The 72,089-nt window shown below is 43.0% G+C and overlaps 1 protein-coding gene across 1 annotated transcript; it reads left to right on the top strand.

Moving 5' to 3' along the window:
* Positions 1–14,867: 14,867 nt before the first annotated feature.
* LOC147444186 (transcription initiation factor TFIID subunit 8-like) lies at positions 14,868–43,930 on the top strand. Its single transcript, XM_086527801.1, has 2 exons — positions 14,868–16,171; positions 43,794–43,930. The coding sequence occupies exon 1, from the start codon at positions 14,996–14,998 to the stop codon at positions 16,154–16,156; it is 1,161 nt and encodes a 386-aa protein (XP_086383927.1). The 5' UTR covers positions 14,868–14,995; the 3' UTR covers positions 16,157–16,171; positions 43,794–43,930.
* Positions 43,931–72,089: the final 28,159 nt, after the last annotated feature.

Here is a 72,089-nt window from a genome sequence, read left to right as displayed (position 1 = left end):
CCAGTAAACTTGCAGTGGGGTCTAAAAATTTTCTCCATTAACTGATTGAACGTGCCTTGAGCATTTGTCAAACCAAAAGGCATGACAAGATATTCATAAAGACCAAATGTTGTACAGAACGCTTTCTTTAGGATACCTTCATTCACTATCCTTATTTGATGATAGCCACTTTTAAGGTCAATCCTCTTTAAGTAGGTCAAACCTTGTAGCAAATAGATCTTCTACCTGCGGTACGGAAAATCTGTTTTTGACAGTGATACGATTTAGTGCTCGATAATCCACACACATGCGGCATGTGCCATCTTTCTTTTGCACTAAAAGGACTGGAGAACAAAAGGGATAGGAGCTAGGCCTCACCATCCCCTTGTCTACCAGCTCATGCATTTGCCTCATAATCTCCTCTTGTTGAGCTTGAGAAACCCTATAAGGAGGTTTATTAGGCAATGAGCTCCTGAGTAGGAGCTCTATCATAGGGTCATCATCCCCTCGTTTTGGAGGTAACTCCATAGGGATGTCATCGATAAATACATCTTGGAATCTATTTAGAAGATTAGACAAATCTAATTCTTCTTGATTCCTACCACTTTGTTTTGTTAAAACAGTAGCATCGTTTAGAGACTCTTTGACAAAAATCATGTATGAGGAAACCGAGCTTTTCATTGAATTATCAAAAGAAGGTGAATTTACAAGTGGTATAGTACGACCGGACTCATTAGCATCTATATACATGCTCTTTTCCCTGTAGGTGAAATAAATTCTCCTTTCAGGGAACTTCAAGTTGGCAGCCATGCGGTTGAACATGGTGTCCCTATGATAACTTCCTCCTATTGGAGAGGAGAGATAAAAAAGTCTTCTTTGTCGACGTAGCTTTGGACATGAAGCCTTGACTTCCCAATAAAGGGAGTAACGGAGGCTTGCTATCCCTTGAAAGCCCCATCAGCAATTACAGTATCTCCCATCTCAAAAGCTTGAATGCCCAACTTAGTGGCCAACTCCGTTGATATGAAATTGTGAGTAGAGCTAGGGTCAAAAAGGATGAAGACATCACGCTCCCTCACCTTTTCCCCAAGCATAGGAAAGGGATGATCCTTTGCAATGAGCATCCTCTTTTGGAGCTTCGGTCGTGAAAGCTCTAGGAGTCTCATTGCGGGCATTTTTTTGGGGGCAAGAACGATAGCCATGTACTTGCTCCTCACACTTAAATCCTTTGATCTTTGCAAAAAGCCTCTAGCTCTTCAGGAAAGAGTTTGTTTTTACCTTTTAAACTCCTTTCTCCTTGGTCTTGTTGCTGTTGTTGAAATTGCCTTGGGAATAACTTTAAGCATTGTTCTTTCCCTTTGCATCATTTCGATCTTTGTTTTCCATGGGCTTGGCATTCCTTTTAGCCCCTTGTTGGAAATTGATAGAAGATGCAACCATAGTGTGGTGGATGACTTCGGTGATAGAACCGGGCTGTTGGGAGTTGACATACTCGGCCATTTCTTCAGGTAATCCCGCACAGAATTATTGGTTTTTCTTGGCAAAGTCTATCTTTTGAAAGATTGTAGCTTTGAGATGTAAATCCTAAAACTTGTCTACATATTTGTGGATAGACTCGTGAAAAAGTAACTTCAAAATCCGCCATTTGGTGAGCACTTTATCTTTGGCGTTGCTTGCAAGGAATTGCTTCATTATGGAAACTCGTAGAGTTTTCCATGTCCTTGGGGCTTCGCCATTCCCGCGGAGACTAGCCAACCATTGAGAAGCATATTTTTGAAAGTGCATAGCTATATGGTGTAGCGTGGAGGACTTTGTGAAGCCCTCGTCTCCAAAGGCCGCATCAAATCGCTAGATAAAGGCCAATACTTTTTCAGTAGCACCAAAGGTGCCATCATAGGTGAGAAAAGAGATACTCTTTATTCCCTTTTTGAACTTCAGCTTTTGGGACCTTTTCCAAGCAGGGTAGGATTTGAGATGTCCTCTCCTCTTGTATTCTCTAAGAGAATAACAATTGCTTTCATTGGAAGAGGAAGAAGGTGAAGAAGAAGGAGAAGAGGGTGACCTCTTTCTTCCTTTGTTTCCTCTCTTCCCTTTTGGAGTGACGAGGAGAATTATTAAACTCATCATTTAATACGGGGAAATAAAAGGGAAACAAGAGCTAGAATATAGACATGTGTTTTTTAGGCCAAGCTCAGCACGATGGAGCTTAATGTGTGCATAATGGAGCTTAAAATACTTTAGGGTTAGCTTCGTTAAAGACCTCCAATGGTTAATGTTGAAAGTTCTTAGACCTTAGGTTAAGCTAGGCCTATGCTTGAGGTGATTGATGATTAAAGTGCTTGAGATGCTTGATAACTAAGGTGCATGATTAAGCTATGCTTATGCTTGAAGTCAAACCCAAATCCCTACAAGGAGGGGCGAACCCTTGAGGCTAGGGGCATGTGTGTGTGTGTGTGTGTGTGTGTGTGTGTGAGAGAGAGAGAGAGAGAGAGAGAGAGAGAGAGAGAGAGAGAGAGAGAGATAGGCCATGCACTTGCTAATCCCATGCTTGTGACTAAGGTGCTTAAGCATGTTGGGGCCAAGGTTCTTGAGGGCTTGAAATTCAAACCCATGCCTACAAAGGAGGGGGCGAGCCGTGAGAGTAGGGGTGGGGTTGAGTGACTACTCCCTCACCCAAAGGGCACCCCTTGTTCAAAGAGGCAAAAGGGACACACGTCAAGCCCCTATCTAGGTTGCCCTCATGGTGTGCCTAAAGCCTATTGGTTGACCCTTAGAGAGGTCCAATGAGAATTTAGCTAATTAAATTAAATGTGTTTAAGCATTTATTAAGTCCTCTCTCTCAAAGGGGAAAGGAGGACACTTGTCCAAGGACTACCTCTATTGCTAGTTGTGGCCACGGCTTGTAATTGGCTAGGCTTGAGAGAGCCAATGAGCTTCAATCGAGGGCTGAAAGAGGTAGTCAACCCAAGCAACTTGGGGGCTAGCTTGAGGGGTATACTCTCTCCCCCACGCTCACACACACTCTCATTGAATGAAGTGTTAAGTGCAAGAACTTGATCTCCTTCTCCAAGCTTCCTGAGAAATTGAGAGCCTACACCAACACTCTTGGCTATGGAATGCAAATCCAACCAAGAGCCATGCTTTTATGCTTAAGCTTGCCATCTTCATCATCATCATTATTATGCTATTATGCTATGCTTCTCCTCTCATGTCGTCGGGAGGAAAGTTGAAAGGACAGACGAGTGCAGAAAAGCAAAACCTGTACTCGCAAGAAGAACATGACAGAACTCTTGAACAAAAGATGAACCAGAGGACCACCAGAAGATAAGCCAAAAAGTTACAGAGCAGCAATTGAGCGTAGAAAAGGAAAGATTAAAGGAGGACTGGTACCACATTGCGTGGGGATCGACTCGAATGAGATGAACAAAAGCATAGAACTTTGCTGCACATGGGGCAAAGTGAAAGATCAGGAAGCCCTCTTTTTCTTGATGGAAGATGTCACAAATTGCTAATATGTCAAGCCACTAAAGACCGAGGAAGAATGCTTCTTCTTCCTCTTCCCTACCCTCATTCCCTGCTAGCTCTCTCCACCTTTGAAGGTGTTTGAGGTCTTTGGAATGAGACCTTGGACAAGTTAAAGCTTTCAATTAACGGAATTACGGGCATAATTGTGGTGCATGAAGCTCTAAGATTCCAAGGAACACAAAGCTTATATTGTACCAAGTCTCTCTTTATGGGAAAAACTATAATATAAAAGCCTTTTGAAGGGGTACCGCCGGCTCCACATAAATACGGTCCTCAACTATTGTCAAGTTCTCTAATTCTCTCTCTTGCATTGTTCATGCCAAGTTAATTAGGTATAATGGTTATGTTGCTACCGCTAATCAAGTTTACCCTCTATTTTCTCAAAGTAGTCTCAAAAAAATGCTCACTACAGTTCTCTTAATTCCGCTATTCTCAATGTTCATAGGCCATTTTCATCACATTGGTATCAGAGCTATCGGTTTCTCTTTTCTTGCTTAAGAAGAGAGGTCCTTAAGTTGTCCATGAAAGGTTGGACATGTTCATTGCAAGAGGGTAAGTGGGATAGGGATCGATTATCCTTTTCAACCAGGATAATAGATCCTGGTTGAAAAGGACTTAGTTTGAGGTACACTGCTGGGAATATAGTATAGACTTAATAATGGAGTCTCTTGAGGCTTGCCTTTGGCTTAACTACTATTGAGCTACTAGCAAGCTCAACAGGGTCCATAATCAACAGGGCAAGGTTAGACCTTCTCCACTACTCTTTGCAATCAATAGTCTCTAAACCACGGGTGTGGCTGCTTGAGAGCTAATTTTCAAAGGTAAAGAAGAGTAGAAACTAAGGTTTTTGAGGGTATCAAAGCACAAAGTAGCATACACATAAGTTTAATTAGCATGGTTGACAATAACCAAGAGAGTAGAATGAATATTAACAACTTTGATTTTGCACACGAAGGTGCTCCTGATAATGTCCCAATGTTTGTGAACTATCTTGTTACTAGGTTGCAACAAGCTATGGGCAACCCTACCTTGCAAGCCAAGGTTACCCAACAACTTTGTGCTTATGGGATTTCCCTTCCTCTCCAAGAAGAGAGAGAGCTTAGGAAGCCTCTTGTTGAGACTTCCAAAAGAAGACTCTCTCCGATAAGAGAAGAGGAGTAATCCAATGAACAAGAAAGAAGTCAATCTACAAATTCCTTTGAAGATGTGGCTCCACGAAGATGACAGTCTCAACGATCCCCAACTCCTCCCAAGAGTAAAAGATCATCCTATAGTATGAGAAAATCATTTGGGTGAAGCTAGATTTTAGATTTTATCACACACACACACACACACACACACACACACACACACATATATATATATATATATACAGAGAGAGAGAGAGAGAGAGAGAGAGAGAGAGAGAGAAGTGAACAAAACTTTTTCGTAGATTGCTCCAATTTACGATGTAGTAAGAGCACAAATGTAGACACCAACTCATAGATATTTAACTCTTTGAAATTAGAATCCCCTAAAGCCCAAGTGGCCTCTTATACGGATATGGCCGCCCGCCCGCCTAACTCACTTATCACTAACTCTTTGTATATACTCACTTATACTTTTGTGAATAATAAAGTTTTTGGGTGATAACCCTTCAACGAATTCTCTGCGTATGGTGTAAGCTCTCTGTGTATCTATGTGTGTGTGTGTGTGTGTGTGTGTGTGAGTCAATCTAAGCTCCGCTCCGCAACATCAATTGGTATCAGCAGAGCAAGGTTCAGTGCGGTTTTGCGTAATCGTGCGCGCACTTTTCAGGCAGATTCTCGATCTGGAGCTTGGAAATTCATACTCGGCGTTCCGAGAGTACTTCCATCAGGTGACCTAGGGTTTTACCCCCTTTTCGAAGCTGTTTATGCCCTCAGAATTTCATTATGAGCACTACATCAGAAGATAGGTTTCAGCCGCAAAGAAACCCGTCTTGTGTAGATTGGCAAGCAGGAGGTGGTCGGCATCAATATCGGCATCGACATACATCACTCATTAGTCTTCAAAGCATCATCTATAGACCAGGTACACACACACACACACACACACACACACACATATATATATATATATATATATATATATATTGCAGTCTGCATTGCTACTTCTTGTGCTTGCCAGGTTCCAGGGGAGGTGTGGCCATACGACGGCTTGACACCACTGGCATGTATTGCAGATTGATGTACTGTGATTGTGGGTCTGCTAGTTGTGAGTCACGCTAGCAGACAGACCGTTGCAGCGGTCATAGGACAGTGATTGGTCTATTGTAGGATGTATGCTAGTTCTGGGCAGTTTGCTGAGCCATCTGAGAGGGTCGTGTGTGAGGTTTTTTGAAGCCAAGCACTGGGGGCTGCCCAGTGTGAGGTGGATTGAGTTGCTGGAGTTCCCCTCTACATGCATCCTCTTCGACGACTTTTATCCCATAGGATGTATGACTTTGTGTAGACACTGGATTGCATCTTATGCGTCAGGCCGTTGAGGCGTTGTTCAGGGTTCAGTCTTGAGACAGATACAGGTTCTGTGATTGCCCAGACAGGAGACAGTGTATGCTTACATGATAGCATATTACAGAGATTTTTTAGATTTGTCACTGGTCAACTATTTATGGTTGTTTTTGAGCTATCTTTTGGTTTCCAGAGCTCAATTTACAGGGGAGACTCTGTCAATTTTTTTCTCAATACAGACAGTTCTTGAAGATAAGTGTTCAGCTTGTTGTTTACAACTTGTTTATTGTGTACAGAGGCCAGTTTACAGGGGAAACTCTGTCGAATTTTTCCCAGAAGTAAACAATTTGGTAGATATGGCGTCTTCTCAAAGTGAGACTCTTTACAACATAAAGAAGCTGATGGCACAAAATTTCCATTATGGAAGAAGCAGATTTGGCAGGTTTTGGTGTAGAAAAAACACAACAAGTGAAGCCACTGAAGCTCAAAGGGGAGAGACCAGAAGGTATGGCTGAAGATGAGTGGGAAGAGCTTGACGAGTTAGCTTGTTCCACAATCATGTTGACACTGGCAAAAAATGTTTTCTTCAACGTAGCAGAAGAGACTACAGCGTATGGCATATAGCAAAAGCTATGTGGTATGTACAAGAAACAAAGTGCTGCTTCTCAGATTTACTGGCTCAAGAAATTGGTGGATTTGAAGATGAAGGAAGGGATAGCCATGTCAAATCATCTCAATGAATTTCGCACAATTTTCATCCAGTTAACAGCACAAGAGATAGTCTTTCCAGATTCAGTGAAGGCTATGTTTCTCTTAATCACTTTGCCAGACAGTTGGGATACTTTTCACACAGCGTTTTCTGTCGCGCCATAAGGTCTTACAAGTGCCAATGTAGAAGGCAGCTTGCTCAGAGAGGAAGTGAGCAGGAAGAACATTAACAAAGGCAAAGGGAATAGTGCTTTGGTCGTTCGAGGGAGACAACAGTCTAAAGAGAAGAAGACACAAAACCGAAGTAAGTCTCGTGACTCGAAGTCAAAGGATGACATAGAATGCTACCATTGTGGCAAGAAGGGTCACATACTATACGAAGTGGAATCAAGAAAAAGGCAAAACAAAGAGTTCTGAGCAAGATGAAAAGAAGAGTTCAGTGAAGATTGAAGAGGTGAATGTCACAGAATCTGGTTGAGATAGTGATTCTGGTATAGCAGCTGGTGGCATCTTCCTCACAAGCAAATCTTGATCTGTTTTCTTGATTGCAGAGGATGGACATGCTATGAGTGATTGGATTATCGACGCAGGGGCATCTTTACATGTTTCTCCGCACAAAGAGTGGTTTACATTATATGTGGCTACTAAAGATTATGACAGACTTGGCAATGAGCAGGTTTGTGACATACTTGGAGTGGGAGATGTGCACTTGAAATTTTAGAATGGCTCTTCTTTATGGCTCAAGAATGTCAGACATGTTCAAGCAATCCGAAAGAGCTTGATCAGTACAGGGAAGTTGGATGATGCGGGTTATGTGACAGTTTTTGGGAACAGCGCTTGGAAGATCTCCAAAGGCTTGATGACTGTAGCACATGGCAGCAAGTCAGGAATTCTGTACACTTTACATGTTTTAGAGGTTAAAAACCATGTAATTAATGTGATTGAGCAACCAAGTGTGTCACTGTGGCATCATAGGCTGGGACATATGTCAAAAAGAGTAATTGAAATACTTTATCATTATGGTTATTTGCCTGGATTTTCATTTCAAAATTTCGAGTTTTGTGAGCATTGTGTTTATGGTAAGCAAACACAGGAACCACACAGATCAAAAAGGAATCGTAGGGACGAACGGTTAGCTCTTGTGCACAGTGATCTATGCGGACCAATGCCTAGTTTGTCGCTAGGGGGAGCAGCGTACTTTTGTACCTTTATAGACGACTATTCTCACAAAGTATGGGTTTACTTTTTGAAGCACAAGGATGAGGTGCTCAATGTCTTTAAGACATTCTTGCAGCTTGTGGAGAATCAGAGTGGTCAGTAGCTGAAGTACTTGAGAACTGACAATGGTGGAGAGTACGTTTCCAAAGCTTTTCAAGACTTTTGTGAAGCACAAGGAACAAAGCGGGAACTTACTGCACCATACAATCCTTCACAAAATGGAGTTGTAGAACGTATGAATAGAACCATATAAGAGAAGGTCAGAAGCATGTTGTCAAATGCTGAGTTGCCTGATGGATTTTGGGCGGAAGTAGTGGCTACAACAGTCCATTTGATCAACATGTCACTTAGTAGGGTTCTGGATAAGAGTGAAGTGGCCGAGATGCTATGGACATGCAAGGCACCTTCGTATAAGCATCTCACAGTCTTTGGTTGTGAAGCTTATAGCCATATTCCTAAGGAGTTCAAGAATAAGTTAGAACCAAAGAGCAAGAAGTGTATATTTCTTTGCTACGGAGAATCAGGCGAGATGGGTTACCGGCTTTGGGATCCTGAGTCCAGAAAAGTTATTTGTAGCAACGATGTGCATTTCAATGAAGCCAAGTTTCACGCTAAGTTAGAGAAGACAAAGGAGATCAGAAGAGTTGTCTTGAGGGAAGATGGACCTAGTGCTAGTACATCAAGACAACATGGTCAGGCTCAGGAACAACCTATAATGGCTAGAGAGGAAAAATCAGTTGTGGTGAGACGTTCTGAGCGTGTCTCCAAACCACTTGATCGTTATGTGCCACCTCTAAATTATGTCATGCTCACGGATTGCGGAGAACCATCTTGTTACAAGGAGGCATTACAAGTGGTTGACTCGAAAAAATGGCAATTGGCCATGCAATCAGAGATGACGGCTCTGCATAAGAATCAAACGTGGGATTTGGTTCAATTGCCAGAGGACAAGAAAGCTCTACCTTGTAAGTGGGTTTACAGGTATAAGCTTACTCCTCATGATGAACAACCAAAATACAAAGCACGGTTGGTTGCTAAGGGTTTTAAGCAAGAACACGGAATAGATTTTGATGAAGTCTTTTCACCAGTTGTCAAGATGACAACATTGAGAAGTGTACTTGCTTTAATTGCCAAACATGATCTGCATTCACATCGAATGGATGTGAAAACGGCATTTCTTCATAAAGATTTGCATGAGGAGGTTTATATGCAGCAGCCAGAAGGGTATGTTGAGAAAGGCAAAAAGAAATTGGTATGTCGTTTGAGAAAGAGTCTCTATGGCTTGAAACGGGCACCAAGAGAATGATACAAAAAGTTTCACCAATTTATGCTTTCTCAAGGATACAAGAGAAGTGAGACAGATCATTGCCTGTATACTCGACAAGCTAAGGATGGTAGCTTGATAATCCTCATCTTGTATGTGGATGACATGTTACTTGCTGGTAGACAAATGGCAGAAAGTTCAGCTCTTAAGTCAAAAATGGCAAAGGTTTTTGACATGAAAGACATGGGTGAGGCAAGTTGTATACTAGGTATGCGTATCCAACGAGATAGGTCAAAGAAGATGCTTTACTTATCTCAGGAAGAGTATATTGACAAGGTATTGCAACGTTTCCATATGGACAGGGGAAAGGCATTGATGACACCATTGTCGTCATATGAAACTAAACAACCAAGATTGCCCACAGTATGAGGTGGAAAAGGTTGAAATGGATACGGTGCCATATGCGTCTGCATGTGGGAGTTTGCTGTATGCAATGATTGCTACACGTCTGGATATTGCATTTGCAGTGGGAGTGGTTAGCAGATATATGTCAAATCCCGGCAAGAAACATTGGGAGGCAGTGAAAGGTATCATGAGATACTTAAAACATACAAAGAGTATGCGCATATGCTATGGTAGTCAGGATTTGAGTGTCAGAGGATACACTGACTCAGATTATGCGAGAGACTTGGATAAGAGGAGATCTACATCAGGCTATGTCTTTACATTGGGCTGGAGGTGCCATATCATGGCGATCTCGATTACAAGATTGTATTATGCAGTCTACTACAGAAGCTGAGTATGTTGCAGTAAATGAGGCATGCAAAGAAGCTATTTGGCTTGGTATATTGGTAGCAGACTTGGGAATCAAAGTAGATATGCCAGAGTTATATTGTGATAGTCAAAGTGCTATACAATTGGCAAAGGCCAGTGTTCCATTGGAAGACTAACCATATTGATGTGAAATATCACTTCATTAGGGAAGTACTTGAAGACAAGCAAATAAAACTGCTGAAGATCCACACCAAGGACAATCCTGCTGATCTACTCACAAAGGGCCTTTCAGGAGAGGGCTTTGTGCATTGTCGTGAGTTATTGGGCATTTGATAGATGGCAGCCATGTAAATCTTTGTACATTTATGTTCATAGATTTACAGTTACTTAAAGTGCCACATTGGACTTTAAGTGGGAGGTTGTGGGGATTAAAGCCCAAGTGGCCTCTTATACGGATATGGCCGCCCGCCCGCCTAACTCACGTATCACTAACTCTTATTATATACTCACTTATACTTTTGTGAATAATAAGTTTTGGGTGATAACCCTTCAACGAATTCTCTGCGTACTGTGTAAGCTCTCTGTGTATCTGTGTGTGTGTGTGTGTGTGTGTGTGTGTGTGTGTGTGTGTGTGTGTGTGTGTGTGCGTGTGAGTTGATCTAAGCTCCGCTCCGCGACTTCATATTTTAAGGTTGTCCACCTCTTTGGCCGACCCCTTGTATGCTCCGTTACCACCATCATCTTGTATGGCTCTCTCATAGTTGCCGGCCATGTTGCACCTCTTAATGCATACTACAGGTTGGGGACACCACGGCTTATTTGAGCCAACCTGGGGTCTAAATCTCTCTCTCTCTCCCCCCCCCCCTTCTCTCTCTCTCCCCCCTCTTTTGAAGCAGCTTTCACATCGGGTGCCATGGCTCACAATAACACATATGTTTTCAAGATGTTTGTTTTGCTGAGGACAAATTGGATGGGGATAACTACCCAATGTGTGCTTACATGATGACGCATGTTCTTGTCTCAAAGGACATTTGAAATGTTGTGCAAGACATTGATGTATGTTCGCCTTCTATGGATACATGCTCTCTTGAGGAATTTATGCAAAAATCATTCATAACCCACATCAACACAGCCGCCTTGACCTGGGAAGCGAATCACGGCACTGCAAGATCACCGTGATAAGTGGACTATGACAACAACAAGTATCTGCCCATTCCAATGGTCGAAGGTTGACAACCATAATTACGAGCCAATTTTTGGGCAAAGATTCATTTTTCAACATAAAAGGGATCTACGAGATCCACCAATACTCGATAAGATCTAATGTAGTCGATTGGCATGCATAATTCTGCACAAAATTCAATCAAAACAAAACTCTATGCAAGTATGATGGTTCTAACTCCAGACAAGAATTCTCTTTTATGCTTTTGCTACGATGCAAAATACTCAGTCAAAGGACATCAATAGTCAAATTATACTACATATAAAAGAAAACATATGCACGAGAGTAGTGGGATAGATCATGATCGACAAGGTCGACTTTTTATTTGATGATTGACAAGGTTGATTCTAATTAAGATATGCAAGGCTTGCACAACAGTGCATAGGTATGTAGGTTCTTAGTTATGACTTTTTTCACAAAGGTGCTTATGGTCAGGGAGGAAGTTGAGCAGAGTGAAGTGTGGGATTAAACCTCCAATTTAGGTGGCATTTATTTTTCCTATTTCTTATCATTTTACAATTAAGGATTTTGTTGGTGTATTCTATGAGATACATGCAACCACATCCCAAATATTTAGACATACATGGCGATTTACTCCAAGGGCAAGGGTCCAAGCTTCTGATAAAACATTCCAAGCTGTTATGAAGTAGCACCCGCCCTACCATGAAGGGAGGTTGTTTATGACAAAGACAAGTATAGCTACAAAGGTAGCAACCAAGCGAACATGTGTCACTTTTACGCTTTCCAAATTTTGAAAGCAATATTGGATTGCGAAGAGCCCATGACTACAAGGGTGGATATGTAACATTTATTGGCCTAATAACTTGTGTGTAGCGGAAATGAGCATGAACATAGTGGGCATTTCATGAGAATAGATTCCTAATGAGAATTACAAAAGTGCTTGGGTGGAGAGAGCAACAAAAAGCATAACACCTAGTTAGATAGCATCGACAATACTTTCAAAAGAGAGAGAAATTAAGCTAATGACAACAATTGAGGACCGGATTTGCATGGAGCCGGTCCCCCCTCCAAAAGGCTTTGTATTATGGTTTCTCCCATCAAGAGAGACATTGTACAATACAATTCTTTGTGTTCCTTCAAGACTAGCTAGTGCAATGAAGATGAAAGCTTCATGCACTAAGCAAAACACTTAGCAAACACAACTTGAATTATCCCTGTTCTCAGACCCAAGACCTCACACACCTTCGAAGATGGTGAGAGCTAGCAGGGTATGAGAGTAGATTGAGAGGAAGAAGGAGTATCTTACGAGAAAGATGTACATCTCCTCACATAATCACTCATATTAGCATAGCTTAGCTTAGTAATTATCTTGGTAGAGGAGATGAGCATGCATTGAAGCTTGGCTCTTGGTTGGATTTGCATCCACATGCCAAGAGTGTGTTGATGTAGGCTTCTATCTCACAAGCTTGGAGTTGCTGATGAGCTCTCCATTAAAGCTTGGGAAGAGATAGTCTTCTCTTTCTTCACACATGAGATTGTGTGAGTGTGTGTGAGATAATGCCTTGCAAAAATCAGCCCCCTCTCTCTCTTGGGCGAGCCCTCTTGCTATTTGCTCTTGCTGAGCCCTCATTGCCTCTCCCCAAGTCAAGCCAATGACTATTAAGCAGCATAAGTGATAGCCTTCTGACATGTGTCCCCCTTTCCCCTTTTGTGAGAGCTTTCGGTAATTAAATAATTAAACTAAACTCTCATTGGACCCCTTTGCCTCATGGCCAATAGGAATCAGGCAAGCCATTGGGCTCTTGAATGCTCATTGGACCCCTTGTGAGACTGCCCAATAGTCTTCTAGGAGACTTAATTCTCATTGGTTTCTTTTATTAAATGTTTTTAAATTAATTAAACTAGATTTACTCTAGCTTAATTCTCATTGGTCCACTTCAAAGGTCATCCAATAGAAACTGGACACACCTTGTGGGCATCTAGCCTAGGGAGCTGACATGTGTCCCTCATTCCCTTTGTGTAAAGGGAGCCTGTGTGTGTGTATGTGTGTGTGGCTTTCTCTCTCATCCCCTAGAAGAAGGGCTCGCCCCCTCCCATGTAGGGATATGTGTTGACTTTGGAGAGCACACAAAGCATCCAATTCCCCCTAAGCTTTAACCCTTTGGACACAACCTTTGAATTTTGGAACCTTAGCATTTTGGAAGTCTTAATGGGCTGAACCTTAGGGTCTTTTTAGCCCATTGTTGCACATGGCTCTTTTGCAGATGGCCCCCCTTTTGGATCCCTATTTTCCCTCCTTTGGATCCCTACTGTGGCCAGTCTGCTAGCTTAACCAATATTCTAGCCTTTTCTCCCTTGGCACTTCCCCACATTAAATGATCAGTTTAATATGAGAAAATCATTTAGGAGAATTAGATATTGATTATTATGACAGGACATCTTTTCTATGGCACTTATTATCCCTCACAAGGGCGGATAATATTGTCTAGGAGCTCATGGAGTTCAGTCTAGCCACACATAACTCTTTCTGGCAAGGAAATTAACACAGATGGTCAAGGTATCGACATCATTATATGAGACATATTTCACATGTGGAGAGTATGGGTTCTCATGGACTATGACATATGTGCCATTTTCTCATATGTGTCACGATGGTCCTAAGGTGCCAAAACTCTAGTTCTATGAGGATCATTACGACACTCTTTGCTTAAACAATCACGTGGCCAAGGTTGTCTATGTAGATATGGTTATGACTTTGCCTGCAAAAATGGTAATATAAGAAAGTATGACAACCTTACGAGTGGTTGTAGGGTAGCAATGCACCTACTGGTAATCTTTACCGATTGTTCCTTTTAACAAGTGCATCAAGACACGAAGTGTTCATGTTGCAAGTATTATGATTTTCTTTTTATATCTCTTCAATATACATGGCTCTTTATAGAGATTGTACTTTTATGAGATTTACAACGTTTTTTTGTCAAGTGGAAGGACAGAACCTGAAGAAAGTTCCACTTGGGAGAACACTAGTGTAACTAAAATGCGATTCTCCACTTTCATTTTGGATGACAAAAACTATTCTCCAAGGGGGAGGTAGTGTAAGGGCAAGGGTCCCGTGGGCAAGGTCATGGCCAAGTGGGAAGGGTCCCTAGGGCAAGCCGTGCCACATGTTAAGCATGCATAGGCAACGAGCTCTATATGGAGGCTATATGTGAGGATGGTTGGGAGGTGCTTAACATGCTGGACTACCCAAGGTCTTACAAACCCCCCAACGACAATGTTTTTGGAATGTCTTGATTCTGATTCAATTCTTCCACAACCACTCTTTCTACATCTTTATGCAAGATGCGCAAGTTTGATGCCATATTTCCATAGATATTTCAACCCATGACTTAGTTGTACATCTATTCCTCATTTCAATGAGATCATGTCTCATTGTATAAGAGAGAGAGAGAGAGAGAGAGAGAGAGAGAGAGAGGGGGGGGGGAGAGAGAGAGAGGCCATATTGTTTACGTCCAGGTTATATGTTTTGTCGGCTCCTTAGCTCAACGCTATCACCATCGTCTTCTTCTACACTAAATTGACTACACCATCACTAGCTCTCAAATGAGAGAGAGAGAGAGAGAGAGAGAGAGAGAGAGAGAGAAGCCATTCGGGCCTGCACCGCTGATCTGAATCGTGTGTCCCAGGTTTGAAGTGCCACTCTTCACACATGGCCGGACAAAATGGGGTTAATGAAGGGGTGTCCTCCAGCTGAATTCGGAAGCTCGTCTCAGAGGGTAGCGAGGACGATCATTGGCATGCTGGCTGCTTTTCTCCACCTGTTTCTTTCGCGGGCTAGCTCTCCGCAGAGCTTCTCTTTACCCAGGCTTGGTGATGAATGGAAGTAGCGGAGAAAGCTTCAAGCATAGTCATTTTTTCACAAGCAACAGAGACGCGAAAAGGCTCAACCAGCATGAAGAAATTGCGTGCACAGATACAGATGAATTCCCTCGCGCCGTGGCAAGGACAGCCGTGGCTCAGATCTGCGAGGCCAAAGGCTTCCATTCCATTCAGCTCTCTGCGCTTGAAACACTAGCAGACATTGCCATCCGCTTCCTGTGTGACACAGGTAAAGCTTCCCAATTCTATGCTAACCTTGCTGGTCGCACTCAAAGCAATGCCCTTGATGTGCTATGTGCTGTGGAAGACACCAATGGCAATGGCCTTACACATGCCCACCGTGCTACGGCAACCTCAGATATACCCTCCGAACTCAAACGCTTCGTAGATTACATTGAAGAGATTCCCTTTTGCAAACCTCTACCACATTTTCCCATTCGCAGGAAGCAAGCCTCCATACCAAGCTTCTCCCAGGTTGGTGAGAAGCCACCTGGTGGGCACATCCCGCCATGGCTGCCAGCTTTTCCTGATGTGCATACGTATAAAACAACACCCATTTGGAATGAGAGGAAGGTTGACCCGCGGGTGGATAAACTTGAGCAGGCCAAACAAAGGAGAAAAGCTGCACAATCATTAGTTTCTCTGCACTCCCGTCTGTCCACAGCTGGGGCTTCCTCTTCTGCAGAAACCACATCTGACATGAAAGTACCTCAGGATATGAACCTGTGGGGTTTCCCGGTCTCGGAGCCCTTAGATGTCGATGGTGAAGGTGCAGTTCCAAGGGTGCAGAACCCGCTTGTTTCTGCTCCTTTGCCAAAGGGACCTGCCATACTACCATCTTTTTTTGAGGCCTTTGCACCTGCACTTGAAGCAGATACACTTACTGTTCAAGAAACTAATGGAGCTGCTCCTTCCCCAAGGGCTCGTCTTTTGTCTTCTGACAGAAGTATGCCACTTATACTAACGTTTGACTTTGGGAGAAGGGCCAATCAAAAAGCTATTGCTGCTAGAGTGAGCCTTGGTGGAAAGGAAGAGAAAAGGAGGCTTCCAGATATTAAAGATGATGAAAAAGATGAGAAGAAGAAGAGAGCTTATCAGATTTTAAAACAGAGTTTTGAAGGTCCTGACATTGCTTCTCATGAGGCACGGCATTGACAAAGGCAAGGGAAGGTAATCATGGTTGTTTTTAACTTCATACTTTTTGGATTTTGTTTTTTAACTTCATACTATCTGGATTTTGTTTTGCAATAGTGCTTTGTAGGTTGGGTTGTTTTATTGTTTTGTTTTTCCCTTTCTATATCTGTGTGAGAGAGAGAGAGAGAGGAGAGGAGAGAGAGAGAGAGAGAGAGAGAGAGAGAGAGAGAGAGAGAGAGAGAGAGAGCCATTTATTTATATCCACTTTCCATATTATAAGGCATCTCCTACAGGTAGCTATCATGTTCGGTGCTATCTCTTTGATTTCTTAGTACAACATTAACCATGTGGCACACATGGTTTCTATTTCTTGTTCCAGCAAATTGGGCATATTGTTTTGAGGTAATAGCAGCGTGCAACTCACATACCATATTGACCTGATATTCTGGATCCAATCGAACAATAAATTCTTACATTTTGTTGATTCTGGTTTCCTCCCGATGGTGTAGGAGTTGGCCTTGGCTTCATCGTGTCAAAGTGATTGATCCTCTTGCGAGAACAAGAGGAGCACGGATCTTTGAAAACATTGTAGCCGACCATCACCACTAAAGGCGGTAAGGAACTGAACAAACTTAAGAGACACAACTTGAAACTGCAACATATTGAACAAAAGAATACCTAATGGAGACACGTGATAGGTGGAATTTGTTGGAGATGATTGGCCTGGGGTAGTGTCCCTAGAGGTATTTCTTTATTTTCTTGATCAAGCAAACTGCACTCTCTCTTTGCTCAGCGACTACTCTCAGAATCCGAGTATAACTAGCACTATCGTCCCTCTTCTATAGCTCTTCTTGTTAAATTTTTTTCCTTAAAAGTAAAGCTTAAAACATCTTATGCATAAAGCACCTTGCACATCTATTCAAGCAAAAACATTTGCACAAAACTGCATTGTAATTAGCTGGGGTTTGCACAACTTGCCACAAATTCTTCATACACTGAGCTGGTATCGTGTCACGTGACACATCCAACCCTATGTGTCCGTGGACAAGCTACAACACGACCAGGGTTCAGTCAGTCCAATCAGTCTAGATTAGAAGTGATCTGACACTTTTGTGAGTCTGTTCGCAGACCGTGCATGCCCAATCACTTAGTGTAGATGCATATCCTCTTGTTGCACACAACATGATCATAAGCATTCCCATCAGAATCCATCAGAATCAGTAAGGGGAATTTTCCAGTGCATTTAGCCTATTTTACCTATTTTTGACATTTTTCACTTATTATTTTTAAGTGACTTTTGTTGAAAAGTAGGTAGGGCAAATTGAGTAAGTTTGTATATAAGCAAACCTAGACTAGCACTATTTGGCAGAAGAGGCAATAGGAGCCAAGCTTAGCAGGCAACTTCTCCAACAAGAACTTGGTGGATTTCCTCCAAGCAAAGACCATCCCCCCACCTAGCGTTTTTGGAGCTTCAACACCTAGCGTTTCTGGAGTGCATCAGCCTGGGGTTTTTGCATCAGGATACCATCACCACAGACCCCATCCCTTAGCGTTTTTGAAGAAGCTCAGCAACCTAGCGTTTTGACAGAGTTCTGGCCTAGCGTTTCAACAGGTACAACTTTCAGCATGCAGCGTTTTTCAGCCATGAAGAACCTGCAAGTTCAGCCCTAGAAGAGTAGTAGATTCAGCCTTAAGAACCTCAGTTTTCAGCCCTAAACCTGCAGATTTTTAGCGAACGACAGACCCACAGAAACAGTTCCCAAAATCAACGTTTTTGGACTAGCCCCAGATTTTAGCCCATAGCGTTTTTGGACAGCAGTAGAAAGATTGCATATTTCAGCCCTTAGGTGAGTCTCGTCGTTGCCGTCGTCATCGTCGACATAGCCTAGACTTGCATTAGTCACATGCATTCAGTTTGTACCAGTTTGTGCAATCAATAGTAGACCACTCTCGCCGACGAGAGTGGGGCCTTCGGAGGAGGGTTTTACGTCTCTGGTGTCGTATCTCTCTTCTCTCTCTATCTCTCAGTCTCATACACTTGCACGCACAGTGTCCATTCACTTTGTTTGTGATCATAGCATTCTCTCATTAAGAATGGAAGGCTCTCCCTTCCATAAGAACAAAAGGAACCTTTAGCACAGTTCGGAGCACTCATCTTGAGCAAAGCGCAAACATTCATTCCGCTGCACCTCATCAGAGCTTTGGCAGTGTTCGGTATCACTCAAGGAAAGAACCACAAGAACCACATAATTTTTTTTTGCTTGGTGAGGTCGCACGAACCCAAGTTCGCTTGGGCGTGTCGATTCCTTATCGTGTTTTTAAAGAGTGACAGGAATCTCAAGAAAGAAGGGCTTGTCCAGCCTTTCCTTTTGTCTCTTTTCACTCATTGAGAGCTAAGTGTGCACTTAGCGGTCAGCCAATCGACATGAGGTGGGAAAAAGCAACCTTGGTGAGAGCGCAAGGCCGCCAAGGGGTGCGCACGCGGAAAAGAGTAGAACTCGGGTGAAGATTCTCCTCAACACAGATTGCAAGCGAAAGAAGAACCTCAAGAACTCATGAACCTCAAGAACCCAAGAACCTCAAGACCCCCAAGAACCCAAGACCCACAAGAACCAAAGTTCCTTGTGAACTTAAGAACCCAAGACCACAAGAATCCACGACTTCAGTGGATGGTCATCACTCGAAGCGGAATGGATACTTCGCTTGGAGGTGATGAGCATGAGAGAGGCGAAGAAGAATTTTCCCCACCAGGAGGTTTTTCCGACCCTCCCTCTTCCCCATCTACATCAAGGATTGCAGTAACTCCTATGGAGGAGTTGGACCAGATGTTTATGGAAAGGAAGTTAGAACGCGAAGCAAGACATGCAAAAAGAATGGCAGAAATGGAACGCAGACATGCAGAAAGAAGAGCAGAAAGAAAAGCAGAAATGGAACGCAAACACCAAGAAAGAATGGCAGCAGCCAAAGCAAGACAAGAACAGAGCGACCAACACATGAAAGAGTTCTTGCGACTCTTTTCTCAAGTTCAGGCACAGATGCAAGAGATTTGGGAAAAGGAGACTCTCTTAGTCTCTTCTTCTCCAAAGCATGACACACAGGATTTGCATGATGATGATTTGAATGATAATGATGAGCATGATGATTTGCATGATCAAGATGTGATTTCTCACAAGCATGGTAATTTGCGTGATCAAGATGTGATTTCTCACAAGCATGATGAGTTGCATGAAGATGATGTGATTGTTCACAAGGATGATGTGTTAGTGGATGCTTTTTCTAGCGAAGCTAACCTCGTTGTAGATTCGATCAATCACGAAGAACCGATCTTGGCTTTCGAGTCGAGGTCCAAAGACCCCCATAGGACGATTCGATCATTTAGGAAGAACCGATCTTGGCTCTTGAGCCTAGCTCCAAAAAACCCTCACAGGAAGAATTTTCAGCCATGGAGATTCTTGAAGAAGAAAGAAGCATGACATTCGACGAAGTTGAAGCATCGAAGGAGCCACAGGAAACTTTGTGTCGCTTTTGGCGAGGCCCAAAGAAGCAAGCATTGCAGACCTTTATGAAGTTCAAGTACCGTACGATCCACACATTAGAGTGGGCCGGCGAAGAGGCCCTTCCAAGATTTCGGATGCTATTGGCGATCTCCCTTGACGCCGTACAGTTCGGTACCAGTACCTCACTTTGAAAAGGAGGGGATGTCACGTGACACATCCAACCCTATGTGTCTGTGGACAAGCTACAACACGACCAGGGTTCAGTCAGTCCAGTCAGTCTAGATTAGAAGTGATATGGCACTTTTGTGAGTATGTTCGCAGACCGTGCATGCCCAGTCACTTAGTGTAGATGCATATCCTCTGGTTGTACACAGCATGATCATAAGCATTCCCATCAGAATCCACAGAATTAGTCAGAAGAATTTTCCAGTGCATTTAGCCTATTTTACTTTTTAAGTGACTTTTGTTGGAAAGTAGGTAGGGCAAATTGAGTAAGTTTGTATATAAGCAAACCTAGACTAGCACTATTTGGCAGAAGAGGCAACAGGAGCCAAGCTCAGCATGCAACTTCTCCAATAAGAACTTGGTGGATTTCCTCCAAGCAAAGACCATCCCCCACCTAGCGTTTTTGGAGCTTCAGCACCTAGCGTTTTTGGAGTGCATCAGCGTGGCGTTTTTGCATCAGGATACCATCGCCACAGACCCCATCCCTTAGCGTTTTTGAAGAAGCTCAGCAACCTAGCGTTTTGACAGAGTTCTGGCCTAGCGTTTCAACAGGTACAACTTTCAGCATGCAGCGTTTTTCAGCCATGAAGAACCTGCAAGTTCAGCCCTAGAAGAGTAGTAGATTCAACCTTAAGAACCTTAGTTTTCAGCCCTAAACCTGCAGATTTTCAGCGAACGACAGACCCACAGAAACAGTCCCCAAAATCAACGTTTTTGGACTAGCCCTAGATTTTAGCCCATAGCGTTTTTGGACAGCAGTAGAAAGATTGCATATTTCAGCCCTTAGGTGAGTCTCGTCGTTGCCGTCGTCATCGTCGACATAGCCTAGACTTGCATTAGTCACATGCATTCAGTTTGTACCAGTTTGTGCAATCAATAGTAGACCACTCTCGCCGACGAGAGTGGGGCCTTCGGAGGAGGGTTTTACAACGTCTCTGGTGTCGTATCTCTCTTCTCTCTCTATCTCTCAGTCTCATACACTCGCACGCACAATGTCCGTTCACTTTGTTTGTGATCATAGCATTCTCTCATTAAGAACGGAAGGCTCTCCCTTCCATAAGAACAAAAGGAACCTTGAGCACAGTTCGGAGCACTCATCTTGAGCAAAGCGCAAACATTCATTCGGTTGCACCTAACATATCGTCCATGCATGTTGTGCCTCGTTAATAGCGTGTTGGAGATATGTTATCACTAGATGGGGGCATTCTAGGTTGCATCTCTTGGTTGTAGGCCAGATTGGTTCTACATATGCGTTTTAGCCCATTCTGATCCATTATTATCGTCCTGGACTTTTCAAGTCAGTTGACCCTTGTTTTGGTCCATTTCTCCTATTTTTAGATGAGCCATTTCTCCTATTTTTAGATGAGGTAAACCGCAACACATTTATCAGATTTTATGCCACTTGTTTTGAGGTATTGAATTATTGCTCTCGGGTCCTCCGAATTGGACGTTTAGGTGCTCCACGCGGAGACCTCGTCTTCCTCTTCGGGATCAGCCATGTACATTCATGAACGCGTGCCCATGGCGCTCCTCGTTCTCAATCGACGGGCTGCTGGCAGGTTCAGCCCACCCCGACCCGAGGCGGTCCGGGGTCCATTTCGGCATTTTTCCAAGATAGCCCAAAGTGGCCTGAGAGAGTTCCAATGAGACCTCTCAGATATGCGCTCAAGGCCCGAATGGTCTCGTTCGCTCAACTTGAACATAAAGACGCTTCCGCACTCAACTAAACTTCCAACTCCGCACGGTGCCACCAAGGCTCCCGCGCGCGTCAAGCTAGACGTGATCTCGGGTCGTTTTCTGGACGAGCCCATCAACGAGCCACCGAAAGGGACTCAAGTCAGAGGATGCGAGTCTCCTAGCGAGTGACCTCTAAGTTACGGGCCCTTGGCCTCTTGGTGAAGCTGTTCATCTTGAGTGTCCCGGGAGTCCCCGTAACACTTGGTATCAGAGCTCTACACGTGAGAGTGACCGGCCTAAAAGATTCAGATAAGGTGGACCAAGAGGTGAAGAGCCTCATGTCCATGATGGGGGTGGAGAAGCCCTCGCACACACAAGCTTGGAGAGTGGGCAAGAAGAGTGAAGGTAATGGGGAGAGTTCAAAAGGACGGGCTCTCATTTTGCGCTTTCCCTCCATGGAAGAAAAGAAAGACTTTTTAAAGAAGAGGCCAACCCTCAAGAAAACAGGCATCTTTTTAGGAGATGATCTTACGCTCTCACAGCTTGCACATATGAGAGAGGTCATGCCAGAGATTATAGCAGCAAGGGAGAAGGGGAAGTTAGCTTTCTACAGAAATGGACGAGTAGTGATTACAGAGCACCGCTCTACATGACGGTGCGAGACCTATGGGACCACTCTCAGGATGGCAGTTTGGAACTGTAATGGTTCGTATAGACTTGATGTGGGGGCCTTTGAGGATAGCTTCAGAGACAGAGACATTGTTTTCTACTCAGAGACTCATCAGGCTCCAGGACAGTTGATGCCGCACATATCAGGATACAGATGGGAGACAGCTTGTAGGACATGCACCAGAACTGCACATGGGACTAGAGGATCAGGAGGTGTAGCAGTTCTTTTCAGAGAGGAGCTCCAACCACTATTGCACATAGTTCGGAGAGATGATCAGGCCAGATACTTGTGGGTGAGGCTGAGGGCAGAGACTGGACGTTTCTTGTACATCGCCATATGCTATTTTCCTCCCAGCACTTCAGTATATGCTTCACCCAGAGGACAGTCTCCTTACTCTATACTTGATGATGATATCTGGGAGTTCTCTAGAGATGGAGACATCATACTCCTGGGGGATTTCAATGCCCGTACAGGCAGCTCACAGACAGTCTTCTATGACACATCAGAGGAGATGCTTAGAGAGCTAGAGCCAGAGGAGTTTGGACTTGAGAGATGCTCACACGACAGAGAGCATACAGAGTATGGGAGATACCTGAGAGAGATGACGACTACTCACAGTTTAGCCATACTGAATGGCTTAACGACTTTCCCATTGTCTACAGGTTTTACTTGTTTTCCACATAGACATGGGTCCAGCACTGTAGACTATGTTCTGACACATCCGAGCTTTATCTCTCACATTCAGGATTTCACAGTGGGGCCCAGGCCAGTTGGGATAGCAGTAGATCATGCACTTTTAACATTATCAGTCTCCTTTGAGTACAATACATCTCAGGCCTCACGGGATGGTGGACATACACGCTATAATTTTACACCAGAGACTGACTCTGTCTATGTAGAGGAGATACGTAGGCTTTTATGCACATCAGAGCCAGTATACACAGTGGAGGAGATCACATCTATGCTGACAGTGACATTACATGGGGCAGCGACAGAGGCATATCCACACACTCAGCCTGGGCAGAGACGTCGTTCTGGGCACATGCCTCAGAACAACTGGTATGATGAGGAGTGTCGACAGAGGAGAGCTCAGATACAACGGGACCTTACATTGGGAGCGATCACCTATAGACAGTCTCGCATTGCTACACGACGACTAGTGCGGCGGAAGAAGCGAGCTTTCTTGGTCCAGATGGAGCAAGATTTATATCAGCTCTTCCTTAGTAGAGATTCAGGAGAGGCTTGGCGTCTATTCCATGAGAAGTCTCCCCTACCAGTGATTACTTCTACAGAGATATGGGGGCAATATGCAACATCTTTATACACTGTACCTGGACAACCACCATTACCAGACCCACCACAACCATGTCCGGCTACGAGCACCTTCTTTACCACTGAGATGGTAAAGGAGGCCATTGACAGGATGAAGACCAGACGGGCACAGGATCATGAGGGTTTGGTAGCAGAGCACATTATACATGCTGGGGATTTGTTGGCAGAGATGCTTGCATGGATATTCAACCGTGTCATGTGTGAGGGTCTCCCTGAGTCTTGGAGATTATCTACTATTGTACCTATCTTCAAGACAGGTGACCCCACAGTGCCGGGGAATTACCGTACTATCATGGTAGGACACACATTGGCACGGTTATATGCATCCATCCTCGAGCATAGGCTGAGCAGTTGGGCAGAGATTATGGGCATACGAGCACCTGGGCAGGCTGGTTTCAGAAGGGGTTTCTCCACACTAGATCATGTCTTTACACTCAGAGCTATCATTGAGGAGGGTTGAGCACATGGTAGACGGATATACTGCAGCTTTGTGGATTTTCGCAAAGCCTTTGACACAGTGCCGAGGGCCAGATTGATGCACCGGCTTATGGAATTGGGGGTACCCACAGAGCTGATGTGGGGGATCATGGCATTGTACAGTTCAGTGATGGGTCATGTACGCACATCAGAGGGGATATCCGACATAGTTCACTCCACCATCGGAGTGAAACAGGGATGCCCACTGTCCTCTACTTTATTTGGTATGTATGTTGATGGGGTCTCTGATTATATTGACAGAGGAGGTGATAGAGGTGCTCAGCTTGCAGGGACATGGATCCCTCTTTTATTGTATGCTGACGATATCGTGTTGATATCAGAATCGCCAGAGGGTATGCAGAGACATTTGGACGCATTGCATAGTTTTGCAGAGGATAGTGGATTGTCTGTCAACCTTGGTAAAACCAAGGTCATGGTATTTAATACCACGCCACAGTGGGTTAGGAGATCAGCACCTACTTTCACATATGGACAGGACAGTATGGAGTACACTGATGCATACACATATCTTGGGGTGGTCTTTAGTGGACCAAGGTTCACACTGAAAGTAGCAGCAGACACTAGATTGACTCGTGCCTATGCAGCCCTAGGTGGTTTAGAGAGGATTTGCTCGCAAGTTCAGTTCCAGGAACCTCGAACAAAGCTCTGGCTTTTCGATACTTTGGTCGCTTCAGTTATGCACTACGCGGTTCAGGTTTGGGGACCGTCTATTGACAGTGCTGGATGGACTAATATGGAGAGACCCCTGATATCTATGATTTCTAGGCTGATTAGAGCCAAGGCCTCAGTCCCACATGACATCATTCGAGCGGAGCTGGCTGCCCCACCTATGGAGGTTGAGGCACTCACCAGATCAGTATCATTTGTACACAGCTTATGGGACACCACCAGGGACAGGTATGCCAGGCTTGCTCTCGAGTCATCCAGACAGCTGGCATTACAGGGAGATACATCATGTTGGTATGCACAGATGAACTCATGGTTTCAGCATGGACAGGCTGCCCCCTTTCCAGTATTCTCTTGATGCACCATCCTTGGCTCTTACACGGATGGAGACTACTAGACTCATTCGGCAGGATCTTATCCAGCTTGATAGCAAGAGGACATGGATAGAACCATCACGGGAGTTGGGTACGAAGAGGGTTTTCTATTGAGAACATCTTCTTCAACTCACGACAGACGGATTTGTCACACGGCCCAGTTACATGGACACACATCTATCTCATAGGTTACGATGTGCTATTGGCCAGATTCGCACATCTTCACACCAGCTTGGGATTGAGACAGGTAGATTCAGAGGCATACCAGCAGACAGTAGGATATGTCAGTTATGCCATGCAGAGCCAGAGACAGAGTTTCACTACATATGTCGCTGCACAGTCTACTATGAGATACGGGGACGCTTTCATTGTCTATTCAGAGATGGTTTTGACTCGTTAGACAGAGTCATGAGATATCAGGATCAAAGATGTCTCGGATTATTCCTACTTGAGATTCAGAGACATAGAGACGCTCTATTGAATGGGCAAAGACAGAGACAGTCCCAGAGACGCATCTCAGATTTCTTCAGTCTGAGTACCACAGAGTCAGAGGGGACACCACCACCAGAGAGCTCGGTTCCCACCCATACACACATCAGCGGTACTCTCATTGATCGAGCTATAGAGTTAGGGAGATCGAGACGACCGCGACTGAGAAGGGGAGCCACGCAGCACCGGCAGAGATTGCGGCAGAGGATCCACAGGATTCTAGCACGCCACCTAGAATGTCGATCGGGATAGGCTTCATGCTATTGCTATATTGTATCATGGTGACACTTATCCCCACTTTGTACCTTTATGGCATGATACCATTGCTCAGCCTACCAGCCACCCATAGGAGTCGGTAGCACTCCTATCAGTTCTTTGTTTGTAGTTTTCTTGTTTGTACCCAGACTTGGTACTAGACTCATCATTGTAATCAGTTGGTCTCATAGGTCATTTTGACCTCTTGTAGACGTTAATATATCATTTCATTTCATTTCATTTCATTTCTCTCTCTCTCTCTCTCTCTCTCTCTCTCCCCCCTTGTGTTCATCTTCTTTATCTGCTCGCTTCTCTTCATTCCTTCATATTATCAAAGCAAGACAACTACGGAACACGTGGCGACCCCACAACATGCTTTGGGAGGCTTCTACAAGAGATTTCATAATTGTAACTTGTTTCAGTATGCTGCGTTTTTGCACCAGCTCTTAATTTTTGAAGGATTCTATTGCGAAAATCCTTTGTTTTTTGCACCCATCTTTGTGGGATCTCACCTCTACTTGCAGCCTTCTTCATCGCGGTTGCGTCTTTGTGGAGTTTTATCTTGAGGAATCGTATCAATCTGTGGTTTTTTTGCACCTCTTCTTTGTGGGATCTCCCCTCTGCTTGCAGCCCTCTTCATCACGGTCGCGTCTTTGTGAAGTTTTATCTTGAGGAATTGTATCTATCTGTGGTTTTTTTGCAATCGTTGTGTAGTTTTGTTTCTCAACCCATCGGAGCCTCGTCTACGCAGATCTATGCTCCCTTATTGCTAAAATTTGGAGATAGCTTGCATATCAGATTTGCAAATTGACCCCATATTTGGTGCTTATTTTGCATCTATGGTAGGTAACCTTTGCATTTTTGCAGCAAGTCCTTGCATTTTTTGAAATCAGTTCTAAATATGACCTCCTTGCCTACTTTACAATGTATTTGTGTAGGATGGGTAGTCATTCATCGTGGTTTTGAGTTGTAGAGTTTGCTTCCACAGTCTGTGTGTGTGTGTGTGTGTAATGGGACATGCACCACGTGCCAATTGAAGAGAATAGACTAAGACAAATGTTTAGCACTTCAAACAACTGAACAGAAAGACAAAGAGAATCCACAAGAGACATGGAGTCACATGGCAGAGTTCCACTCCCAGACTGCAATGGACCCAAACGATGGTGTCCGTACCGATGTCACAAACTGGTGATGTGGCAAGCCCCTGGATACACACACAAAACACCTTGCTGACGTGGCAACAATCTGTAAAATGCGTTGGCTGATGATGTGGCAGACCTTTAGAAATTGCATTGACAGGTCGACGTGGCAGGTAGTACGGATCTCCGGGTTTTGCGTCGGTCATGCTTACGTGGGAGTGTATGGACGCCCGTATTTTGCGTTGGCAGATTTTGTAGCAAAGCTTTTGGGGATAGTTGCTTTTGAGTTTAATAAGCTTTTGAGTTTATGTTTTTGGGGCTCTGCTTTTGGGGCAACCCTTGTAACAATAAATAGGTCTTTTGGGCCTCATTACTCAGAGCATCTGGATGCAGAGTCTGAGTGTGAGTTCCCAGGGACTCGCTTGTACTTTTCACACAGATTAATATAAAAAGAAATATCGAAAGGGGCACCAGTCTTTGGGGCCAATACCTTTGGGCATGGAACTATGCTGGGCCGTGTCGTCTTTTGTAAACTGTTTTAAAGTGAATCTCTGCGATTACTAAATACGTTGCCGATTAATCCTGGTCTGAGATTTAGAATGAATTTGTATGTGATTTGTTCTGTGTTGTCCTGTGATGTCAAGTGATGTCCGGTGATTGTCGATTTATACAAGTGCTAGATGTGTTGTGTCTAGTGCGTCGGTACTAATAGTGATGTCTACTAAGACAATTTATGGCCTCTGTCTATTTTGCAGGTGTAATTGAGGGCGATTACAATTCTTTCAAGAAGGGGGTATGTCACAAATTGGTGACGTGGCAAGCCCCCAAACACACACACACACACACACACACACACACACACAGCCCCTGTTGATGTGGCAGCAACCCGTAAAATGCGTTGGGTTGATGACGTGGCAGACCTCCAAAAATTGCGTTGGCAGGTTGACCTGGCAGACCGTACGGATCTCCGACTTTTCCGTTGGTCATGATGACACGGCAGTGTACGAACACTCGTATTTTGCATTGGTTGCTTTTGGCTAGCAAATTTTGGAGCAAAGCTTTTGGGGATAGTTGCTTTTGAGCTTAATAAGCTTTTGAGTTTATATTTTTGGGGCTGTGCTTTTGGGGCAACCCTTGTAACAATAAATAGGTCTTTTGGGCCTCATTACTCAGAGCATCTGGATGCAGAGTCTGAGTGTGAGTTCCCAGGGACTCTCTTGTACTTTTTACACAGATTAATATAAAAAGAAATACTAAAAGGGGTGCCATATTTAGCTTACTTGAGGACTTAAGAATGTGTTCCGTTATAAGTTGTTGTGTGAAGTTTGATTTCTAGGATTAAGTTTTTAAAGATGTCTTATCCTTTTTTTTTTTGCTTAAAGTTGAGTACTTGTTTTAAGCCAAGTAAGTTGCGTCAACTTATTTTACACATGCCTTTTCTAAAAACATTTTTAAGTTAATAATGTTTTGTTTTATCTAGTTTTGTTTCGTAGCAAACAAAGTGATTTAGTTAGTTAGTTTGTTTGTTTTTGTTTTTCTTTTCTTTTCGTGTGTCCCTTGCTTTTATAGTTTTATGAGTGCTTTATTCTCTCTTATAATTCGTGAGTTCAGACTATTCTGAACTTATGAAGGTATACTAAAAGGGGTGCCAGTCTTTGGGGCCAATACCTCTGGGCACGGAACTACATTGGGCCGTGTCGTCTTTTGTGAATTGTTTTAAAGTGAATCTTTGCTATGTCGCGGTGGAATCTAGACTTGGGGTGTCCAAGTTTGTTACATCCGCTATTTCTTTACATTGCTTCAATTGTGTACATCAACCTTTTATGCAATTTGGTAAATTGGTAGTGTGTGTGTTTGCTTTATTTTTTGGCCCCTTGGCAAAGGTTTTGCAAGTTGTCGAGGGCTAGGGTTGGACGACTTTTGAGGTTGTATAAATATTTGGTGATGCCATTTGGCCTTACAAATGCTCCAACAACAATCAATTGTAGGATGGATAGGATTTTCAGAGAGTATCGATCGTTTGTGGGCACTTTCTTTGACGACATCATCGTCTTCTCCAAGAGTGAGACAGAGCACAAATACCATTTATTACAAGTTTTCCAGACACTGCGACAATATATTGTAAATGCGAAAAAGAGCGAGTTTTTCTTGCGCGAGATACACTTTCTGGGACACATTGTCTGTATAAAGATGGACCCGACCAAAGTTGAGACCATTTGCAATTGGCGCGATTTGAAGAATGTTTATGAAGTTCGAAGCTTTTTGGGTTTCTGCTCCTATTATCGAGGGTTCATTCGAAAATTTGTAGAGATAGCTTCTCTTTTGCTCGTGTTGATTCAGAAAGGGGTTCCTTTTACTTGGGGACCGTCAGAGATTGCAGCCTTCAGACTCTCAAGGAAAAGCTGACAGCCGGACCAGTATTGGCTTTTCCAAACTTGCAAAAGCCCTTTGACGTTTACTGGGAACTTGTGGTCGCAGTTTGGGATCAGTCTTGATACAAGAAGGCCATGTCATTGCTTACGAGAGCAGAATGTTTTTACGTCCTGAATTGGTTGCGCAGATTTACGAGAAAGAGATGTTGGCAATTATCCATGCTCTTACCTAGTGGCGACACCATCTACTCAGAGCTGACTTTACCGTCTTCAGAGACCATCAAAGTTTATGCTACTTCTTGTCGTAGAAGTAGCTTTCAAAAAAGTAGATGAGGTGGGCTAACATCCTGTCACAGTTTCATTTCTTGGTAGTCATTGTTCAGGGACATAAAATTTAGCGGTAGATGCGTTGTCTAGAAAGCCCATGGTTCTGGTTATATCCGCGATACATCATCGAAGCTTCGAGGATATGGTAGATCAGTATGCCACAGATCCTAATTTTGCAGATATTTTTCATTGGATTGAAATTGGCCCGCAAGGCGGTAGACGTAGGCTTTCACCCGAAACTTTACTTTAGACTTTAGGACACAGAGAAACTTTGCAAATAAAAACCTGTAACGGGAATTGATTCTTCAAACACACACGGCTCGAAAGCTAGAATGCTCCAAGCAGATGCCGACACCTGTTGGCCCCAAAGACTGGCGCCCCTTTCGGTATTTCTTTATTGAATTCAAAGAGGGAGTAAAACCTGTGATTTCCTACAAGCTTCCCCACATAATGCGGGCTGAAAATGACATGTTCTGGCCTGATTTCGGTAGCATAATCATACTAGGACGCTTCATAGACAGTATCCCCACGCAAAAAGAGACTTTCCTGATGCAACGGACACTTTGCAAAACTTGGCGAATCTAAGCACGCTGAATTCTCTGTTTTCTGCCCTAAAAGTGCGCCAGATCACTCGCACAGCGGTCCCCTTGCAAAAATACATAGCAGGCTGTATTTCCCTGTTTTGGGCTCTGTTTCGCGAGCCGATCGCATCGGTAGCAAGTCCTCGAGCTCCCGCACCTGTAGGGCTACTTGCCCTTTGAATCGGACAAGATTTCTGGCGTGAAATCTCTTTGAATTCACCTGTACCTGGGCAACTAGCTAATCCAGTACCTGTGTAAGAGGCTCTTGCCTCGACAATCGCGCATGAACCCACACAACTGTACATAGGTCAAATGAAGAGCCCTCTTGTGGGGTATCATGTTACTGCATGTAGGGGGGGGGGGAGAGAGCAGTGAATGCTGTGCAAGGCTTCAGTTCTTGCACTTCACTGTACATAGAGGGTAGGCAAGCACACAATAGTTTTTTCCCTGCAACAATCCACCATACGGTTGAAAATGCAGCCCACGTTTTATTTTAACACTTCTCTCTCTCTAAAGTTAAAATATGCCCAAAAATATGCCAAGTGGCACTCATGCATTATTCCCCGCTTTGTACCTTCTGGTCTAAAAATATCTCATTCGGTTGTTGAGTTGACTTAGCGGCAGAGTAATAAAATGTTCCCCTTGTCATTCTGAAGCTAATGACACGAATAGATTTCGTGGCCCAAAATAGCAATTCCCTAAATTTTAGGAGATGCTTCCATTGGACTCTCACTGGTCATCTGACCATCTTTCGCCACTCGGACCACGTCCAATAATGCAATGTAGCCCATTTCTATGGTGATTTTCTCTGGGTGACCCCACCTTGTCACTGTGTCTTTATTGAGTTAATTTCCTAGTATCCACCAACTTATTAAGTGCGGCGAGGGGACCTAGACACCCTTTTACTGAGCCGATACACCCTTTTACTACTCGAATTCCAGTGCCAACCAACTTCCGTCTGCGGGTGAAACTACCGTTTCACATTGGCCATACAATGTTCGGCGATTTACAACCTAAAAAAGAGGGTCTCAAAAATTAAACAAAAATCATTGGAAAGAAATCAACAAATAAGGTAAGTAGTTGCCACGTCCTCATGACATACCCCCTTCTTGAAATCGCAAACGTCCTCGATTGCATACCATAAATACATGCCATTTGATGATCTTGTGTTGTGAGCACTCTTTTACCATCGCATGTATCCGCAAGAAAGATGATAAGACATAGATACAAATGACTTAATGAGACCTTCATACTTTTGTCATTTCCATCTATGATAGAAGTGAACATTATACGTCTGACACTGAAAGAGCGATGCACGCTTTTATTACACTGAATCCATATGCATATTTGATGTACTAGCTGTATCATTACCCCTCCTTTGCACACGTTGTGTTGGGGCATACGTAGGCTGTAACCCAAAGGCCTCAAGGTAAAGCTGCAATACATTTGGTGACTCTGACAGTTCATGCTCTTCCATCCACTTTGTATCCATAGGTGGATAGTTCTTGAACTTCACCAAATAGCGTCTTGCAACCTGTCCCTTAACTTTTCTTTCCTTATGTGCCAAAATCTGCTTAGGAACCAAAATTTCATCAAGTTCCTCAACTTCTGGCTGGTCCTCATTTGGCATATCTTCTGGCACATCACCCACGAAGGGTCTTAGAAGACTCACGTGAAACGCATTATGAATCTTCCAAGCGTCAGGCAAATTCAGCATGTAAGCAACATCGCTAATCTTATCAAGCACTTGAAAAGGCCCATAGTAACACATGCTGAGCTTCGGAAACAACCGTTTCTTGCCCTTCATTTTCTTCAACCTTGCCTTTTCAAATTGCAAAAATAGCCAATCACCAAGTGAAAACAACAGTTCACGACAGTGACGATCATCAGCTCTTTTCTGTTTTGCTTGAGTCTTCTCCAAGGCAAGCTTAATCTTCTTATATATTTCATCTATATTCTCAACATATGGATCTGCCTGAAAGATCTTGTTCTTTGTATGCAAAATGGGAGGAACTTTCTTGCCGCCTTCAACAATTTCAAAAGGTGCCTTGCCAGTTGATGAATGCATCGTATTGTTGTACACATACTCAAGCATAGGCAAATACTTTTCCCACTTGCCCTTATTATCTGACACATAACATTTTAGTAGATCTAAGACAATAGAATTAGCCACTTCTGAGTGTCCATCAGTTTGTGGATGAAATGAAGACGAGAACTTGAGCGTAGTGTCCATGTTCTCAAACAATCCTCTCCAAAACAAACTTGTCATGCAAGGATCACGATCACTGACAATCGATTGTGGCATACCATGGTACTTGAACACATTGTACATGAATAACCGTGCCATCTGATTAGATTTTATCTTCTTCGTGACAGGGATAAAATGGGCCTGTTTGTTGAACTTGCAAATAATGGTCCATATACCATCATTCCCTGTTGGCGTTCTTGGAAGATCAAAGATAAAAGTTCATAGCAATGCTTCCAACTGGCTTATCCGGAATCGACAGTGGCTGTAACAACCCTGGTGCATTTTGCCTGTCAAACTTGACCTTTTGAAAACAACGCATGCTCGCACAAAGGCATCCACATCTCTCCTCAAGGTAGGCCAGTAAAAGAATGTCTCTACCGCTTTAACTGTAGCATCAATACCACGATGTCCTGCATACGATGGGACATGACTTTCTACTATGACCTTATGTCGCAATGGCTTAGTAACACAAAGTCTACCATTCATCATCATAAAATTGTCTCTGAGGAGGTAGTGCTCATGATGTTGCCCCTCTTGCAACTATTCAAAAATCCTTGCAAAATCTTCATCAGTAGCAGATTGTTCCTTCATGTCACATCCAACTCATGTGATAAGGAATTGACACAACTGAAATTTGTGGCTTCCTTGATAACGCATTAGCCACAATATTCTTCTTGCCTTCCACATGCATAATCTGGTAGTGGAACATAGAGAGAATGTTTGCCCATCGCGTATGCTTTTTGGATAGCTTTGATTGTGTCAAGAAGTATCGCAAGGTTTGATGATTTGTTTGGACAACAAAATCAGCACCTAACAGGTAGTGCTTTCAGCTAGAGAGCGCATGAATGATGGCCAATAACTCTTTCTTATAGATTTGCATAGTCTTTTCTTGCTCTTATAAGCTACTACCCGACCATCTTGCATTAGCAGTGTTCCGATGCTATTGCCACACGCGTCACACTGGACCACAAATGACTTCCTGAGATCTAGTAAAACAATCACGGGATTTGAAGTCAACTTTTCCTTTAAGAGACTAAAAGCTGAAATCTCTCTTTGGGTCCATCTGAAAGTGACCTCTTTCTTTTGCAAAGCGTGAAAAGGTGAAGCTATCTCTGCAAAATTCTTGATAAACCTTCTATACTATGAGCACAATCCCAAGAAGCTTCAGACATCATGCATAGTCTTTAAATCTAGCCATGTCTTAATAGCTTCAACCTTTGCGGGATCCATTCGGACACCATCCTTTGACACTATGTGGCCAAGAAAGTGGATCTCTTCCAAGAAGAATTCACTTTTCTTAGGATTGACAAGTAACATGTGAATGTGTAACTCGGGTGTCTTAATACTTGAGGAGCACTTTGCCACCCGACCGCTTGAGGTACTTGCACCGGGCGAGGACATCGGCGGACTTTCCACTCTCGGTGGCATCATGAGAGTGCACAAAATATATCTCTCCACTTGAGTATGCAACGAGGTCATGAATGGATCTCTTACTTGTATCCCTCCACCTGTCGGTAATGAGGGAAACGCCATGTTTTGCCCAAGGCTGAATATTGAGCGTTGCCTACTCCATGAGTCATGACCGCCTTCTCTCGATCGAGCAAAGTGGTTTGGAGAGCTTCCAAAGATGGCGGCACATACGCTTGTGGCATACTCTCCTACCTGCTTCACCATAGCTTTCCAATACTCTGACCTATTTCGATCACACATGCAAGAGGTTAGTATCATTATTCATAGTTTAGAGATCATAGTGGCGGAAACAAAGAGAACGGAAGAAATGAGAGAGAAGATTGATAAAGATTACCGAGCCGCGACAAATGGGATGTGTCAAAGTCAACGATGCGGAAGCATAGAGACCAAGGGGGGGGGAGAGAGAGAGAGAGAGAGAGAGAGAGAGAGAGAGAGAGAGAGAGAGAGAGAGAGAGAGAGTCTCCTGAACCAATCAACCTTGGCAATGAATAACTGAATGTGTATACAATGGATGCAAGGGGTTGCTTTTATAGCAATCCCAATAAATTGCCCTACCCAAGACTTTGACAAATAAGTAAAATAAATACCTAAAAGCCAAACTAAATAATGGGATCACATTGGGCAGTTCACTTGAGATGCCAAAACTTTAACACCCTCTTTGTAGCTCATAGTGGACATCAATAGTGAGACCAAGTCGATGAAGAAGCTACCATGGACACCCCAGCACCGGTCGGGATACTGGATACACCTCGGTGTTGCTCTCCTCAACTTTGTACGTGAAAGTAATGCCATCTTGAGCATCGGTTGCCTTTGTAGAAACTTTGAACTGTAGACCATACTACGTCCAATAATTCCCATTCGTGAACTGTGAACAGATCACGTCCGAAATATAAAATTTCAAGATAATGAAGTATTGAAGCACATCTTGTCCATAATCTGACCAACAACAATGGATTGGTGTACTCATCCATAGTGTTTTAGACGTTTGATTGGTTCCCGACCAGATGCATGTGTATTGAACTCGGACCTACGGGTCGAAACACCAATAACTTGAACTCCAACACAAGGGTCCAAATTAATTATAGGGAGCATTGCTTGCCCCTCTTTGCCACTCACAAGCCTCTCTCTAGTTGAAGCTAGTGGTGACACCTGTCATTTGACTAGAAATCTGACGTCGAGGCCACTGTGGCCACCGCCATGTGTGCCATGCCGATCTCCTCTGCCATATCTTTATTACTGTAATCTCTGTCCAGCTTGCGTTTGTCGTTGTCTTCCTGTGAGTTCTTGCTTTTGCCTTTGGCTTCAAACTCTTGAGCCAAACAAAGCGTCGAATCACAATCATGACTACTGTGATCGTACCTCGTGGGCACCAAGGCAGCTAACTGAGTACTTGTACTGCCATCTTTCTCCAATTGACCTTTGCCGCTGTCCTCTAGCGAACTCCTCCATTTGCTTTTGACTTCACAAACTCGAGCCAAACAATTTGTCGGGTTCCTTGAGAATTGTGCCGATGCAGGCGGCTAACTGGATGGTTGATTCGTTATCCATAGCTTTTGCTTGGGTTTGGTCGATGTCATCACGGACACTCGAGCAAGGGGGTGCCATGTTGAAGTTGCAAAACCTGGTAATCTCGCACCTTCTCGCTCTCCAATAGGCCGCAAAAAATCCCAAGCCGCACGAACCAAGTCACTTTACTCGTCTGCGACTCCTAAGCTGCTCCACACCTTCTGCTATCCCTCTCTAGAGCTCCAAGGTTTACTTCCCCCAAGCTGAGGCGATTTTCGCCCTCCCTTGAGCCGAAAGCGCCGCGCTTCAAAACTTTTATGGGAATCACCTTCAAGCCAGTGTTCCACCTTAGCTTAGAAACCTTAGTAGTCTCTAGCTTTTTCTTAAAAATGTAGCAAGAAAAAAGAGGAGTCGTGTAGCCTATTGTCGCGAAGCAAAAGAGGGAGGCTCTGTCCCAAGCCACACACAACGTTTCAGCACGCTGTTCACAATGGCTGCTGCCACCGTCGCTCCAAAGACCTTACACTGCATGCGTTCTAAAACGCAAGGGGAGGGTGTCGCCAAGCAAGGTTGATGTCCTAAGCACTGCTAGCAGACAACGTTTAGAAACGTTGCAGGAAGGTTGGGCTGCTGAAAACGCTACCAAGCACTAGCATTTCAAAATGCTTGCGACAGAAGGAGAAAACGACGCAATGTAGGTTTCATTTTAAAATGCCGATTGGGGACCTTCTGGCGTCGCTGCTAGACCAACGTTTTAGAACGCCAATGGGGGAGATGCCGACAACAAGGGAGTTCTCTTCTTCTCTGGGCAGCTCCTCAACGCCAAGGCTCTTGAATCACCGAGCTACACCAAGTGGCTCTGATACCATGTCAAAGTCGACGATGCGGAAGCGTAGAGACCAAGGGGAGTGAGCACGAGAGAGAGAGAGAGAGAGAGAGAGAGAGAGAGAGAGAGAGAGAGAGAGAGAGAGAGAGAGAGAGAGAGAGAGAGAGAGAGAGAGAGAGAGAGTCTCCTGAACCAATCAACCTTGGCAATGAATAATTGAATGTGTATACAATGGAGGCAAGGGGTTGCTTATATAGCAATCCCAGTAAATTGCCCTACCCACGACTTTGACAAATAAGTAAAATAAATACCTAAAAGCCAAACTAAATAATGGGATCACATTGGGAAGTTCACTTGAGATGCCAAAACTTTAACAATATGGTCGTGATAAAAGAATTGGGCAACGGCGGCATTCACGTCTTTCTTCTTCTCTGGGTCCCAAGAGGTGGCAAGGGTCCTATGGCGACGAATCGGGCTGGATGAAGACCCTTTGGGTAGAGTGAAAGAAGGGAAAATGAGGGTCTTTGGGTCGATAGCTTTGCGTGCGGGCTTGGATTTAGGGTTGAATTGCCGATCCTTTTCCTCAAGCTCCTTCCTCTTCTTGGCGCTTAGTTGGTGCAAAATCTCATCTCATGTCCAGGCACTCGAAGAAAGCGTGCCCTCACTTTGTCATGGCTCCCTTTCCGATGGTAAGAGCATAGCTTGCATGCCTATGCGCAAGCACCTCCCGCCGCCGACAAGGTGCCCTCCGAAGTCACCTCATCCCAGAATGGTCGGCTTTTGAGTGTTGTCCGCATGGACGGAGGGGGTTGTACGAGAACCATGGATTGTGTGTGTGTGTGAGAGAGAGAGAGAGAGAGAGAGAGAGAGAGAGAGAGAGAGAGAGGAGAGAGAGAGAGAGCTGCAAAATTCAAATGGCAAAGCCACAAATGTGTTTCAAACTTTCATGTAGGCTTGACTCCTTGAGAGCTTGAGAGAGAGAGAGAGCTTGAGCCTTGAGGGTTTGAGACATAGTTACCGGGGAACGCATTCCATAGGCCCTGGAATACCGGAACGCCGTTCCCTCCCCCTCTGCCAAGCCGGAACGTCGCGGAACGTTTTGCCGTTTCGGGTGACCACTTGATATCGGAACGGCCTCGGAACGGCCCAGAACGGCCTCGAAACAGCCCGGAATGGCCAACTCTAAAAAATGGGGAGAAATAGGCAGTTTTTTGCAAATTTGTAGTGAACATTAGGTTTTTTTTTAAGTGTGCAAGGGCTCAAAAATTAAAATGCACCCCCTCACACCCATTCCCTTCTCAAGCATTATTTGGGTATTTTTTATGCCTCCCGTTCCGCGCCGTTCCCGTTCCGGACCCTTGGCTGTTCCCCCGTTGCGCGGGGGTCCCCATCGCCATTCCCGTTCCGCGTTCCGGGTAACTCTCGTTTGAGAGAGAGAGAGAGCTTGAGAGAGGAAGAGAGAGGCTTCACTCTTAGAGGGCAAGGGCAAGAGCTTGAGGAGCTTGAGGGTAGAGCTTGAGAGCAAGCGAGAAAGAGCCTTGTGTCACTTGTGCAGGGGTGAGGGGAGTGCATTTTATAAGGGGGAGCTGAAAATTGCTTCCCTCAAAATCTCAAAAAACTGCCCGTATTGAGTGTTGGCCGGAAAACTAGCAGCTGAACGAAATCTGGCGGTTGGGCCATCCCCTAGTTGTTCTGGCAGTCCCCACGTTCCGGTCTGTACCGACCCAATCCGATAGCCCCATTCATGTATCAAGCACCCATCCGAAACCGCCAACTGTTCCGAGACGTTCCATGCACCCATGCATCTTCGGAACGCCTTTCCAACGTTCCGGGCCCTTAGGAACGTATTCCCCGATAACTATGCAGGGAGCATCGGGAAGAAGTATTCAACCATCCAAGAACGGACATCTCTGATGTGTCGTAGGATTATTGACATAGAGCATCGCAAAGGAGATTGCACCGTAAGTTCAGTGAGAAAGGACTAGGTGATGGGTATTCCTGATGCGTCACATGGTGGGTGATGGCGGCATCGGAAAGGGAATATTTTATAGTCGAGAGGAAATTCCGAACTGTGTTATAATTGTGCACAAGGATGGACAAGCACTTGAATGAAGATGGGTTTAGAGGAAATTTTGAGGAAAAACAGATGCTTTCTGAGAGAAAGCAGACGTTTTTCCGTAAAGAGGTCTATGTTAATATTGCATCTGTGTGTGAGGCTGCATCAAGGGACGCTTGGGTTGTGATTGTGCAAGCATTGTTTTTTGCTTATATAGGTTGTATTGAGCTTTTAACAAGTTCAGACCATTTCTAAAATAGGCCGCCTGCCCACTTACTAAGTGGGCAGCCACCTTTCTAAAAAAAGCATAGAAAAAAACCAGCGCCCCCCTTTCTTGCAGCGCATGATCTCTTTCTCTTTCGTCTGTGATCCTTCTCCCCCTCTTTTTGGCGCTTCTCCTCCTCCCCTATTCCTTCTGGCGAGACCGCTCTATTCCCGCTGGCTGCCAAGAGCCATAAAAGCAAATCCTCTCTCTCTTAGAGCCTGAAGAAGAAGCCAATGCTAGTAGCAAGGAGGAGCTGCTGCAGAATTTCAGCCCCAAAGAAAATGTCGCCATTGATTCCCATGGCTGCCCCAAGTGTTCCAGACATTGCTTGGATCGCAAAGAAGTGCCTATGGAGAGCGTTTCCATCGCCACAAGCTACTGTTTTCCTCTGTTTTCAGCCCATAAATGTAGTAGATGGGGCTGATTTATGAGAAGGAAACCGAGAGCACACCTCTTTTGTGTGTAGGATTGGAAGAGAGGCTTCTCGGTGTAGAGATCTCTTTTGAGAAGTTTCTTTTCAAGAACCGAGTTGCATTCTGAGTGTCGAGACTTCAAAGGTAACGTTTGTCATGTTTTGATCTTTGAGTATTTGTTTGCAGGAGTACTTCCTCTTCGCGAGGGTATAGGAACTGAGGAAAGCACGAGCCTCTACAAGAGAAAAGCGCTCTCAGGAATTAGAGCCAGATCAGCCCAAGGGTTTCACACCTTGAGTTTGGGAGTAGATCCACGGATCTGAGAGTGGTAAACTCTCGAGATGGGATCCGGAAGTTGAGATTCCCAGGACTTCTCGTCTAGGAAAGCAGAGTTGTTCTGCACAAAGAGCAAACTTTGGGAACAGAGTTGGACAAGAGTTGTAGGGATGCCATACCTTGAGTCTGGAAGGTGAGATCTAGAGGCGAGAACCTTGGTTCTCGAGGATTCGGAATAAGGAAAGGAACTTCCCCTAGGAACAGGAAACCGAGGCTTTCAAGTACCATCAAGTCTGATTCTAGAATGAACGTGGTAATGCGTTTGGTTCAAGTGCTTGTATAGACTTCTCCCTAGTAATAAAGATACTTTTAAGGGGGGGGGGGGGACCAGCCCATCTTCTGGTCCCGAGTATTGTGTTGATCTCTCTCTCTCTCTCTCTCTCTCTCTCTCTCTCTCTCTATATATATATATATATATATATATATATATATATATATATATATATATATATATATATATATATATATATATTCTCTAGCTTCAGTATCAAGAGATAACCTCTATTTATCTGAGTATATTTTATATTGCTATGCGCTCCCGTTTGTGACGGTGGTAGCAAAGCATGGTCTCCTCTCTTTCTCCGTAAAGGAATACGACTCTGGGAAGATACGGGAAGAAGCCATGACAAGCCAAGAGAGAAGTAAGTAGGCGGAACCCTGGGGAAATAGGGAAATATGGTGGAAAAGGCAGTAGTTGCCCTGTGGGCTACATGGCAAAATACCGACATCTAAGAATGAGAGAGAGAGAGAGAGAGAGAGAGAGAGAGAGAGAGAGAGAGAGAGAGAGAGAGAGATCTGGGAAAGGCTCTCCATGCCGACAACAATCTGCTCATACAAGTGACCAAGGGTGGTCCGGCGTAGAACTGACATGCCCAATGGATAGACCCGAGGTGCACACAACTGCGATTGCTACTGACACTGCCAATTTCTCCTACACACGAGACCACTGACACCGTTTCGACATGGACATCTCCTCTAACATGCTCGGAGAGCATACACAACTGACATGCCTAATGAATAGACCTGAGGTGCACACAATTACGACTGCTACTGACACTGCCGACTGCTTCTGCACATGAGACCACTGACACGGTCTCGACATGGACTTCTCCTCTTAACATGCTCTAAGAGCATAGATCTGGGGCATCTCCTCCTGGCTATATCTAGATGTGGATCTAGATCTCGGTCAAGGAAATGTGCCACTGCGGGGTCACAAGACCTATGAGAGGCTGAGAAGGCACTGCACCAAGGAGATGATCCCCGAGATCTGCTACTGCTGCCCACCAAAAACGCTAGGGCCGAGTGCTGCCCCCTGGCTGAGAGAGAAAAACGCTGAGGCTGAGTGGGAAAAACGCTAGGGCTGCCTGCCCCCTCACCTCCTAGGGCTGCCCCCTAGGGGCGCCCTGTGCTTCCCAAAGCCTGCATACAGTGTATCTCTCCAAGCGCTCCTGCCCTGCATATATACTCCCGAAGGATCAGGTCGGCGAGCCAGCCAGCCAACATTCACGACCAGAAAAATGGGGAATTAGGGAAATATGGTGGCAAAGGCAGCAGGTGCCTTGTGGGCTACAGGGAAAAATATATTGCTCCCACCCTGCAGGAGCCTAATGGCCATGGAATTGAGCCAAAACCCAAGGCTAAACATGGCTAGATACGACCCGACATGAGAACCTACCTCACACTGGCCGGGCACAGCACAAAACAGCCCTCACTCCCTAGCACCTATCCTTGGGAGAAACTGGGACTGACTGGATGAATCTGGAGAGATGCCTTAACTCTAACAGGTGGTGTCTCCCTATCTCCCAAGAATAGATTAGGGAGTGAGGGCTGTTTTGTGGTTATGCCTACTCGTATGCGAGGTAGAGGTACTTTTCCGGTCGCACATCCCGTATGCGAGACCACCGGGTAGGCTAGCATGAGACCGGGCCTGTCCTATGTGTTTATGGGGTCAGAATCTCCTTTGTTGCAGTTTCCAGCTGTGTGTCACTTATGAGAACGTGGCATGTGTGCCACACACTTATGATGAGGTGTCACTTATTGGCTAAGGTCACTTTTAGAGGGTGCCCCAGTTCACTTATGGGTGTGGACGAGTTCTAGTTTCCCCCCACCCCCCCTAAAAAAAGAAAAAGATGTGGGGCAGGGTTACTCTCTTATACAATTGTTTATTGTAGAGTTTGGCAAGCATTTTGGGTGACCTCCATTATCCTATATTTTCTCCTCTCTTCTGTCCAGTTCTCTCTCTCTCTCTCTCTCTCTCTCTCTCTCTCTCTCTCTCTCTCTCTCTGGAAGAAGGTTCCGTATTCTTCTTTTTCCGATTTAATGCTTCTTTTCTTTTAGTGCTAGGCTTCATTATGGCTGAGTCTGCCCTTGATCTCTAGAGTCATGACAGAAACTCAGTACGCTGAACTTTTGTGTTGATGTATGCTCATGTGCGTGTGGTGTGTGTTGTGTCGGGGAGCATATGTTAGTACCTAGTTCTACACCCACTATTGGGCACTGACGACATTAGTGGGGATGTCGTAGTATTTAGTCAGTACTATGCATGATGGAGCTGATGGTTATATTGTCTTGTGGGTGACTACCGTGGGTCCATACCTTGCACTTTCCATCAAGGGTGAATCTGGGCTTATCCTGGATTCATCTAGGTATATTTTTTAGTCGTATAGCGGACATGCAGACTTCACATCGTGAAGTTTTCATCCGAGTTATGACCAGTTGATATTGTGCTAATTCTTTCTATCTTTTGTGGTGCTTATGTCCTTGATCGTCCGAGTTATGACCAGTTGATTTTGTGCTAATTTTTCTAATTTAATGCTTCTTTTAGTGCTAGGCTTCATTATGGCTGAGTCTGCCCTTGATCTCCGGAGTCGTGACAGAAACTTAGTACGCTGAACTTTGTGTTGATGTATGCTTATGTGTGTGTGTGTGTTGGGGAGCATATGTTACTACCTAGTTCTACACCCAGTATTGGGCACTGACGACGTTAGTGGGAATGTCGTGGTATTTAGTCAATACTATGCATGATGGAGCTGATGGTTATATTGTCTTGTGGGTGACTACCTTGGGTCTATACCGTGCACTTTCCTTCAAGGGTGAATCTGGGCTTATCCTTGATTTATCTAGGTATATATAAGACACCTCTAGCGATGCACAATGGCCAATCACCTAGAGAAAGTACAAAAGTGGGCTAACAATGTGTGGGCTACATAAACATCAAGGTGGCTTGTATGATGAATGTAAAAGGAACCACTGTGGAGGCGCATAATGCCATGTGATGTGGGCATGATCCCGACATAAAAGAACTGACGATCTTGCCCATCTGTGAAGAAAGATGCATCGACGCTGCTCCACTGCCCAAGAGGAGCCGGCTGAAGAATCCTACTGATTGCGAAGAGTATGCAGCATCTCTGTCCAAATGGCTGTCAAAATGGTGGACGTAGGAGAGGACTGAGAGCCCAGAATGTGAGCACATCGAGCCTTCCACATGGTCCAAAGCGTGATGCTACATATCGTCGTGAAAACTGTCTCTCGCTGGCAGAAATGCGACCTGTGATGCTGGATATCTGGAATCATCTATAGAGTGCCTGGTCTATATCCCAACGGAGAAAGCAGGAAAACTGGGTCTGTGGGCAAGCCCTGGAACATGGGCTGCACATATGGACAAACCCAAAAACAGTGCCTCAAAGACTCAGGCTCCAAAGTGCATCTCTGACAAGTCGGATCATGGTAACTGCTGACAGGAAAACTGGGTCTGTCGGCAAGCCCTGGAACACGGGCTGCACATATGGACAAACCCAAAAACAGTGCCTCAAAGACTCAGGTTCCAAAGTGCATCTCTGACAAGTCGGATCATAAATGCCTACAGGCAATCCAGCATGTGCTATCCTCTCTCTCTCTGAGCACTAGAAATCTGTGTCTGTCCCCCACTACCCCTCAGCGATTTGTATATGTGCAGTTGCCCTAGGTTGCTTGCTACCGTCTTGTGTGGCTACGGCTTCTCTAGAGGAAGATCTATCATTGCAGAGGGCTGTCCACTGTTTGGGGGACTGATCCAGAGGAGATTCATCATGAACCATTGGAGTGTACCTTGCTGTCCACACTGGTTACCGCCCCGTTCGCTCACTGCCTCACTTTTCCCTGCACCTTTGACAGATTGATACATGTGTATGATGTGCGGGTGAGTAAACATTTGTGTGGACGGGAGTGTATGGACAGGGGCAGGCAATTCAAGGAGCGGGCTGTTTTTTTCAAATTTGGAAGAGAGGGGGGGGGGGGGTGGGTGTGTTGGGTGGGTAGAGGGCTGAGCAGCGCATTTGCGCACAATGCGGTGGGAAGGCATCAGGGTGCAGAGAGAGAGAGAGAGAGAGAGAGAGAGAGAGAGAGAGAGAGAGAGAGAGAGAGAGAGAGATTGATTGATTGATAGAAATTTTGTGCAGAATGCCTGGGAACACGAGCCTGTCCAAAAATGGGAATCAGTCCTTCCGTCTCACACAATGCGTAACACCTGCTCTCCTTAATAACGGAGTTGCTGCGGCCCGTAACCAGGTTGTACATAAGAGAACAGATCTCTCTCTCTCTGTGTGTGTGTGTGTGCGTGCACACTTACAATCAATTGCAGGAGGAAGCCATTTGCTTCTGTAATTTTTTAGTAGAGTTACACACACTTGGGTTTGTTTCTTAGATGTTTCTAGCATTCATCCAGATTCACCAAGTGTCAATCTGTATCTATTATATGGTGCAAATTTGACTTGCGTATAGAGTCGTAGCCTCTCTCTCTCTGATTGTTTGATTTTTATCTAAAAAATTGCTTGTTTAATTATGTCTTGTGCTTTTAAAATCGACGGGTTAGGAAGGCTCCATCCTTAAGTACTCCTTGGTGAAGCCATGTTGATTTTATATGGATAAGTGTAGATAATGTTTTTCAACCCAAATTTTGGGAAAGCCATGTACGGAGCTTTATGAAAGACGTCATTAATAGTCAATCTTGAATTTTTTTTGGAAATCATAGAATCACAAACATAAAAAGAGAGCTACTCATGCAACATAGTGCTTCTTGTGAATGCCCTTAGTCAAGCTATGGACATGGAGGAGTGCGGAAAAGAAGAGAAGCGGTGCAAAATCCAATTACCCCAATGCACGCTACATTTGTAGGTTCTACTACTAATTTGCACCAAAAGGATATGTTGCAAAAGTTACAAGACCATATCTGCACCTTGTTTACGACACGTCAGCACCACAAATTTTGCAGTGCTATCATTATTGTTTGCTAAATCAAAAAGGGATTACCACACTTAAAATTGTCTACATACAAAGCTTTAACCTATAAATCGCGAGTTTCATTTAGTTCAATTTGTGCAGATCTTTGATGCATGGGAGGATTTCTGGAGCTTTGTGGTTTTCAGAATTTTGATTTTTGGTTTATTTTGACCTCCGTTGTGTGGTCTTTTCAAGGGTTGTGCTAGGTGGCACAATCGGGTTTAAGATAAGAAATGGAGATAACTACCACTCTGAGCACACATGATGCAACATGTCTAGGTTGCAAAGGTTGTGGGAAATATTGTGCGTCTTAATTTACATTTACCTTCAGTGGAAATAAGCCTTCTCGTCAATGTAGGTCTCAGCAATTTAGGTCGCTAGAACTGTTTTGCCTATCATTGACATTTGGTCAAGCTCACTTGGCTTATGAATTTGGATAAAGGGGCAAGCCTCTATGGGCATATGTACATATGACATGCATCCCCTTCATAGAATGGAAATGCATTCTTCGATAATATGGCTTTTCCATCTACCCTTGTCATCCTTGTTGTCCTTGAAGTTGCATTTTGATGGTGGATTGTTTGCCTTGCCACAATGAAGGCGAGGGTTCTTGGTGGAGCAATCCTTTACAAAATATTCAACCTTGCCATATTGGTGCTACCTCTTGAACTTTGAGGTAGTGGCATAGACTCCACTTGACTCTCCATTGGCCTTCTTGGTGGTGGTCTTCTTTTTGTTCTCTTCCTCTTGCAATGGATTGATGACGTCCCCCAAGCTCAATATAATTCCCTCTTCTTTGGCGCAAAGCATTTTTTGAAAATCTTCATGATCTCCAAGGGACTAATATAAAATCGTAACCTTGTCATCATGAGGGATAATGCACTCTTAGTAAACTAATTGTGTGTATAGACTTGAGACTATTGTGTAAGCTAGCCATAGCTCTTGCAATATTGGATCATAAAAAGAAAATTTTAAGAAGATTGCATGATTCTTGGTTGTATTGCCATGCTAGGGTCCTATCATTCATAGTGTAGATGGAGTTGTCATCCAAGGTAGTCGGCTTGACTCCCAAAGCATGCTAAATCATTGTACTAAAATTTGGTATGAATAAGGATGGTCCACTGTTGAGCCATAGGCCTCACCATAGTATGAAGGTCTTTTCTCATGGGAATAACCCTTCATCTTTGCCTACCATGTATGAAAACCCAAAACCCTTGACATTGTCCATCTATTCTTTTCTCGAGGTAAAAGTAGAGGTTAGTGGGAAGGCCTTACCTTGACTCATGAAAGTGTCTAATCCCAAATTATCACAAGGACCATAGAAAGATGCATGCTGCAGATTGAGCATCTCAATGAACTATTGGTTATAGGAGATAGGGCACTTAAGGGCGCATGACAAGAAAAATCAAATCGAGTCAATTCCTTTTGTGTTAGGATAATAGGGAATTGGACTACTCTCTAGTCTACATAGGTTCATACTCCTTAATTATAGAAGCTTGGAATGATGATACCTTATCCATGTAATTGGCTACAAGGTAGTGCACACTTCTTTGTTGTATTCTACAATGGGGATCGTGAGTGGACTTCACTAAGTCAAGTGTCCAACAATGCCAACCCATGAGTATGGTAGGTGATGCTAATACGGTCACTAACATAGAGGCCAAATTGAAAGTATTGTCAGGATAGATCAAGGTATGAGGGATTCTATGTAGGAGATTCTCAATCTTGTGGATATTTCTAAAGATGTTGGATTTAATTGGTCTAACAACCAATCAGGGATTTGCTTCAACATCTACTAGACTGGATAGAGTTTATACCTTTGTCAATTGGCTTAAGGATCTATTTGAAGTTAAATGTTAATACCATCACTAACATAGAGGCCAGATTGAAATTGTTGTCAGGGGTAGATCAAGTTATGTGGGATTCTATGTAGGAGGTTCACAACCTTGTGGATACCTCTAAAGATGTTGGATTTAATTGGTCTACAAACCAATCAAGGACTTGCTTCAACATCTACTAGATTGGGTAGAGTTTATACCTTCGTCGATTGGCTTAAGGATCTATTTGAAGTTAAATGTTAAATAACCAACTCCCTTAAGCTATCTAGTCATTTACTTGTTATTTTTTACTTCTCTAAAGTGGAGGCCATATTCAAATCAAGATGGCCTTGCATGGATCACTCAATGTTTCAATTGCATTTTGTAAAAGCAAAAATCAAAGCTATCTTTTTTGAAGCTTTTGAGCAGAAGAAGACTCCCTTTGTTGCTTGGGATAAGGCTATAAAAAATACTCAAAGGCCTCTTACTAATTTTAAGAAGAGGGCTAAGGAAATCAAACTAAGAATGATGACAGAGGAATCGATAGCAAGAATCCAACGTCTCCTTAGGTGAGACTCCTTCCTCCCTTATATTATTGAGATATCAATTGCAATGATGGTACACCTGGATGAATTTTAGCTTACACTAATCATTGGCTCAGACATGAGCATCATTGCTAATGGTACTACTACTTGGCTTTACTGACTTGATCTTCCTAGCAAGAGTAATGACCACTTATTTTGCCAAATCACTCACTAGCAGTTTCATATTGATCATTGTACTAGTCTCTGATCATGTTGTATTTCCCACTTATATTTTGTAGACTTATCGTCATTTTGAGTAGTGAAGAAGAAGAAGTAGCTTTCAACATCCATCTCCATTGTGCTTTGTCTTTTTGCATGGTGACTTGTAAGAAGAGGTGTGTATGGAAAGTCACATGGATATGAGGATGTGAAACATCTAGAGTATGCATGCAAGCTGAGAAAAACACTTTATGGATTGTAGAAAGCACCTAGAGCTTGGGATGAGAGGATTGAAGCTTAATTGGTTACTCTTTATTTTTGTATGGTTGATGCAGATTTGTATGTGCGAGAGAATGAGACTAGTATTGGGACCATATGCATCTATGTGGATGATTGGATTGTTGATGGCACTCATGAGGCTGAAGTTGAGCTTGGACAATAGAAGTTTGACATAAAAGATTTGGGAAAGTTACGTTACATTTTGGGCATTGTAATTGTATAGAATAGGGCATATGGTTGTCACAATGGAAGTTTGCATTGGATATGTTGTTAAAGTATGATATGGATGATTGTAACTATACTGCTATGCCCTTAGATGATAATTTGAAAGTACAATGAGTTAGAGTTTATTTTTCCCTTTCATTCTCTTGGTATGGCAAAAGCTCCAAGAGTGGCAGTCCTTCTTGTTACCATCAATATTGGAGTCAAACTGGTTTTTTAAAAAGGGGATAGGGAGAGCCTAGCCAACTAGAAGCCCATTACATGCCTGGCTTCTATTTACAAGATTTTCTCTCTCCTTTCTACCCAAACAATAAGCTTCATCATGGATTCCATCATCTTCGAAGAGAAAAAAGTTTCATTTAGGGTAGATTGAGTCTTGATGCTATTATTATTATGTGGGAAGCTTTGGTACAAGCAAAAGAATCTAATCATAATTGCATTTTTAAAAACATAGCATTGATAAAGCCTGTGGAAGAATTGATGGGGATTTTATATCCTAGCCTCTTCAATATATATTTTCATGCTTTTTGGCAATGCAGTAGCTCAAATCCAATTAAAAGAACTCTCATAGAGGCTTTTTCCTTGAAAAGGTCCATCAAATAGCTATGCCCCCATCAGCCTCTAATGTTGTTTTCCATAGCCTTTGAGGCTTTTGGTCGGTTGACAGATGGCTGCTTAAGGAAAGGTAAGATAAAGGGTATTTCTATGGCTCCCCAAAAATTTGTGTTTATTGCAACAATTTGCTAATAACACCAACACTTTGCTCGTAAATGATGATCAATTTGTACAAGAACTTTGTCATTTCCTTAGTCTTTTTTTTCTACTTATGATTTTTCTCATTGAACATTGGAAAACAAGATAAAGGTCACTCAATTCTACAACTCCCCTAGTTGTTACATATGTTAGATACTAGATGCTTCCCTATAGGCACATATTCAAACTCTTAGGAATCCCAATGAGGTTTAATACAACTTTCAATCATAGATGTGGTGGGACTGGCCTTTGGCTTTATGACCTTCTCTTATGTTGATATGATGTTTTCTACATGGTCGATTTGCACATGATGTACATGAGACTTCATAGCAGCCCACACCATGGTTCCACATGATGTTACCATATATGTGGTAGTGATGTGTGTGAACACACTTAGGACCGCCAGGGCTTTTTTTCCTCACTAGGATGTTTTTTTCCCCGTGCATTGTATACATGTCCATCATTGTAGGGCTAACTTATCTTTCCATTGTGCACTAAGCAATATGCTCTCTGTTGCGTGCCTTGAGCTTCATCATCTTCTGCAAGTTGTGTGTGTATCCTAGAACCCTATTTCCAACAATTGGTATCAGACCAGGTTGTGTCCCCCGGGCATATTTGCCTGCATCGTCAGTAGGCGCCTGCTCACTTTCTCCAATTTGGGTAAGCTTTCGTGAGCGTCAGTAGGTCAACAAATACTTCGGTTAAGCTCAAAGAGCTTGGTTTGCTCAAAATTTTGACTTGCGCTTATATCGGCCTCGGTTTCCACTACATGCAAATTTGTGCATGCGGTTTTATCCTTTTGTGCAAATTACCTGTCAATGCAATTTTTTGCAGATCAGGTCCTTTAATGCCCTCTTTCAGTTGTGCTATATAGAACGTGTTAGTCCTTCTTCGTTTCTCCTCTTTTCGGGTAGCTTTCACATCAGTTGTGGTCAATCGCCATGGCTGACAACAACACAAATGTTTTCAAGATGTTTGTTGCTAAGGATAAATTGGATGGGGATAACTACCCAATGTGGGATTACATGATGACACAATTGTCAAATGGCCTTTGGAATCTTGTGCTAGACATTGATGTATGTCCTCCTTCTATGGATATAGTCCATGTTGAAGATGTTCAAGGTTTTTCTGGTATGTTGTTGCTGGAGTTGTTTTGCCTATGGTTGAGCACTCTTGTTGGGATGTTAGAGATGCGCAGGCTGTAGGATGTTAGAGATGCTCATGCATTTATTGCATTATCTGTGAAGCACACTATGACTCCTCATATTTGCTTAGTAAAAATAACAAAACAAGCTTGGGATATTCTGGCTGGTCTTTATGCAAGTCGCAATGAGGCTAAAATTGCATTGCTGCGCAAAGAGATGGTGTTGATTATGCAAGAGGAAGATGGCACGAAAACTTTTCTTGCTAGCATCAAGGAGATTAACATTTCTGCAGGGGAAGTCATTTCTGACAAATCATTTGTGCAGACTGTTCTCAATGCATTGCTAGATTCTTAACAGACTTTTGCTAGTACTTGGAGACTTATGACCCAAGGAAACCTACAAGCTGTCAAGTTTGCTGCATTATGCACATTGCTATTGGAAGAGTCGCTTTCAAGAAAGAATAGGGCTAAAGAACGTGCGTTTGAATAGGCTTTTGTTGTTGCTCAAAGAAAATGTGGTAAAAACAATGTAGCCACTTCTCCTGGTTCTTCGATGAGTAGCAAATCACCGGTTTCTAATGCTTCTATTGACAACACCTCGTCTAGGAATTCTGGTGAAAAAGGCAAGAAGAAGATGCATTGCCATTATTGCAAGGCTAATGATCACTTGATAAAGCAATGTCCTAAGTTGAAGGCAAATGAGGCCAAGAAGAAAGAGGCTGCATCCACTACAAGTGCAACTATTGTAGAATCTTCTATGAAGAAGATTGTGATACTGACGTAAATGTAGAGTGGGCATTTAGTGTGGAGTGTACTTATGATCCATTTGTCCATGATGCATGTATATCAATTACTACATATTCACATGTGTGGTACTTTGATAGTGGTGCTACAAAGCACATTACTTCACATCGTGCCTTGTTTACCTCTCTCGAGTCTATCCCTCATGGGAATACAGTCACTTGTGCCAACAATGCCTCTTATTCGATCAAGGGAGCTGAAAAGATTGTGTTAACTGCTACAAACGCACACTTGTTGATGCACTTTATGTACTACGGATAAAAAAGAACCTTTTATTTGTATTTGTACTTACAAGACTCTGTCTTGTTGTCAAATTTGTGGATGACAGATGTACAATTTTTCATAATAACTAATATCTAATTCTCCTTAAAAAAATTCTCATGTTAAACTGATCATTTAATATGGGGAAGTACTAGGGGAGAAAAAGCTAGAATATTGGTTAAGCTGGCAAACCGGCCACAGTAGGGATCCAAAGGAGGGAAAATAGGGATCCAAAGGGGGGGCCATCTGCAAAAGAGCAATGTGCAACAATGGGCTTCAAAGACCCTAAGGTTCAGCCCATTAAGACTTCCAAAGTGCTAAGGTTCCAAAATTCAAAGTTTGTGTCTGATGGTCAAGCTTAGGGTAAATTGGATGCTAGTGGGAAGACTCAAAAGTCTTCCCACATCCCTATCTTGGAGGGGGCGAGCCTGTCTTGTAGGGGATGAGAGAGAAACACACACACACACACACTCTAGCAAGCTCCCTAGCTCCCTTTACACAAAGGGAATAGGGGACACATGACAGCTCCCTAGGCCAGTTGCCCCCAAGATGCATTCAATTCCTATTGGATGGCCATAGAGGTGGACCAATGAGAATTAGGCTAGAGTACATTTAGTTTAATTCATTTTAAAACACTTGATAAAAGAATCAATAGAAATTAAGCTCTCTAGAAGACTATTGGACAGTCTCCCAAGGGGTCCAATGAGCATTCAACAGCCCAATGGCTTGCTTGATTCCTTTTGGCCAGGAGACTAAGGAGTCCAATGAGAGTTTAATTGCATTATGTAATTGCCTAGAGTTCAAACAGGCTCACATTGACGAAATGACGCAGCGCTACCAGCAAACTCAAGACAAGGTTCGAAATATGCAAGAAGCAATCAATCAATATTATACGGATGCCACAGAAGTAGAGGAATGGGTTACACATCAGCGACAAGAGCAAGAACAGAGGGAAGCTTCACAGGTGCAAGATGCATGGGAAGCCATGGAAGAGGCCCATGATTTCAAACTACATGAAAGGTTGCCCAAGACCAGCGTCCCCCGAGGAGAAGAAGCAGCAATCGGGGAAGAGGGCAGGGGAGCAGTGGCAGCAACCGGGGGAGAGGACAAGGGAGCAGGGGAAGGGAGCAATAACTACCTCTCTTTGTATACATCTTGACAAAAACAACACACACATGTCACAAGGCTATCACTTATGCTTCTTAATTATCATTGGCTAAGCTTTGCAGGGTCCAATGGGGTGCCAGCATGAGTAAAATGCAAGAGGGGTCGACCAAGAGGGAGAGGGGGATGATTTTGGCAAGACATAATCACACACACACTCACAAAATCTCATGTGTGAAGCAAAGAAGACTCTCTCTCCTTCTCAAGCTTTAATGGAAAGCCCATCATCTACTCCAAGCTTGTGAGACGGGAGGCCTACACCAACAACTCTTGGCTTTGTGATGCAAATCCAACCAAGAGCCAAGCTCCAATCCATGCTCATCTCCTCTACCATGCTAATTACTAAGCTATGCTAAGCTTTTATGAGTGATCATGTAAGGAGAAATACTTCTTTCTGGTAAAAATACTCCTTCTTCCTCTTAATCTACTCTCATACCCCGCTAGCTCTCACCATCTTCGAAGGTGTGTGAGGTCTTGGGTCTGAGACCGTGAGGGAATTGATGTTGTGTCTTTTAAGTGTGCGCATGGTGATTGAAGCTTCCATCTTCATTGCACCAACAAGTTATTGAAAAGTCACAAAGTATTGTATTGTAAAATGTCTCCCTTGATGGGGGAAACCTATAATACAAAGCCTTTTGGAGGGGGGACCGGCTCCATGTAAATCCGGTCCTCAATTGTTGTCAATAGCTTAATTTCTCTCTCTTTTGAAGTATTGTTCATGCCTATCTAACTAGGTGTTATGCTTTTTGTTGCTCTCTCCATCCAAGCACTCTTGCTATGCTCATTAGGAATGTATTCTAATGAAATGCTCACTATGTTTATGTTATTTTCTGCTACACACAAGGTACTAGGCCATTAAATGTTACACAATTGATGATCTCAATTTTGGTGATGAAATAGTTTTATATGGCATTTTGTGTCATGGGCTATATAACGTCACTTTGTATGACTTTACCAGTTTACTGAATTTGTAGAAATCTGATATAGTTCCTTCTTTGCCGCATCTTGTGAAGGCTATATTTTGGGTAAGATGCATCATTGGAAGTTTCGAAAGGATGGTTCAATAAGAGCTACACGCAGGTTGCAACTTGTGAATAGTGATGTTTGTGGGCCTATGCAAACTCCACCCTTAGGCAATTACCTATACTTCATGACTTTCATTGATGATTACTCTAGGCATGCTTTGGTGTATCTACTTAAAGCTACGTCTGAAGTGTTAATGTGCTTCAAGAAATTTCTGGCTATGGCTGAAAATGTTTCTAAGTGGACTATGGACATCCTCCATTCCAATCGAGGGTGGGAGTATATGTCTCATGAATTTAATGCATTTTTGGCTAATCGTGGGATAAAACACCAAGGTATAGTGCCGTATACACTTCAACAAAATGGTGTTGTTGAAAGAAAAACCAGGTCCCTTATGGAGATGGCACGATGCATGGTCAAGAGTTAAGCTTTGCCACATTCGTTTTGTCTTGAGGCTATCATGTGTGCTACTTATGTATTTAACACATGTCCTACCAAAGCCTTGAAATCTATGCCTCCTTATGTAGCATGGCATGATAAGAAGCCATCTATTGATCACATGCACATTTTTGGTTGTTTAGATTATACTTTGCTGCCACAAACGAAGTGCTAGAAATTGGATGATAAGGGTGTTAATGCATTTTTGTTGGTTACAATTTTGAAAGCAAAGGTTATAGGTTATACCATCCACAAACAAAATGTATCTTGGTTTCACGAGATGTTGTGTTTGTGGAAGATTCTATTCAGCCTTTGTTATCATGTACCAAAGACAATAATGTAAGCTCACATGATATTTTTGACACTTTGTTAGCTCTCTTCAATGGTGGAAACTTAAATGTAAATTGTGATGAGGCAAGTAGGGTCCCCTCAATTTTTTTTAAAATAAGAATCCTTTCAAAATATTTCAGCTGCATAAGTGAATGTAAGTATAAAAAACGAAAAGCCCCATGAAAATAAAAAGTCAAAAGACTTTTCATCTCCCATTAAAATGGAAAGTCAAAAGACTTTTCATTTCAATATAAAAGAAGTGGGCGAGTGCATTTCTTCTCCATTACCTTTGTTTAGCATTTCCTTCTCTTTAGAATTTCTTTGCACTGTATAAGCTTTGTACTCCATGAAGGGTTGTTGCACTCAACTCGTGATCGCATGTTGAGCTTGCATGGGTTTGGCATGCAAGAGACCAAGAGTTGAGGTGCTCAATGGGTCATCTACAACAAGAGATTGGACTTGCTCAACGTTTTCAAGGTGCACATGGGAGGTGATGGGCCTGGGATATGGAGGACGGCTCGGTGGGGGGGCCCTGGCTACCTTGGCCTGTGCTGCTTCAACGTGAGTTGCTTCCCCCTAATTTTTGGCCATGGGAAAGTTCATCCTTCCTTCTCCTTCATGTGGGACAACGATGGCCAATGATTGGAGTGGGACGCCCACAAGAGGACTCGACGATAGAGGCAACATTGGTGCATCAGTGGCATCTTGTGGGGTCGCCCATTTAGATTCAGATGGCCTTATTGGTGATTTGAGGAGTTGACTCTACAAGTGGTTTCTACTTGTTTGCAAGCGATGGTTTGTACTTGGTTTTGCGGCCTGGTCTAGGCTTCCAACGGCTTCTCATTTCATTTGTTCAATTGTATCTTCTGCCTCTTCCGAGGCATGTTAGGTGTCCGTGGTAGTAACAGTGGCATGGTAGCACCCCGGGTAACCGATGTTAGTGATGGGGACAATGGGCCCCACCCTTTCGGCAGTATTGGTGGGTTGTTGTACTGGTTTGTAGGCTACTGGGTTCTTGTTTACTTGTGGGGTTCTCATGTAGTGGGCATGTGCTCTCTATAAAAGCCTAGAACTTTGGGATATTCTAATAGTCATTTTGTAATGTCGTTGCGTGATGGAAGTATTGGTAGACCTGTGGATATCGTGGCTCAACAAGAGCAAATTCTTTGTAATTCTTTTTGGTGTTTAAGACATTACACTCACGTTTGTGAGTTAGTTTTGCACCCAAAAAAAAAAGGAATTTCCTTGCATTATGTAGGTACAGTTTCCTACTGCTATGTAAAGTCGTGAAATCGTAAAGTAGGACTCCGCTATGTAGGATTTGTGTAATCCCACCATTTGTAGATGGGATTACACTAAATCGAGGTTTTTTTGAATTTTTTGAAATCTTTTAATTTTTGACCTTTTGATTTTTTTGAAGCCATTAGATATACCTTTTAATTGTTAAATGTACAACCTATAGGAGATTCTAAAAATGTTACGGATGAGCCTATTACCGATGCAGATGTACATGATGTACTTGATGTGGAAAGGGATGAGAATGAGGAGGCTAGAGGTGTACCAAAATGGTTGGTGTATACTTTGTGTGACAATAAATTGGATGCACCTATGTCTAGTCGTACTCGTTTAGGTTCTCGCCATATATCTTATGCATCAGATTGTTATGCCTTGGCTGTTTCTAGTTTATGTGAAGAGGAGGAACCTCTTTCTTTTGATGAAGCACATAATTCAAAAAATTGGATGGCGGCCATACACTCGTAATATGATGCACTTATAGAAAATGACACATGGACTTTATGTGATTTGCCTCGTGACAAAAAGGCCATTGGTACAAAGTGGGTTAACAAGTTGAAACGTAAGCCGAATGGTGAGATTGATCGCTACAAGGCTAGACTTGTTGCAAAAGGTTGTGAACAAAAAAAATGCATTGATTATGAAGAGACTTTTGCTCCACTTGTCGTATGACTATAGTGTGCATTGGCAGCTCATTTTGGATATGATGTACATCAACATTGTTACAGCTTTCTTGAATGGTGATATATTTTAGGAATATGTAATGCAGCCTCACAGTCTTGTCAAGAAAGGGCAAGAAGATAAAGTGTGCAAATGTAAGAAAGAAAGCTTTGTATGGGTTGAAGCAGTCCCCTTGTGCTTGGTATAAGAAACCTGACACTCATTTGGTTAAACAAGGCTTTCGTAACAATCCAACTAAAAGCACTTTGTATGTTGGGATTAACAACTCTAGCTTGATGTGAGGAGTCTTATTCCAATGTGTTCAAGCGTGAGGGTGATGTATTTCTCATCATTGTTCTATATGTAGATGATTTTCTTATTTTACTGGTCCGAATAATGCTAGTTGGTCATCTAAAGAGTAGCTCCATTCATTTGATCCATTTACCTTTCCTTAGTTTTCTATCCATTAGAAGGTATAGATCATACACTGTGTAACATTTCTCAATGTCATATAAAATCCAAGTTGGTTTGTCAAAATTTTTGGTAAAACTTTTAACACAAAGAAGAATTATTGTTCAAGAGCTATCATGACACTCAAAAAGGATTTGGACAAATGTCAATCTCCATCGGTACAAATACTCTCCCCTTGTGGAGTAAGTACCCCCATCATGTTGCCATGTATATGGTAGTGATGTGTATGAACACACTTCGGACCATTGGGAGGGAAAAGAGGATTTTTTTCCCATGCTTTGTGTATACGCCCATCACTCTAGGTATATCTAGTCTTGTATTTTCACACTTTGTAATACACTTTTTGTTGTGTGCCTTGAGCTTCTTCTCCATCTCCAAGCCGTGTCTGCATTCTTGCATCCTTAACTCCAACAATTGGTATCAGAGTAGGATGCTTCCCCATGTGCATAGTTGCCAGCACCCGTCTGCTCAATTTCTCCAAATCTGGTAAGCTTTGGTGAACGTTAACAAGCCGATAAATACTATGGAAAACTTGTAGAGCTTGGCATGCTCAGAATTTTGATTTGAGATTGTTTCAAGCTCTGTTTCCACTACTATAGGTACTATGTAGGCAATTTCTTCCTTTTGTGTGAAATTTCATCCATTGAAAATTTTTGCATAACAAGTTTTTGATAGTCTATTCTAATTTGTGATATATACCACAAATATTTTCCCTTTAGTTTTTACTCAATTTGGGCATTTTCTACATCACGTTCAGTCTTTCACTATGGCTGAGAGTAATGAGTTTTCAAGATTTGTCTAGTGATGACAAACTGGATGGAGACAACTATCCATTGTAGGCATACATGATGCAACATGTGTTACCATATACATGTCGTAGTGATGAGTAATGAGTAATGACAAGATTTGTCTAGTGATGACAAACTGGATGGAGACAACTATCCATTGTGGGCATACATGATGCAACATGTGTTACCATATACATGTGGTAGTGATGTGTGTGAACACACTAGGACCGTCGGGGTATTTTTTCCCTCTTTAGGAGGTTTTTTCCCCCGTGCATTGTATATACGCCCATCATTGTAGGGCTATCTATCTTTCCATTGCACACCAAGTAACATACTCTCTATTGTGTGCCTTGAGCTTCCTTCGTCTTCTCCAAGCTGTGTCTTTTTCTCTGCAACCCTAATTCCAACAATTGATATCAGAGCAGGTTACGTCCTCCCAAGCTTAGTTACCACCTGCTCCAGCACACGCCTGCTCACTTTCTCCGATTACAGTGAGGTTTGGCGAGCGTTTGTAGGTTGAAAAATATTTCAAGATAGCTTGAAGAGCTTGGTCTACTCAGATTTCTAATTCGGGCTCATTTTGGCCTCCGTTTCCACTGCACGCAGGTTTGCACAGGCAATTTCGTCATTTTGTGCAGAATTTATGTTAGTGCCGTTTTCTGCATAACATGTGCCTTATAGTCTTCTACGGTTTGTGCTATATAGCACATTTTGTTCCCGATCCTTTTCTCCTATTTTCGGGCAGTTTTCACATCAGGTGCAACATTTACCACGGCTGACAACAACACAGATGTCTTCAAGATGTTTGCTGCTGAGGAAAGGTTGGATGGGGACAATTACCCTATGTTGGCTTATATGATGCAACACGTTCTTGTGTCAAAGGGCGTCTGGAATATTGTGCGGGGCATTGATGTACGTCCTGGTTCTGAGGATGTAGGCGATGTTGAGGATGTTGCAGGTCTTGCTGCAAGGATTGCTGCTATTAGAGTTGTTTTGCCTATGGCAGAACAAGCTCATTGGGATGTAAAGGATGCGCGGGCTCATGCATTGATTGCGTTGTCTGTGAAGCGCACCATTGTTCCTCACATCCGCTCAGCAAAATATGCAAAACAGGCTTGGGATATTTTGGTTGGTCTTTATGCAAGTTGCAATGAGGCTAAAATTGCTTTGCTGCGTAAAGAGCTAGAGTCGACGATTATGCATGAGGAAGATGATATGGACACTTTCCTTGCTAGTGTCAAGGGTATCAATGAGAAACTTATTTCTGCAGGTGAAGTCATGTCAGACAGTTCCCTTGTGCAGACTATTCTTGATGCCTTACCAGATTCTTACCAGATTTTTGCTAGTACTTGGAGACTTATGACCCAAGGAAATCCAAAAGTTGTCAAGTTTGATGCATTATGCACATTGCTGTTGCAAGAGTCACTTTCCAGAAAAAAATGAATAGACAGCGTGCAGTTGAACAGGCTTTTATTGCTTCTCAAAGAAAGGGTGGTAACAACAATGCAGCCACTTCTTATGGTTTCGCTGCGAGTGGCAAAACTTCTGTTCCCAATGATTCTGTTGGTAGCACATCGTCTGGCAATTCTGATGATCATGGCAAAAAGAAGATACGTTGGCATTATTGTAAAGCTAATGATCACTTGATCAAGGAGTGTCCTAAGTTAAAGGCCAAAGAGGCTAAGAAGAAAGAGGGTGGTTCTAATGCAATTGGTGGTTCCACTACAAATGCAGCCATTTATGAGTCTTCTGTAAAAGGAGACTGTAATGCTGATGTTGATGCAAAATGGGCTTCTAGTGTAGAGTGCACTTATAATCCTGTTGTCCATGATGCATGCATGTTAGTTGCTACAGATTCACATGTGTGGTATTTCAACAGTGGTGCTCCAAAGCACATTACCTCACATCGTGAATTGTTCACCTCTCGAGTCTGTCCCTCATGGGAATTCAATCACTTGTGCCAACAATGCCTCTTATCCGGTTCAGGGATTTGGAAAGATTGTGCTTATTGTTGCTAATGGCCGTTCTTTCCACTTGTTGATGCACTTTATGTAGCTGGGATCAAGAAGAATCTATTGTCTATATCTGCACTTGCTAGACTTGGGCCTATAGTCAAATATGTGGATGACAGATGTACAGTTCATGATCTCAGTTTTGGTGATGAAATCGTCGCATCTGGGCTTTTGTGCCGTGGGATGTATAAGCTCACTTTGTAGGACAAGTGTGGACAAAATTTTGCAAATGCAATTGCAGATTCAAGGACTATTTCAGATGCAAAGCTTTGGCATGCACGTTTTGGTCATCTCAATTTTGCTAATTTGCTGCGTTTGCAGAAATCTGATATGGTTGCTTCTTTGCGGCCTCTTGAAGCACCTGTCAAACATAATTGTGAAGGCTGTATGTTGGGTAAGATGCAGCGTTCTAAGTTTCCAAAGGATGGTTCAATTTGGGCCACATGCAGGTTGCAGCTTGTGCATAGTGATGTTTGTGGGTCCATGCAAACTCCGTCCTTGGGCAATTACATTTACTTCGTGACTTTCTTTGATGATTACTCCAGGCATGCATGGGTATTTCCGCTTAAAGCGAAGTCCGAAGTTTTTATGTGCTTCAAACAATTTCTGGCTATGGCTGAAAATGTCTCGAAATGTACTATGGGCACCCTCCGTTCCGATTGAGGGGGGGAGTATATGTCTCATGAATTCAAAGCATTTCAGGCTAGTTGTGGGATAAAACACCAATGTACAGTGCCTTATACACCTCAGCAAAATGGTGTTGCTGAGAGGAAAAACAAGTCACTTACAAAAATGGCACGATGTATGGTCAAAAGTCAAGCTTTGCCGCATTCTTTTTGGCTTGAGGCCATCATGTGTGCCACTTATGTACTAAACAAGTGTCCTACGAAAGCTTTGCAGTCTATTACTCCATATGAAGCATGGCGTGATAGAAAGCCTTCTATTGAGCACATGCGTGTTTTTGGCTGTTTTGCATATGCTTCTGGTGCCACAAACACAACGTAGAAAATTGGATGATAAGGCTGTCAAATGTATTTTTGTTGGTTATAGTTGTTAGGAAATATGACGTAGCTAAATAGATGATTGAGTAGATTACTTAATGGAGAGAGACAGATTTATATACACGAGATTATAGAGTAGAGAGAGAGAGAGAGAGAGTACACACGATATACGTGGTTCACCCAATGTGGGCTACGTCCACGGGAAAGCAGCCACTCAATGGCTTTAGTACTTCAAAACAAGAAGTAGTTTACAAAGGGATTATACCCTTAATGGAGCTCCCGCCTTGCTTCACTCTCACCACCTCACACTCACCTTGTTGCATCAACTTCACACTATGAAATGTGTGTAGAAATGGCCTCCTTTTATAGGCCAAAAGGGTTGCCCTCTCTTATGAGAGACAGCCATGTGTAGCCGCCCTTGTGCGAATAAGTCCAAATCGGACCCTCCAATCCGCCCATGTGTGGCCGCCCTTGAGAAGACAAGTCCGCTTTTGAATTCGGCCACCGGCCATTGAATTCGGCCACCGGCCATTGACTTCCGACCACCAGCCACCGGCCAACCGATCGGTTGTTTTTCGACCACTTTCCGGCCACCTTCCGGCCATAATATTCCGGCGAAAAAAAAAAGTCTCGGGGGCCTCCACCCCCGAGGCCTTTAAAGTTGCCCCTGATTTTTGTCCGTGAAAATTTTGGTTTCCGGTGAGTGATTTTCCTTCACGCACGATGGCTTCTCCTCATAATGGGGGCCTTACAAATGTGCGCTTTTACCACAGAAAATTACAAGGGTAAATCAGGCTCCATACTTAACAATCTCCCACTTGGAGACTGATCTCCAAACCAAACCTGTGACTGCTTTCCATTCTGGCTTCTTATCCTTGAATGCCGATTGAAGATGAGCAAAAGCTCAACTTCTCCTTGTTGACCACCTTTGTAAACATGTTTGCAGGATTTTCACTTGTATGCACCTTTCCTAGCTTTAGCTGTCCCTCTTCCAAAAGAGTGCGTATGAAGTGATATCTCACCTCAATGTGCTTTGTCCTTGAATGAAAGGCTGAGTTCTTCGCAAGATGGATAGCGCTTTGGCTATCACTGTACAAGACACAATTGTCTTGTTTGAATCCAAGCTCTTCTAAGAATCTGTGAAGCCACAGAATTTCTTTCTCTGCTTCCGTGGTAGAAAGTGAAACCACTTTCTGCAGCTTTGAAGCCCAGCTTACTGCTGTGCCTCCAACCGTGAACACATAGCCAGTAGTGCTCCTTCGAGTATCTTTGTCACCTGCCATATCTGCATCAGCATATCCTTCTAGAAAAATATCAGTTCCTCCAAAATACAAAGCATTTGTTGTTGTCCCTTTTAGATACCTAAGTATCCACTTCACAGCTTGCCAATGCTCTTTACCTGGGTTGTCCATGAACCTACTCACAACTCCCACTGCATGTGCAATGTCTGGCCTTGTCCAGACCATAGCATACATTAGAGAACCTACCGCTGCAACATATGGAACTTTAGACATATAGGCTATCTCCTCTTGTGTCTTTGGACACATATCCTTCGTTAGTTTATAATGACCAGCCAAAGGTGTAGAAATTGGTTTTGCATTTTGCATTGCAAACCTTTCTGGTAGCTTCTTGATGTAATCTTCTTGAGATAGCTTTATTGTCTTCTTTGTCCTGTCCCTTGATATTTTCATACCAAGTATCCTCTTTGCAGCACCTAAATCTTTCATTGAAAAAGATTTGGACAGCTCCTCTTTTAGGTCTTTGATGTCCTGCATGTTAGCACTTGCAATCAACATGTCATCAACATACAACATTAGGATGATGAATTTCCCATCTCCCAAATTCTTCGTGTAGACGCAGTGATCCGAGTTGCATCTTGTGAATCCATGATCCAACATCCATCGATCAAATTCAAGTACCATTGTCTTGATGCTTGCTTTAAACCATACAAGCTCTTCTTTAATCTGCAAACCATTTTCTCCTTACCTTTTACTTCATACCCCTTTGGTTGAAGCATGTAGATTTCCTCCTCTAAGTCACCATGAGGGAATGCCGTATTTACATCCATTTGCTCGAGATGTAGATCATGAGCAGCCACAAGGCTTAAGACAAGCCTAATTGAGTTCATTTTTACAACAGGAGAAAATATTTCATTGAAGTCAATACCTTTCTTTTGAGAAAACCCTTTTACCACAAGCTTAGACTTGTACCTTTTCTTCCCACCTTCTTCTTCCTTTAGCTTGTACACCCATTTGTTTTGAAGTGCCCGCTTACCTTTAGGCAACTCAACCAACTCCCATGTTTGGTTGCGATGTAGTGAGTCCATCTCCACTTGCATGCTCTTCGTCCATTCTTCTTTGGATTCATGTTGCATAGCTTCTTCATATGATTCCGGCTCTCCAGAATCTGAGATCAAGAGATGGTTGAAGGAAGGAACAAACCTTTCTGGAGGTCTACTTGCTCTTGTAGATCTTCGGGGAATAGGTTGAGGCTCCTCATTTGGTTGACGTTGTTGCACATTGTCACCGTTTGCAGTCCTTGAGTCTTCACCGTCCTCAAGCTCCATGTACTCATCACCTGTTTCTTTTGTTTGTTTTCTTTCCAAGTAATCTTTGTACATATTTTGTTCGTTAAAAATTACATCCCTACTCCTTAAGATTTTACCATCTTCAGGATTCCATAGGCGATACCCAAAGTCTCCTTCTCCATAGCCAATGAAGAAACACTTTTTGGACTTTGCATCTAGCTTTGATCTTAGGCTTCTATCTATGTGCATGAAAGCCTCACACCCAAACACTTTGAGAAATGCATAATTCACCGGTTTACCTATCCATGCCTCTTCTGGAACTCCCCCATCCAATGCCGTAGAGGGTGACCGATTGATTAAGTACACAGACGTACTTATAGCTTCCGCCTAAAGCTCAAGCGGTAGGCCTGCATGTAACCGCATGCTTCGTGCTCGTTCCATGATTGTCCTGTTCATCCTTTCCAAAATCCCATTTTGTTGAGGTGTCCTTGGGGTTGTCCTTTGCCTCCGAATGCCATTTCTAGCACAAAAGCTTTCAAAAGCTTGGCTGCAATATTCGCCTCCATTGTCGAATCTGAGGCATTTAACCTTGGTACCTGTTTCATTCTCCACAAAGGCTTTCCACCTTTGAAATATGGAAAATACATCAGATTTATTCTTCATGACATAAACCCATGTTTTTCTAGTCGCATCGTCTATGAATGTTACATAGTGATGGTGTACTTGCAGGACCCCAAACATCAGAATGAACCAACTCAAGTTTTTTATTTTTTCTTTCATTTCCTGATTTCTGAAATTTTACCCTCTTTTGTTTACCATAAACACAATCTTCACAGAACTCTAAGTCCACTTCTTTCAAACCTGGTAGAAGCTTCTTTGTTTGAAGGATTTGCATTCCTTTGGCACTCATATGCCCAAGTCGGTAGTGCCACACCGCACTGTCAACTTCTGTAGTTGCTGCACAAGCTGAAGGTTGCGTGCTAACAGTACACAAGTAAAGTGTACCGACTTTTTCACCCTTGGCAACCACCAAAGATCCCTTTGAGATCTTCCACCGTTTGTTTCCGAATGCAATGTTGTGACCTTCATCGTCCAATTGTCGTGTAGAGATCAAATTTTTGCGAAGAGAAGGAACATGCCTAACATCTTTAAGCTTCCATTCATTTCCGTTAGCAGTTTTGATAGAAACTGTACCTTTGCCGACAATCTCACAAGCTTCATCATCTCCCAAGTATACATACCCAAAATTACCTTTGGTGTAGTCTTGGAAATGTTGCTTGTGTGGTGTCGCATGGAATGAAGCCCCGGAATATACTATCCAGGAATTAAACACATTGTCTAATGAGAGAATTAGAGCATCTTGCTCTACTTTACCTGCCACATTGGCCTCCGATGTTGGCTTGTTGTCTTGAGACTCTGTCTCCTTCTTCTTCTTGGACGAGCAATCCTTCTTGACGTGGCCCTTCTTGCCGCAGTTCCAACATTCAAGAACTGACTTTGTGCGTGACTTGCTCCGCCTTGAGCGATCACGACCCTTTTGGTTTTTGAACCTCTCCTTAAGCCTTCCTCTTGTTTCCACTGATAGTGCAGCACTTGATGATTCTCCTATGCTTCTCCTTCGCATTTCCTTGCTTAGGAGAACACCCACAACATCATCAAACTTAAGAGTATTTGTGCCAGAGATAGAATTAGTTACAGCCATCACAAGGCTGTCCCAACTATCCGGTAGAGATGATAGTATAAGGAGAGCTCGCACTTCGTCATCGAAATTGATTTTCACTGATCGAAGTTGACTTATGTTTGTGTTAAAGTCATTTAGGTGTTCTGCAACTGAACCATTCTCTGCCATCTTTAGATTGAACAAGCGCTTCATAAGAAATACCTTATTGGATGCCGATGGTTTCTCATAAAAGTCGTCAAGTGACTTCATCAAGTCCTCCGTGGTCTTCATCTCCAAAACATTGAAGGCCACCGTTGACGCCAAGCTTAACCGGATTGTTCCGAGTGCCTTTCGATCAAGGACAATCCATGCTTCATCTGCCATTGTTGCGGGCTTCTTTGCAAGACCGCCTAGTGGCAAATAGAGGTCCTTCTGGTAGAGATAGTCTTCAATCTGCATCTTCCAATGTTGGTAGTTTTTGCCGTTGAACTTCTCAATCTTGAGCTTCCCTTCCTCCGCCATAACTCCCACTCAATTCAAGGAATCCTTTCCTTGAGATAATTTAGCTACGAGCAAACCTTGCTCTGATACCAGTTGTTAGGAAATAAGACGTAGCTAAATAGATGATTGAGTAGATTACTTAATGGAGAGAGACAGATTTATATACACGAGATTATAGAGTAGAGAGAGAGAGAGAGAGAGTACACACGATATACGTGGTTCACCCAATGTGGGCTACGTCCACGAGAAAGCAGCCACTCAATGGCTTTAGTACTTCAAAACAAGAAGTAGTTTACAAAGGGATTATACCCTTAATGGAGCTCCCGCCTTGCTTCACTCTCACCACCTCACACTCACCTTGTTGCATCAACTTCACACTATGAAATGTGTGTAGAAATGGCCTCCTTTTATAGGCCAAAAGGGCTGCCCTCTCTTATGAGAGACAGCCATGTGTAGCCGCCCTTGTGCGAATAAGTCCAAATCGGACCCTCCAATCCGCCCATGTGTGGCCGCCCTTGAGAAGACAAGTCCGCTTTTGAATTCGGCCACCGGCCATTGACTTCCGATCACCGGCCACCGGCCAACCGATCGGTTGTTTTTCGACCACTTTCTGGCCACCGTCCGGCCATAATATTCCGGCGAAAAAGAATATTCCGGCGAAAAAAAAAAGTCTCGGGGGCCTCCGCCCCCGAGGCCTTTAAAGTTGCCCCTGATTCTTGTCCGTGAAAATTTTGGTTTCCGGTGAGTGATTTTCCTTCACGCACGATGGCTTCTCCTCATAATGGGGGCCTTACAAATGTGCGCTTTTACCACAGAAAATTACAAGGGTAAATCAGGCTCCATACTTAACAATAGTGCTGAAAGCAAAGGTTACATGTTGTATCATCCACAAACAAAACGTATTCTGGTTTCACGAGATGTAGTGTTTGTGGAAGATTCTGTTCAGCCCTTGCTGTCATGTACTAGAGACAATAATGTAAGCTCACAGGACATTTATGACACTTTGTTGCCTCTTTTCAGTGGTGGAAATACGAATGTAAGTTCCAATGAGGTAAATGTACAACCTACGGGGGTTTCTGAAATTGTTACAGATCGGCCTATTACTGATGTAGATGTACATGATGTACTTGATGAGGAAAGGGCTGAAAATGAGCAAGCTAGAGGTATGACAAAATGGCTAGTGCACACTTTGCGTGTGACAGTAAATTGGATGCACCTTTGTCTAGTCGTACTTGTTCAGGCTCTCGCCATGCATCTTATGCATCAGATTGTTATGCTTTGGCTGTGTCTAGCTTACATGATGTTGAGGAGCCTATGTCTTTTGATGAAGCACAGAATTCAAAAAATTGGATGGCTGCCATGCAATCAGAATATAATGCACTTATAGAAAATGACACATGGACTTTATGTGATTTTCCTCCTGGCAAAAAGGCCATTGGTACGAATTGGGTTTACAAGTTGAAATGCAAGCCGGATGGTGAGATTGATGGCCATAAGGCTCGACTTGTTGCAAAGGGTTATGCACAGCAAAAAGGCATAGATTATGAAGAGACCTTTGCTCCCACTTGTCGTATGACTACTGTGCATTTTCTATGTGCATTGGCATCTCATTTTGGTTGGGATGTACATCAATGAGACACTAGTACAGCTTTCTTGAATGGTGACATATTTGAGGAAGTTTATGTAACACAGCCTCGCGGTTTTGTCAAGAAAGGACAAGAGGACAAAGTGTGCAAATGTAACAAGGCTTTGTATGGGTTGAAGCAATCTCCTCGTGCTTGGTATGAGAAAGTTGACACTCATTTGGTCAAACAAGGCTTTTGTAACAGTCCAACAGAAAGCACATTGTATGTAAAGCGTGAGGGTGATATACTTCTCATTGTGGTTCTTTATTTAGATGACTTGTTGATCACTGGACCAAATGAGAGACATATTGTTGAATTTAAGGCTGATTTGAATGCTACTTTCAAGATGAAAGATTTAGGGTTGTTGCATCATTATTTGGGCATACAGTTAAAGCAGTGTCATGGTGGTATTGCCTTGTGTCAGAAAAGTTACATAGAGACATTGCTATGTAAGTTTGGACTTGAGGGTTTCAAACCTATTGCCACTCCCATGGAAACTGGTGATCCTGCTGATGTCACTCTTTACCAAATTGCTGTTGGTTGCCTCATTTATCTATACAACACGAGGCCAGATATTCAGTTTGCTGTCTCAAAGGTCAGCAGATTTATGCATAGCCTAGGGTCTAAGCATTGGCAGGCTGTCAAGAGGATTTTTCGCTACCTTAGTGGCACTTTACATCTTGGTTTGTTTTATCCCAAGGGGGGATCATTGCCGCCAAATTTACATGCTTTTTCAGACTCAGATTAGGCTGGTTGTTTTGACACACGAGTGTCTACAAGTGGTTTTTGTTTCATGCTTGGCAGTTCATGTATATCATGGTTGAGCAAGAAGTAACCTACTATGGCCACTTCGAGTTGTTAGGCTGAGTATAGAACAGTCTTCACAGCTACGGTTGAGTGTGTATGGCTGAGACGCCTTATGGCTGATTTGGGTGTTGGACATGACACTGCCAACACTATCTACACTGACAGTCAGAGCGTATTGGCAGTTGCGAGGAACCCAATTTTTCATGCTCGCACAAAGCACATTGAGGTGCATTACCACTATGTCAGGGAGAGACTCTCAGCAGGAGAGATCAGCTTGGCTTATGTGCCAACACAGGACAACCTTGCAGATCTTTTCACAAAGGCATTGTCTCGTGAGAAGCTCGAAGCTTTCTGCAAAGCTTTGGGCTTACTCCCCTTTGTGGACTGATCATGTTCTCAGGGCATGGCACTTCCCTTTACTCATGTGCCAGCTCTTGTTCATCGCATCACTCCAGGGGGGATTTGTTACCATATACATGTGGTAGTGATGTGTGTGAACACACTAGGACCGCCGGGGCATTTTTCCCTCTTTAGGAGGTTTTTCCCCCCGTGCATTGTATATAGTCCCATCACTCTAGGGCTATCTATCTTTCCATTGCACACAAAGCAACATACTCTCTATTGTGTGCCTTGAGCTTCCTTCGTCTTCTCCAAGCTGTGTGTGTTTATCTGCAACCCTAATTCCAACAACATGTACTTGTTTCCAAGACCGTCCTAGATGCATTACCAAATTTGTATTAGACTTTTGCTTCAGATTTGAGGCTTGTTGCATAGGGCAATAATAAGACTATGTCAAAGGATAAATAGGGCTAAGCAATGTGTTGTTGATTAGGCTTTTGTTGCTACACAAAGAAGAGGTAGAAATAACAATGCTGCTACTTGCAATGTTTATCGTTATAAGAAACTTTACTATTTTAAGAGACCATGCCAAGGATAAACAGGGCTAAACAATGTGTTGTTGATTAGGCTTTTGTTGCTACATAAAGAAGAGGTAGGAATAACAATGAAGCTACTTCCAATGCTCCTTGTTCATGTAGAAAACCACCCGCCACAAATGCCTCCCATAATAGCAATACATCTTGTAAATCTATTAAAAAAGGGAAGCAAATGTTTCATTGGAGCTAGTACAGAGCTGTTGATCATTTGATAAAGCGACGTCCTTAGTTTAAGGCTAATGAGGCATGTAAGAAAGAAAGTGGGTCTTCTTCAAATTCACCCATTACAAATCTGCAAATTCTATTGTTGATGCAGAATGGGCTTTAGTGCACAATGAAAATATGGCCCTCTTCTATCCATAATGCATGTATGATTGAGGTTGTAGATTCACATGTGTGGTATTTTAACACAAATCACATCACATCTCATTGTGACTTACTTCTCTTGATGATGTCCATAATGGGAGTATTGTCACTTTTTGCCAAAAATACCTCTTATCCGACTTAGGGAGTGAGAAAGATTATACTCAGAGCATTTAATGGTAGTTCCTTTACACTTTTTGATGTACTTTTTGTGCGTAGGATCAAGAAGAATATGATGTTTGTTTTATCATTTGCAAGATTTGGTCTTGTTGTAAAGTTTGTGAATGTTAGAGGTATTGTTCATGATCTTACTTTGGGTGATACTATGGTGGCATCAAGTACATTGTTTCATTGGATGTACAAGCTCAATTATTATGACAAGTGTGCAAAAAACTTTGAAAACTGTGGTTATAGATTCAAAGTTGTTTTAGATGCTAAACTATGGCATGCACCCTCAATTTCACCAGTTTGATGCGTTTGCAAAAATTTGATGTGTTGCCTCATTGACCCCTTTGGAGGCACCATCTAAGTATGTATGTGAAGGATGTATTGTGGGAAAAAAGTAGCGGTCTAAGTTTTTGAAAGATTGTTTAGTGCGGGCTACTTGCAAGTTACATCTTGTTTACAGTGATGTTTGCAGCCCAATGGACACTCCTTTTAGTAATAATTTTTATTTTGTGAGTTTCATTGATGATTACTCACAACATACATGGGTATATCCACTTAAGGCTAGGTCCAAAGTGTTTATGTGCTTCAAATAGTCTTTGCTGCTCACTAAAAATGTAGCTAGTTGTACTTGGGTATCCTCAGTTCTAATTGAGGGAGGGGGGGGGGGGGGTACATGTCAAAAGAATTGGATGCATTTCTAGCTGATCGTGGGATAAAACACCGATGTTTAATGCCTTATACACCTCAAGAAAATGGTGTTTTTGAGAGGAAAAACATGCCACTTATCAAGATGGAATGATGTATGGTAAAATCCAAGATTTTCTACATGCTTTTTGGCTAAAGGCTATCGTGTGTGCTCCGTACATACTTAACAAGTGTCCCACCAAAGCTTTGTTGTCTATGTCTCTATGTCCCACCAAAGCTTTGCTATCTATCATGCCATGCCTCTATGGCTCCATAGAGGCATGGCATGGCATGATAAGAAGCCATCTATCGTGCTCCGTACATACTTAACAAGTGTCCCACCAAAGCTTTGTTGTCTATGTCTCTATGTCCCACCAAAGCTTTGCTATCTATCATGCCATGCCTCTATGGCTCCATAGAGGCATGGCATCATAAGAAGCCATCTATTGGTCACTTGCATGTTTTTGGTTGCTTGGCTTATACTCTAGTGCCCCAACACAAACGAGAGAAATTGGATGATAAGGCTGTCAAATGCATCTTTGTTTGCTATAATGTAGAAATCAAGGGTTATGGGTTATATAATCTACATCAAAAACCTAACTTGATTTCTCGAGATATTGTTTTTGTGGAAGATGTAGTTCAACCCTTGTTGTCATGTACTAAAGACAATTGTAAGCTCGCATGACATTTTTATACCTCGTTGCCTCTTTTCAATGGTGGGAATACAAACGTTAGTCCAAATGAGGCAAATATTCAATCTACATAGGTTTCAAGTGATGCCATAGATCAATCTATTTCTGATCTAGATGTAAATGATGTACTTGATGAGGACACGACTGAAAATGAGGAACCTAGATGTATGCCAAAATGGCTAGGCATACTTTGTGTGATAGTAAATTGGGAGCACCTTTGTCTACTTGTACTCATTTGGGTTCTCATTATGCTTCTTGTGCATCAGATTGTTATGCTTTGGCTTTGTCAAGTATGTGTGATGAGGATGAACCTCTTACATTTGATGAAGTGCAAAATTTAGAGAATTGGATAGCTACTATGTGAAATGAATATGACATACTTGTGAAGAGCAATACTTGGTACTTATGTGACTTGCCTCTTGGCACGAAGGCCATTGGTGCAAAGTGGGTTTATAAATTGAAATGCAAGCCTTATGGTTCTGTCAAGAAACGAAAGAAAAAAGTGTACAAATGTAGTAAAATTCCTGTATGGTTTAGATCAATCTTCTCGTGCTTGGTATGATAAAATAGATAACCATTTGACCACACTTGACTTTTGAAATAGTCCAACTGAGAGAAATTCATATAAAACGTGCGGATGATGTATATATTATCCTTGTTGTGTCTGTGGGGGATTTACCGCTCATTGGTCTAAGTGCTACACATATTGCTAAATTTAAAGTTGATTTGGATGCCACATTTAAGACATTGAATTTGGTATTGTTGCATCATTATTTGGGAATTCAATTTAAGCAGTATGATAAGGGTATTGCATAATGGTAGGCAAAGTATGTGCAAACTTTGCTAAGAAAACTTGGACTTGATGATTGCAAGCCAATTTTTGGAGATAAATTTGAAGTTAATTCCGCGTGATGTTGGAGATCTTGTAGATGTTACCCTCTACTAGACAACATAGCCTAGGGTCAAAACTAGTTTCGAGTCTCAAAAGTGAGTAGATTTATGCATAGTCTAGGTTCTAAGCATTGGGAGGGATCCTTTGATACTTGAGTAGCACTCAACATATCGGGTTGTTTTATCCCAAGGGGGGATTAGCGTCAATAGATGTGGATGCTTTTTTTGACTCGAATTGTGTTGGTTGCTATGACACATGAGTGTCCACAAGTGGTTTTTGTTTCATGCTTGGTTATTCATGCATATCTTGGTTGAGCAAAAGAAACACCCTACTATGGCCACCTTTAGCTATGAGGTTGAGTACAAGGCAGCTTTCACAGCTACAATTAAGTGTGTGTGGCTTAGATGCCTTATGGATGATTCGGGAGTTGGATAGGAGTTTGGTACTCTCATCTACACCGATTGTCAAAGCACATGACAATTGCAAGGAAGACAATCCTTCATGCTTGAACAAAGCACATTGAGGTGCATTATCAATATGTCAAGGAGAGACTCTCATGACAAGATTGTGTATCTATTAACAAATCCATTGCCTTGTGAGAAGTTGGAAGCTTTTTGCAATGTTTTGGGCTTGCTTCTTTTGTAGATTGATCATGTCCATAGGGCATGGCACTTCGCTATACTCTATGTGCCAACTCTTGTTCATTGTTTCACTCCCATGAGGGATTTGTTGCCATGTATATGGTAGTGATATGTGAGAACACACTTAGGATTGCCAAGGCACATTTTTCCCTCACTAGGATTTTTTTGCCCCTATGCTTTGTACATATGCCCATCACTTTGTGGCTATCTAATCTTGTATTTGTACACTTAGTAATACACTCTCTATTGTGTGCCTTGAGCTTCTTCATCATCTTCAAGCTCTGTGTGCATTCCTGCAACCTTAACTCCAACATATCAATGAAAAAATGCTTCCAATGATTAAGCTTATCACTACATAAAGTAAAACTTTGTGTAGAGCTATCGTGAACACTAGCTTGAGTGTTGGCAAGATCTCTCTTCATAACATAATTTTACATTTTGGAGAAAGATTGATCATTTTGCATTTTCCCTTAAGAGATTGCAAACATTCACTTTTTTGTAAATGCAAGAGCGTTCAGCTAAGTCATGCTACTTAAAGCACTGACTACAACATTGTATTGACCTTTACGTACCGTAACTTACAATCATACACTAAAATATTTCTAACTTTTTGATTTCAAAAGCTACACGCCACCCTTCTTGTAGTAGCGATGCTCCAATAGCTTTGTTACTTGCATCCATCTCAAGCACAGATGGTTTGAGAGAATCATCAATAGCTAAAATGGGTGTCTTGGTTAAAGCTACCTTAAGATTGTTAAAACTATGTTGTGGCTATTCGCCG

The sequence above is a fragment of the Adiantum capillus-veneris genome, chromosome 13, assembly GCF_014529385.1.
Source record: "Adiantum capillus-veneris isolate H3 chromosome 13, ASM1452938v2, whole genome shotgun sequence".
Lineage (NCBI taxonomy): Eukaryota > Viridiplantae > Streptophyta > Polypodiopsida > Polypodiales > Pteridaceae > Adiantum > Adiantum capillus-veneris.
The sequence above is the reverse complement of the archived record's forward strand: the minus strand, read 5'-3'. Positions and strand labels throughout refer to the sequence as shown.

Bases quoted from the DNA above. Each gene is read 5' to 3' on its own strand.
- LOC147444186 (XM_086527801.1), top strand. From the start codon at position 14,996: ATGAATGGAAGTAGCGGAGAAAGCTTCAAGCATAGTCATTTTTTCACA.